Raw genomic sequence first — 72089 nt, 5'->3', positions numbered from 1 at the left:
AATAAGGTATATAGGAAGTCCCCAACATTTTGGAAATGAAAACACTTCTAAATAATTTGTGGGTGAAGTAAATCACAAAAGAAATTAGGAAATACTTGAAACTATTAGCAACAAAAGTACTGATCAAAAGTTATAGAAAGCAGCTAAAGCAATGCTTATAAGGAAATTCATAGCTTGAAATCTTTATGTCAGAATAGAAAAGTTAAAATCAATAATTGAGAATCCCTTTAAACAGCAGAGAAAAAGGAGAATGAAAAAAACCCTGAGTAAATAGAAGGAAGGAATTTAAACAGATAAAAGCAGAAATGGTAAAAAAAAAAAAAAGGGAAAACAAAGCAATTGAAAGTTTTATACATTGTTGATAGGAGTGTAAGATAGTACATTCACTCTGCAGAAAGGACTGGAAGTTTCTTATAAAACTAAGCACATATCTAGTGTAGGGCCCAACAATTCCTCTTTTTTTGTTGCTGTTTTTTGCTTTTTAGGGCTGCACCTGGGGCATATGGAAGTTCCTGGGCACAGCAACGTGGGATCCAAGCCACATCTGCGATCTATACCATGGCTCACTGCAATGCTGGATCCATATGTTCACAAAAAGAAAGCATTTGTACAAGAATTTTCATAGAAAGTATACCTATAATAGCCAAAGCCTAGAAACAATCCAGATGGACTATTTCTCAGAAATAAAAGGAATGAACTACTGATTTATGCAACAACATGGATGATTCTCAAAAGCATTATTTTGAATGGCAGAAGAGCTAATACCAAAGAGTACAAATTGTATAATTCTGTTCATATGAAGTTCTGGAGTGGGCAAAAAGAATCTATGGTGAAAAAACATCAGAACAGAGCTTGCCATCCCAGAGTGGAGTATTGGGGATAGGAGTGACTGGGAAGGATCATGAAAGACATTCCTGGTAATGTTCTATTTCTTGATATGAACTTGGGTTACAGAGACATATATATTTATTAAAACTCAGCAAATGTGATTTAATATCCATTTCCTTGTATGTATATTTCCCATCAAAAGAAAAAATAATAAACAAATATTGAACTCTACCTAATAACTTGCACACAGAATATTTAAGGGTAAACTACTGATACTCTTTACTTTGAAATATACCAAAAAAAATGAGATGGATTGATGGATAATGAATGCATATGGACGTAGTAAAACAAGCATAGTAAAAAATTAACAGCACCATCTGGGTGGTGGGTATATGAGTGCAGTGTAAAATTCTTTCAGCTTTGCTCTTTGACAGTTGTCAAAATAAAATGTTGGAGCAGAGACATTTTAGGGACAACTGGATGAAGTTCAATAAGGACTGGCTATTAGGGAATTATTTTTGCCAGTTTTCTTTAGTGTTTTAGTAATATTGTTGTTAAACATGAGAGCTTATTCTCAGGAGAAGTGAAATAAAGTATTTAGTAGTGAAGTGTCATGATGTCTGCAACTCACTTGGAAAGAGTTCAACAGAAATTTAGATAGTAGGGCAAATAGGGCAAAATAGCAATAATTATTGAATCTATACCATGATTACTTGGATGTTTGCTGTCCTTTTCTTTCATTGTAAAATAATGGAAAAGTAAGCAGTAGAAGTAATGCTATATTATGTCAAAGGGCAGAGAATATAAAGAATGGAATCTCTATACTTGAGCAGTTGACTTACAGTTTCCAGTTTTTGGAGCTGTACGGACTGATTGCTGGATCTGGTTCAGAAGGCCATGTCATCAGCACCTCTTCTTGCCTTCTGTCTTATTTTGCTTCTCTGGACTGTTATTCTTTCAGAGTTTGAATGTGAACACAACCTTGTTCCTGACCTTGACTTTTTGTCTCAGCTCTGGACTATACCATTTATGAATATGATGCTATATCTCTTCACCAAGAAATAAGATCTGGGTTTTCAGATTCAATCCAGTCACTGAACTATAATCCCTGAACATGGTTACCCTAAAGATTCATTAGATACTTTAACAACAAATTTACTGCCAAAAAGAAATGTAGGTGGAAGTGTAAGTATGACCAGAAAAGTGTCTGTAATCATTCAGGCTTAGCTTCTGTTGTGGGACAGTACCCTGAGAAATGACACAGAAGCACACCATGCAGACATTTCAGCTTGGGGATGAGACTGGGGAGACAGATGTTCTCATAGAGACCAAGCAATTTTGACCACAGTGCTGTGAATGTATTGGGAAGCAACATTTGGTTATCTTCTTGGTCGTATTTAATGTTTGTGTCTGTGTCTGGATACTCTTACGGCTATGTGAGCTTGCTCCAGGAGTTGGAAGGCCTTCTTTGGGAATAATTATGCTTTGCTTCATTTCATTGAAAATTCCTCAGCTAACATACTTTCCTATTATGGTATCTAGCTCTCAAAGGATTGTTTGGCTGAAAACAGATACATTTCTTGATAAAAACTTAAATATAGTGAAATAGAGTATCTCAAACTGCTTTCATTTTAAATTTGTATGATTTCTTTTTTTAAAATTTTCTTTTTTTCCTCTTTTTCCTTTTACAGCCATACTTGCAGCATATGGAAATTCCCAGGCTAGGGGTCAAATTGGAGTTGCAGTTGCAACCTACACCAGAGCCACAGCAACAATGGATCTGAGCTGCATCTGTGACCTATGCCACAGCTTTTGGCAATGCCAGACCCTTAATCTACTGGGCAAGGCCAGAGATCAAACCTGAATCCTCAAAGAGACCATGCTGGGTTCTTAACGCACTGAGCCACAATGCAACTCCAACTTTGTATGATTTCTGATGAAAACTTGGCTGCCCTTTACACTGGATGCTCTAGATTAGTGAGCCTCAAACCTGCCTATTTTTAAGAGAACTCTTTTTAAAATGTAGATCCTTGGGTCCGTCCCAAATTCTACACAATCAGTATCTCTGGGTGGTGGGCCTTTGAACTTTTTTTTTTAAGCTTCCCAAGTCACTCGGATGGCAAGCAAATTTGTAGACCTAAAAAACAGTGCTTTTTAAACATTAATGTATATAGGCATCACTAGGACATCTTAAAAGGCAGATTCTGGTTTGGTAGGTCTGAAGTTCTGCTGGTTTGCTGGTCTGCTGAGTATCAAGGGACTAGATTATTTCACCAAATCTTTTCCCTAAAACCAGGGTCACATCTTCCTTTGCAGAGAGTCTATTTGGCTGGCATTCAGCAAGCAACAGACTTTCTTTTCACCTCCTTGTTTGACATTTCTTTGCTTTGAAATATTGCTTGAGCAGTTGATAATTCAGATTAGGACAACCACTTACCTCCATTTGCCTGGCAGAGTTCTAGTTTATGCCTATCATCCTAGAATAATATTAAAAGTCCCTCTGCCACATTCACTCTTAGCAGTGTCTCCATTCAGAAGATAAATTATAAAGTTACCCCTTCAAAGCTCACAAACATTGAGAAGTGATATGGTATAATGTATAGAACATCGACTGCATAGCCAAAATCTTGTGTGGACTGGAATCCTGGCTTCATTATTCCATACTACATCTACAACCTTAATCAAGTCAAGCCTCAGTTATTTCATGTGTAAAACAGAAGTGGTTTGTTATGAGAATTTATAGAAATGATAAAGGAAGCTTCTTGTTTAGTGACTGGCATATAAAAGCAGGCAGCCATTTATTTAGGCCCCTGTCTATGGTCAATGAAGTGAACATCTACTCTTCTTTGGAATGATAAAAAGAGTGCTACTATCAAGCTAGGTTCAGAAGCAGCTACAGTACTATAATGATGCATCTGTTACACTTGTAGTTATGTGCAACCTCCTATAGAATCTATCTCTGAACCCAACGGTCCCATGTTATTTCTATGTTGTGTGTACTTTAGTGCTAGGTTGATAGACTAAATTCTGAACTAGGAAAATAAAGGTATTAACATTTATGGAATTCTAACTATGTACCAGATGGAGGGAATTCCAGACTGAAACAGATCACTGACATTGTTGTAGGACAAGGTATAAAAGAGTTTAATCCAGTATAGCAGAAATTATCACGACTTTGTAAATTAACGATACTTCAATAAAACTTCAAACAAACAAGCAACAGAAAGAGTTAATAGATTTCCTGGGCAAACTTCTACATCCCGTATTTTAGACCAGAAACTTCATAAAAGAACTTTGATACAACTACAAAAACAAGAAGAGGAGGTGGGCAGAAACAGAAAATTTGGAACCTCGGTTATATTCTTATTTCAATAAAATTGCCATGAAAACACATCCAATTCTAAGGAAATTTGAACAATATCTGATGAGCGATTGGCTCCTAGAACTCCTATCAACTGTGCAGACCAGCTGTGCAGGCTCCCCTGGGTAATTTCATTGCCTTGCAGTAACATGAAGGAGTATCTTAAAGAATTAGAAATCTGGGGACACCATTTGAGCGTTATAGCAGGGTTATCATTTATTAGAAACCTATCTGAGCCAGGCATACTTACATTATCCTACTGAATATCCAAAATAATTTCATGAGGTGAATGGTATTATCTCCATTTTACACGAATGAGGAAACTGAGACAGAAGAAGTTCAGTCAGTCTTATGTAAAGTTTCATCACAAGTGAGCGAGAACTGAGATTGGGGAGGTCTAACTTTGAAATCCTTATTCTTAACCACCATGTATGGTTTCTGTGTGTTAATTAATGCTACCATTTTTCCACACTTCAAAACATTTTATTACTCCATAATCTAATGTGTTCAAGCTTGGGAATTGGGCTTAGGAGCAGGGACTATGTGAATACATTGAGATATGGAGCAAAGACAGCAATCCCCTGCACTGACTTGAAGTCGGGGCAATTAGATAAAGTGTATTAATTTATTTTACAACTTTATTGAGGTTAAATTGAAGTACAATAAACTGCACATACTTAGAGCGTATAATTTTATCCATTTTGACAAATGTAATACAACCATGAAACCATCACCATAATCAAATTAACAATTATTTTTCTCTCCTTAAATTCTCCTATAGCTCCTTTGTAATGCATTCCTCCTTCTGCCAAGATCCACAGGCAACCACTGATCTGCTTTCTGTCACTACAGATTAGTTTAAATTTTTTAGAATTTCATTTAAATGGAATCATACAGTGTATACTCCTTTTTGCCATGCTTCTTTCACTTAGTGCAGCGATTTTGAGATTCATCTGAAATTTAAATTTGTTGAGCATACCAATCTTTTGGGGTTTTTTTTGGTTTGTTTTTTGCTGAGTAGTTTTGCATTATATGGACATATTAAAAGTTGTTCATCCATTTACCTGTAGATGGACATTTGAGCTGTTCCCAGTTTTTGGTCATTAAAGTTGCAATGAACATTTGTGTACGAGTCTTAGTGTGGATATGTTTTTTACTTCTTTGGTGTAAAAACCCAGGAGTGGTACGGTAGGCATACATTGAACTTGTTAAGAAACTGCTGAACTGTTTTTCAAAATGGTTGTGGTAATTTTTACATTCTCAGTAGCAGTTCCTCACATCCTCACCAACACTTGGTACTGTTGGTTTAAAAAATACATATACAACTTGTCAGTTTGATTAGGTCCCATTGGTTTATTTTTGCTTTTATTTCTGTTGCTTAGGGAGACTGACCTGGGAAAATATTCATAAGCTTGATGTCAGAGAATGTTTTGCCTATGTTCTCCTCCAGGAGTTTGATGATGTCTCGTCTTATATTTGTCTTTAAGCCATTTTGAGTTTACTTTCATGCATGGTGTGAGGGCGTGTTCTAGTTTCATTGATTTGCATGCAGCTGTCCAGGTTTCCCAGCAAGACTTGTCTTTTTCCCATTTTATGTTCTTGCCTCCTTTGTCAAAGATTAATTGACCGTAAGTGTCAGGGTTTATTTCTGGGTTCTCTGTTCTGTTCCATTGGTCTGTCTATCTGTTTTGGTACCAGTACCACACTGTCTTGATGACTGTTGCTTTGTAATATTCTTTGAGGTCTGGGAGAGTTATGCATCCTGCTTGGTTTTTGTTTCTCAGAGTTGCTTTGGCAATTCTGCGTCTTTTGTGGTTCCGTATAAATGTTTGGATTGTTTGTTCTATTTCTGTGAAAAATGTCATGGGTAATTTGATAGAGATTGCATTGAATCTGTAGATTGCTTTGGGCAGTATGGCCATCTTTACAATATTAATTCTTCCAACTCAGGAGCATGGAATATCTTTTCATCTCTTTTTTTTTCTTTTTCTTTTTGTCTTTTTAGGGCCACACCCAAGGCATATGGAGGTTCCCAGGCTAAGGGTCTAATCGGAGCTGTTGCTGCTAGCCACAGCCATGGCCACAGCAACGTCAGATCTCAGCCACATCTGCAACCTACACCACAGTTCACAGCAATACCAGATCCTTAACCCACTGAGCAAGGCCAGGGATCGAACCCTCAACCTCATGGTTCCTAGTTGGATTTGTTTCTGCTGTGCCACGATGGGAATGCCTCTTTCCATTTCTTTACATCTTCTTTAATGTCTTTGATTAATGTTTTATAGTTCTCAGCATATAAGTCCTTCACCTCCTTGGTCAGGTGTATTCCCAGCTATTTGATTTTTTGGGGTGCAGCTTTAAAAGGTATTGTGTTTTTGTATTCCTTTTCTAATATTTCATTGTTAGTATACAGAAATGCGACTGATTTCTGAATGTTAATCTTACATCCTGCTGCTTTGCTGAATTTGTTGATCAGTTCAAGTAGGTTTTGGGTTGAGTCCTTAGGGTTTTCTATGTATAGTATCATGTTGTCTGCATCCAGTGACAGTTTTATCTCTTCTCTTCCTATTTGGATGCCTTTTATTTCTTTTGTTTGTCTGATTGCTGTGGCTAGGACTTCCAATACTATGCTGACTAACAGTGGTGAGAGTGGGCATCCCTGTCTTGTTCCAGATTTTAGTGGGAAAGCTTTCAGCTTTTCTCCATTGAGTATTATATTTGCTGAGGGTTTGTCATAAATGGCTTTTATTATGTTAAGGTTTGCTCCCTCTATACCCACTTTGGTAAGAGTTTTGATCATGAACGGATGTTGTACTTTGTCAAATGTTCTTTCTGCATCTATTGAGATGATCATGTGGTTTTTGATTTTTCTTTTGTTAATGTGGTGTATGACATTGATTGATTTGTGTATGTTGAACCATCCTTGTGAACCTGGGATGAATCCCACCTGGTCATGGTGTATGATCTTTTTGATATGTTGTTGGATTCAGTTGGCTAAAATTTTGTTGAGAATTTTTGTGTTTATATTCATCAAAGATATTGGCCTACAGTTTTCTTTTTTGGTGGTGTCTTTGTTTTTGGAATGAGGGTGATGGCATCACAGAATGTCTTTGGGAGTGTTCCTTCTTCTTCAACCTTTTGAAAAAATTTAAGGAGGATGGGTATAAGTTCTTCTTTGTATGTTTGGTAGAATTCACCTGTGAAGCCATCTGGTCCTGGACTTTTATTTGTAGGGGGTGTTTTTATGACCTATTCAATTTCATTTCTAGTGATCAGTTTCTTCAATTGATCTATTTCTTCTTGATTCAGTTTTGGCAGGCTGTAAGTCTCTAGAAAGTGGTCCATTTCTTCTAGGTTGTCAGATTTATTGGCATACAATTGTTCATAGTATTTTCTCATGGTTTTTTGTATTTCTGAAGTATCAGTTGTAACTTCTTTTCCATTTATTTTGTTTATTTGGGTTTTTTTTCTCCTCTTCTTGGTGAGTCTAGCCAGATGTTTGTCAATTTTGTTTACTGTTTCAAAGAACCAGCTCTTGGTTTTATTGATTTTTTCTACTTTTTTTTTTATTCTCTATTTTATTGCTTTCTTTTTTTATCTTTATGATTTCCTTCCTTCTTCTGACTTTAGGTTTTGTTTGTTCTTTTTCTAATTCATTTAGATGGTGGGTTAAGCTATCAATTTGAGATTTTTCTTCTTTTTTGAGGAAGGCCTGTATTGCTATGAATTTCCCTCTGAGCATTGCTTTCGTGGCATCCCATAGATTTTGAGTGGTTGTGTCTTCATTATCATTTGTCTCGAGGTATTTTTTAATTTCCTTCTTGATTTCCTCATTGAACCATGCGTTTTTTAGTAGCATGTTGTTTAGTCTCCATGTAGTAAGTCTTTTCCTCATTTCTTTTCCTATGTTTGATTGATTTTCAAATGTTAAGCCAACACTGATTTCCTGGGATAAACGACACATGGCCATGATGTATTCTGACATTTGCTTATGTACTTCTGGACTTAATATGCCAATATTTTGTCAAGAATTTTTAAATCAATATATTTTCAGAAACTTCTGGTAGTTATTTTAAATTTTTTTCAAGAGTTTTTAGTTTAGTCAGTGGGAGGGAGGCTCTGGAGTGGGTTTTTGATGCTATGTGGAACATGTGGAACCCAAATGGGTCATTTTTCTACTTTAAAATATTTTCAAATGATTATGTAGGTGAATGTAGGCTGCAGATTGGCCACAGTTTCCAGTGAATCTCCTGAATTATTGGTAAGAAATAAATTCTCCCTTCAAAATGTAATATAAAATTTTTGTTGTATGTATCTAGCATGGTGGAAACAGGACCATCTTTGTGTAATCGGACTTAATATACTTAGGAAGCCAGTTTTTTGTTGTTGTTGTTAGTTCATTGTTTTATGAATAATGAATGCAGAAATATATAAACTATTCAACTTCTCAGTTATGGGCTTTATTCTTATAAGATCTCAATCCCAAAATACCACAGGAACTTGATCTGGCAATGAGAACTTGCTAAGCAAGTGGAAGCTTATTGAGTATTTGTATGCTTATGGAATTATGAAACATCAGATTGTATTGTCACTGGAAGTAGAAGAGATTGTCTTCTTTGGAGATTTTATATAAGGTTGAGAATTTTATCCTTTGACTCTCACATAATTATTTGTATCAGAGATAAATATATCAGGTAGATAAACTTGCGTGCCAACTTCTAGCTGATGAAAGAGAAGTATGAAGCAATGTGATCTTTCCTGCTAAGGCGCCAAAGATTTTGTTAAGGAAGTCAGAAGTTTTAGGAGCAAATGCACAGATTTTGAATCAGATGAATGTGGATCTGATTATTGGCTTATAGCTTATAGGCATTTTTTTTTTTCCTGAACACTTCTGCTTCTTAAATTCAAGTTTTCCTTGTATCTACTTATCAAGATCTTTGTCAAAGTTAAATGAATGATATATATAAAGCCTTTGATTTACAGTAGCAATTAAATGTTAATTTCTCTATTTTCATAGGTCAGTATTTAAACACTGAAACACTATATTTATCATTTTTGAGAATTGTTAAAAGAAGCCCAGACTTCTTTGACAGACATTTTTCCCCTTCTATTTGTATAATTAGTTAAATTAGTGTTTTTGGTCTCTCTCTCTGCTTGACTACAAGCTCCATGAAAGCAGCAAAGTTGCCTACCTGGCCCATGGTTGCATTCACAGATATAAGCATAGAAATTAGTATGTAGTAAGCAATAATATTTATTTCTTAAACAAGTAAATAAATATTGCTTGCAAGTTATTCTCATACAACTGTGTCTGGAAAGCTTCTTAATTGCCTGCTTTTCCCCAAGAGAAGCCAAGATACCACAATGCATTCCAATCAGCAAAGATTACAAAAGTTAAAAAACATACACAGATGGCCAAAGGCAGTTCAACTCATTCTTCTTCATTCCAGAAAATAACTCCCAAAATAGAATACTTTTTTGGATAGGGATAATTTGTCTTGTGGGTGACTAACAGTTAAATCAAAAATGTCTTGGTTATAAATGCTGACTATCAGTTCTTATAAGTTTATTCTGAATGGTCAGAGCATTCCTTTTTTTTTCCTGTAAAGTTCTTCAAGTTTAGCGTCTAACTTTATAAAAGTACCTGGCATGTAATATAATTAAAGCTAGAGTGCCAATCTGCACAGTTGAGAGCTATTGAAATTTTGGCTATTTAAACCATTCAAAAGAGACTTTGAATGACCTTGAATCAGATCTCTCCAAGAGTGACACAGAAGAAAGAACTGCTTATATACAGTGATTGAACCCAGAAGAGTCCTTCTGAAAGGCATACAGGCATAATGACAGAAGGTGAGTGTAGCTAGCTGGCTTCTTGGCTGGCATGTTAAGCCCATTAATACTAAGGTACGCCTGGCAGCTGAATTTTTTCCATCCCCTTTCTTTTTTCGGGAAAGGTATAATTAAGAAAGAAAGCTATAAAGAAAGAAATAAAAAAAAAAAGAAAAAGAAAGAAAGGGAGAAAGAAAGAGCAAGAAATGCTCCTGTTTTATTTATTTATTTTTCACCATTTGTTCTTCAAATTTTCCTTCAGAAATAAATACAAGAATGTTGTTTTTGGAACTATCTGAAAAAAATGTGTGCTTCTATTTTCAGTAGGACTTGAGCCAGGTTTGAGATAACATTAAGTTTAATTGACAGCTCTTCGGCAGGAAGGCTGAAAATTCAAATCTTCAGTCCTGTCTACACATAGAGCTTTTCTTTAAGATTGTTAAATAAATATGTTTTGGGAGGATGGTAATTAAGTGTGAACAGATGGTGATTTTTAGCTAAGATATTAAGTCTAGGTATTTAATAGAATCACTTGCCTGTTGGAGCCAGTGGGTGTCATGTAGTATACTGGTTTGGCAAGACATCAAGTTTGTCAAAGCTAATTGGAAACTAGGAGAGAAATTCAAATTCCTTATATGGTTTTTAGGACTGGAGAAGGTTATAGTTGGGAGGAAGATTACAACATCATACTACATTATGCCAGAACCTTAGGCTGGGGATCTGTAGACTCAAGAATGCCAAAACAGAAATATACTGTTTCCAACAAACAACTCTGTGGTAGAGTGAAAAGGGCACTGTATACTAGGTCTTATTACTACTTTGCCTTTCACTGACTTTGTGACCTAGTGCAAGGCCTGAACCTCCCTGGGCCTCAGAGTCCCTGTTTTTCAAATGGAGAAGGATTAGAATTAAAATGCAATTGTTAATCTCCAAAAGCGTCATCCAGCTGGGAAGGTTCTATTAGACCAAAGGACACTCCTGTGCCTTTTTGCTAGGGCTAATGTATTGTGAATACTTTTCTGTCTTGTTAGTGAGTGCAAAGTGCCATTTGAAACTTCCAAGCACCAGGCTCCAGTCAGCATTCTTCTCCTTCACACACTTTATAATGAAGGATTTGAAAGGCCAGAGACGTGTAAACTATAGATTTCAGAAGAACCCAGGAGCTGAACTCATAACTAAGAATATGTCAGGGGAAGTTAAGCAGCTCTGAGGTTTGTAGAGGAGTCCACTAAGGCAGCATGGCGATAGCAACCAGAATATTCCCTACTCCTCCAGTCCATATGGGTGAGGTCACAGACGGAGAGATGGAAGATGAAGATTTGGGTAGCACTGGGGATTTTTCAGCTTTCCTATACCATCTACTCATGCTGTGTTTATAATATATTTCAATAAAAGTTTTCTTTGAAAAACTTGTCATCATCATGTAGACTAAATTTTTGGTTAAACCAAGGCAAGGGAGCTGTTATGAGGGGAAACTGAACAGAAAAGATAATATTTAATGAAACTAATTATCTGAGTAACTCAAAGAAGGAAGGGCATATGACCTAGTTGCAAAACTCTTTACTCTTCAGAAACAATAATTAACTATTCAGAAACAATAATAGATTTGATTTCACCGAAGAAGAAGGAAAGTCATGTCTTCATAAGCCCAGTGTTTGCCAAGTATGTAAGTTTCTCAGGAAAAGGTAATTTATGGTCATTATTATCCCAATATTGTAGCTTCATGATTCTGAAGTACATGTTCCTGCAATCACTGTCAGAAGGTAGTTCTGCTTTTTGACTAATGGACACTTATCGACTTGAAGGCAGATGACAGCCTCCTTGAGAGACACCAAGAGACTTGGGAGATAATAGCACATCCTGATGCATAGTCCTGTTTCGGTGGAGGAAAGTTGGGGCTTTTAGGGCAGCATTCCTACCTAGTTGTGGCTGGATCAGATTGGGCACTGGATCTCTTACCCAGAATCTTTGCATGCTTCTATCTGAGCCTGAACAGTTGGCTAGATGGATTATAGGTCTGCCTCGGGTGGTGTTTCTTACAGTTTTAATTAGACCTGAATTTATCAAATGCATGGTAAGGGCCCAGAATCGGGCAAGGACGAAATGCCTTTCCAGCAAGCATTTCCTTCCCTCATAACCAATGTCAAAACATGTCTTGCTTTATATTCAATCCATCTGACTAATGAGTGAGTCTAAAATCTATATGTTCCTCTCAGTTTACTTTCTCTATCCCATAATCTCTTAGCCTCTCCATGGAGTAGTGCAGTAGCTTAGGTTATAGAAGGGATGGCAATAGGTAAGGAGAAGATGGTAACTGCTGTTTGGAAAATGGAGATGATTGGAACTTCCACATGCTGCAGGTGCGGCCATAAAAAAAAAAAAAAAAACTATTGGATATGGGAGATCCCTCTGTGGCACAGTGGGGTAAACATGCAGTGTTACTGCTGCTGTGGTATAAGGCTGCAACTGGATTCAATCCCTGGCCTGGGAACTTCCACATGCCATGTGCGCAGCCAAAAAAAATATATATATTAAAGATATATATATATAATATATATATAAATATATATAAATATCTATATACACATAAATATATATAAATATATATATATAAAATAAAAGAAAGAAAGTAAAAGAATAAAAAGCAATCAGGTTTGGAATGTAAACAGGATTGAGAATTTACCAGTTAAAAATATAAATGGGGGAGGGAGATGTGCTTCACTAGTGACTTTACTGTAAATAATCACATAACAATTTTAAAAAATGAATTAAAACTTCAGTTTGCAACATGCATATACATGTGGTCATTTTTTTTTCTTTTGTCTTTTTAGGGGCACATCCAAGTCATATGGAGGTTCCCAGGCTAGGGGTCTGAATGGGAGCTATAGCTGCTGGCCTACACCACAGCCACAGCAACTCTGGACCTGAGCTGTGTCTGTAACCTCTACCACAGCTCACAGCAATGCAGGATCCTTAACTCACTGAACAAGGCCAGGGATAGAACCTGCATCCTCATGGATGCTAGTCAGATTCATTTCTGCTAAGGCCCGAGGGGAACTCCCTGTGTGTTGGTTGTCATCTTAACTCATGGTTGCTTATGTTTTAACTCTCCATTTATTACATGGCTGCCTTCTTGTTGTCTTTGAGGCTCGTTATTCCCTGACTACTTTATCAAAACACTCCCACCTATAACAGCCCCATCTGTCTTGTCTTGTGCCTTTTATTCCTTTATTATTAAAACAGTAGAACTTCCCATGTTTTAGATACGCACCTGACTGCCCAAATAGAAACTGCATTTCCTCATTGGACTTGTAATTAGCTGTGTCCATGTGATTAAGTTTGGGCCAATGGGAAGTGAGAGGAATAAAAATATAACACATGAGAGTCATCTTAATGATATGTCACTTGCCCTGGATGTTCTCTATGTCTTTCCCACAGGCTGAGATGTGGACATGGTGCTGGAGAGGTGCTCCAACAACGTGTATGAAGATACTGCCTATGGCCTGGACAGGGAAATGGAAGGAAACTTAGTTATTAGAAGCCTTTATCGATAGAGCTACCTTACAGCTATGGGCAAGTCGTTTCTGGGAACATAAAACATATGCATCTATTTCTTTTGAGCCTCTGTGTTTCTGATCTCTCTGCTACTGAAATTCAGCTGTGCTCTAAACAATATACCCTCTGCCTTAGCTCTCAATTTCATTTTCTTCAGAATTTGTCACTATATCCGTTTACTTGTTTATTGTCTCTCTCCCTTCCCTGGAATGTAATTTAAATGAGAGCAGAAATGTTGTGTTCTCCAGGGCTACAACAGTGCTTGGCATATAGTAGTGCTCAATAAATATCTGAATGAATGAGTGAATGAGTTGTAATCAGTAAGTAGTGACTAGTGCATTACTTGCAAGAGTACACTTGGATGGACTGTTATAAGGCTACCGAGGAAAGGAATAACTGAAGAGCTGAAGAATGTGCCTCTGATTTGAGTTGCCATTGTCATCGCTCACTGGTTAAGTCGAATTGTTCTACCTTGTGTTACACCAGCTTCACTGATAAGAAGCCAAGGTCCAGGGCTACTTTGAAAGTGGCATTTACTTAGGTCTTCCGTCCTTTCAAATGAGATAGTTTGGTGGGATATGATGAAATGGGATAGGCAAAAGGTGAGCAAGAGTAGTATTCTTATTCTGCCTAAAACTTGAGGTTGAGTAGGGTGACTATATATATAATTCAATGGCCATACTACACACTTTGGGAGTGCTTTGAATAATTAAACTAGGACAGTAAGTACAAACATGAACCGTTTCAGGCAAATCTGAACTACCACCTTGCTAAGTATCAATTCACAGAGAAAATTTTCCTGCTTTCTTTGAAAGATAGGCACCATGTTTGACAAATGGCACTCTTCAGTATTTAAGGAGTGACAAGCTCACCAAGAAACACAGAAGTGGCCCTAAGTTTTCTCCTGTGATGGAATGTTTTCCCTCAACATATCAGCTTCCAGAATGTTTAACCTTCAGATTCATTCCAGGTCGAGCCATTTAAGAATATGAAGTAAAAGTTGACCAGTGGGCCACAATAACAAAAGAAACAAATATTGAAGACAAGAAGAGCTTTAGTGCAGCAGAATTGTTTAAGAAGGTTTACTTTCAGCCATAATCTAGAGACAAAAAGAACATATATTAGAGTATCTATAAACTGAGAAGAGCAGCTGCCAGTTCTTGGGAGATATAAACATTTTGAAAAGAGGGTCATGGAGATGAGCAAAATATGAACACACAAAAAAGAGGTGTGATAGAGGGGAAGATAAGGAGACACCTTCCTTATCAAAAGATAAGGAAATATGCCTTATTATATTTCCCACATATATGGTGGGAAATATAGTAAGGCATCAAAATCATAGGGCTCTGTTTTGGATTATGGTAGAGCCTGTAGGGTTTTTTGAGTGGATTCTCCATAGGCTTATGAATACATGTGGTGAGATAACAGAGCAGTGGGATTCATTCAGTCATTCATTACACACATATTTATTGAGGGCCTACCAACCAAAGTGATGAATTGGTGGTATGAGTGGGTTATCCTTTTATCTGAGTTTCAGGATAGACATCAACACATTGAATTTACTCAAAGAGTAGCTGCATAGATTCTCACTTGATACATTATGAAATAGTCATATAAACAAGGAACATAGCCAAGAATGATGTTCATAACAAATTCCGTAATGAGGAGGAGCCACAGAGGAACATGGTGCTATGGTAACACTTAATTTGCCCATCACACCTGTTCTGGGAACTTTTTATAAGAAGAGATGTATTCTCTCTCACAACGAAGCAGGACACAGTCTGACTCCCATTGGACCATATTCATAAATTGGTGATATATTTTATATCTGGATTTTACTGACTTTCTCTAGTCAGTAAAATCCTTTTTCCTGCATTTCATTTCAATTAGTAGGGAGAACAATAAAGCAGGTGAGAAGTGATTTTGAATAAGGAAGTATTGTTGGGAGAAAATTAGGAAAGGCAGACCGAGACGTCTGGTTGAGTAAAATCCTGCTTGATTTTAGGGGAAATGGTTGATTTTAGGGTAGGATCCAGATTACAGGGGTTCTCAAATTTTAACATGCATAAGAATATGCTTAAAATGCAGATTCCTGGGTATATTCCTAGAGATTTAGATTGAGTCCAGGATGAGGTGGAGAAAACTTCATTTTCTATAAGCTCTTTCAATGACTGCACCTTGAGAACCACTGTCCCAGTAAAACCACCCAATTACCTAGTAGCTTCTTCTGGGATTGCAGAGACCTGAGGCAGGTTTTGGAAGCAACCTGTTACAAGCTTCCAGAGCACAAGCTTTTGCTTTAGTTTTTCATCCTTAATTAATAGAATCTGGAGCCAACAGTAGCTGGCACATGATTTAGAGCTATTTTAAACAAGACAAAACAAATGATGTACAGCTGGAAACTGCTACCTTGAAGTATAATTCTGCTGCAATTTGTATTCAATTTCTTACAGATGTGGCACAGCAACATGATCTCACATTCTAAAGCCCATAATGCCAGAAAATCTACAAGAATCTGATGAGGGCAACCTGCACCAGGGCCACTATTATTTCTTAAAGTTATGGCACGTGAATACACAACATGACCAAAGCCGAAGTGCCTGAGCTGCTCATTTCAACAGAGCACTTACAATTCCCTAACTGTAGCACAAAATCACCTATGAATACACCTTCTGTGTGTTTTTATTTTTCTTCATGGGCAATATTATAGCCGCCATGTTGCATTAACATTACATCACAGCAACCTTAACTTTATGACACTTGTTTGCTATTTTGTGAAACATGCCAGAGGAGAAATTTGCAGAGGACTGTGGCTGATTTGAAATTCTCCTGGGGCTCACTCTTTGTCTTTGCCTTACTTGGTGGAACTGCTAAATATACTTATAGGCAGGTTTATGGAGTTAGGTTAGACCGATTTACGAAACTTCACGGAAGAAGTAAAGCCTAAGTGACATTTGAAGAAAATGCCATAGAGTCCATGAAAATTTAAGGGTCTGCCATGTGCTCCACCCTTCTCTGTGGATGCTCTTTTCACCCAGATTTGTCACACTTTATGTCACATGATTCCATAACCCTGGCCATAACTGCCTAGATCAGACACTGATGACCAACTTAAAGGCAATTGTTTAGAAGAAAGTGACAATCCATTTGTTTGGGGAATATGAGTGGAAGGTGTATTCAGGAAGCAATGAATATCTGTGTTTGAGGCAATAACAAAATGTCAAGGGTACAACTACTCAAAGCATGATCCATAAATCTGTGCCAATCTATGAACTGTCTGTTACAGGTATATGAAGAGACAAGTACTGATATTGAGAGGAAGAGTGAAATTTTTCATAGTTATTGAGCATTGCTAGAATATCCAAGCACATGACTAGTGGTTTTACTAGTCAGGGGCTAGTTATCTATTAATACAAAACAAATTATTCCTAAACTTAGTGAATTTAACAACTATAAATACTGATCATTTCACATAGCCTGTGTAGTTCAGGAAATCAGGAACTGTTTAGCTGCTTAGCTGGTTGTTTCCTTAAATTTTACCATTTTTATTATAATGTGTTTTGCTGTGTGTCTCTTTGGTTTTATCTTATTCGGAATTCACTGGGATTCCTAGAACTGGATATCTGTTTCCTTCCCCAAATTAGGGAAATTTTCAGACACCATTTTTCAAATAATTTTGCTGGCCTTTTCTTCCTTTCTTCTACTGGGACCCTTGTAATGTGAATGTTATTCTGCTTCATGTTGTTCCAAATGTCCTTTAAAGTATCTTCACTTTTTAAAATTCTTCTTTCATTTTGCTGCTCTGTCTGGATGAGTTCTATTGCTTTCTCTTCCAGCTCATGGATTTAATTCTACCTCATTCAATCCACCATTGAACACTTCTGGTGTATTTTTCAGTTCAGTTATAACTTCTGTTGGGTATTTTCTTATATTTTATATCTCTTTATTGAAGTTCTCACTCCATTTGTCCCTTTATCTCCTGAGTTCGGTGAGCATTTTTATGACCATTGCTTTGAACTCTTTATCAAGTAGATCATTTATCACCATTCCCTTTTGTTCTTTTTCAGACATTTTATCTTATTCTTTCAGTTGGAATATATTCCTCTGTTTCCTCATTTTTGCCTAATTCTCTGCAATTGTTTCTACGTATTAGCTAAATCAGCTACCTTTTCCAGTCTTGAAGGAGTGGTCTTATGTAAGAGATGTCTGGTGGAGCTCAGAGGTGCAATCCCATCTGGCCATCAGAGTCAAGTGCTCAAGGGGTACCCTCTCTGTGGGCTGTGAGCACCCTCCTATTCTGGCTGGTGGGCAGGAATAGCTCCTGGAATGGCGGTAGGGCCCAGCTCTGGCAGCTGCTGGGCACTGACGGGTGGGATTATCACTTCACCAGCTGTGAGACTGAGCTGAGGTGCAGGGGTGGGCAAAGCTGTTGTGGGGGGGGGTGTGCCCACTGGTGCTCATGGGTTAGATGGAGATTTCCAAAATGGTACCCAACAGTTCTGGTATTAGCAAGGTAATGTGAGTTTGCAAGAATTGGCTCCCCTTAGTGACTTGGTCCTTGTGGAGCATCCCAACTGGCTCCTGCCTCTCTATCAGATTCTTCAGTAAGTGGGTCTCCTTCACCTATGGCTTTGTGTTTTTCAATATGAAAACATGAGAAAATAACCATACCTTTGTAATTTTTCTTGATTTGGAAGAATTAGCCAGGCATGGCTAATCATAGGCCCTAACTTCCCACTTGCAATGACCACTTTCCCAATGATCTAAGGATAGGCATATGATTTAACCAGGGCAGGCAGAGTCCTGCCCTGGGGTTTAACAAAGGATTCTGGGAGAGAGAAACATATTCTCTTTTCTTTGGATCATAAACTGTAAGGATGAGATTTCCAATCTATAGGTGGCTATGTCCCTTGAAAGTCTGTTTCCATAGCAAGGAATGAAGCCAAGCAGAGAAAAATAAAAGGAAAGCCTGATAGAGAGTTAATTTCAAGGACTGTATAGGAGATTAAGACCAGTCTTAATATTTTCCTATACCAACCTCAAGATATCCAAGAAAAACAGGAAGATGTAGCTTTATAACTGGCATATTGAGAAACTGTCCTGAAATAGGGTATAAACACAAAATAGTTTTATTCTGTTCTATCACTGATCTCATCTACGCTCCACTGAGTCTCTTTCCCCATTACTTGATATCCTATGCAGATTCTATAACTTTCCAGTCATCTTTTGTAACGAAAAGCATCAACCTCAATTCTGTCTAAATCTCCCCTTCTTATCTCCCCTACGCAGGTTTCACCTATGGATCCAAAGGCTGGCATGGGAATGGTCACAGTCTACTCATTCACTACAACTCACATTCCAGCACCAGATGGGAGAGTGACAGGAAGCGTGGTCTGTGTTAGGAACAGAGGGACACCTCTGTGTCCCTCTTCTAGGCTACAAGAGCTCAAATATTAAGAAGGGAGAGAAATAGAGGGGAAGTGCTTTTTTTTCCTGGCTAGTGAGGATGCCTCTCTATTGGTTATAGGACCATCTCTTTATTGATTTTTGCCTGATATAAGTGCAAGGTGTTCTACAAAAAAGAGTTTTTTTGGCAGGGACTGTGTGTGGGTTCCTCATAGACAACTGTGACCCCCACAATCACAATGTCTTCTTGAGGGAGCCACAGCTCTTGCTTGAACTTTTTAACTCTCCCCCACCCCATTTGGTTGTATTCCCCAAAAGTTGAGGCAGGCTGGTGTCAGAAACTTATTTTTGGTAACTCTAGAATATGGGACACTGGAAGCCTCTTGTTTTCAAATCTGAATTCTAGTCACCAACTTCGGTGCAACAACAACAAAAAGTCCAGTTCACAACATGTTTTCATGATGAATATTTTCTTTAAGTAGAAGGGGCTCTTCAATTCAATTGGGTTCTTGTGGTCAGTTCTGGTTCTGCATTTTTTTTTTTTTTGTGTGTGCCATTTCTTGGGCCGCTTTCGCAGCATATGGAGGTTCCCAGGCTAGGGGTCTAATCAGAGCTGTAGCTGCTGGCCTACGCCAGAGCCACAGCAACACGGGATCTGAGCCGCGTCTGCAATCTACACCACAGCTCACTGAACAAGGCCAGGGATCGAACCCACAACCCCATGGTTCCTAGTCGGATTCGTTAACCACTGCGCCACAACGGGAACTCCTGGGTCTGCATTTTAAGGGCGATATTGAAAATCAAGACCCTTTACCCCCTATTTCCCTGCCCCATTGAAATTAGAGAAACTATTTGCGATTGCCACAAAACTGGAGGTAAAGAGATCAGAGGCATCTTAATTGATGAGACATTTTGGGGAATACTGAATATGCTTAGCCTGGAGAAGGAAAGAGTCAAGGATTATATGATAACTATCTTTAAATATATGCTGGATTTCCAGGTAGCATAGATATTGGGACTTCCACACCTGGGAAATTACAGGGAGATTAATCTCAATCTATGTAAGAACACCTGAAAATCAGAGCTTTCTAAAGGTGAAATTGATTACCTCAGGAGGTAGTGTGCTCCCTATTATTGAAAATATGTAAGCATAATTTGCATACTGCTTGGTAGGGATATTGACAAGGGGCTTCAACATTAGTTGTGAACCATGCGTTGACTTTCAATATTCCTTTCAATCTTCTGGTTATTTTACTCTGGAGACTGACATAGGAAACCATTTTAGTCAGTTCTTACGGGATTCAGAATATTGGTGGGATCACACTGATCTAGGTTCTGATTCTCAGATTTTCAGCTTTCCAGTTAAAACACACAATATTTGTAATTCTCCTTTGTTATCATGTAAAAAGGCAATATTTTGATGCAAGATGTTTATGTGTTTAATAGACAACATATATTTTTAGAGGTGAGACAGAAGGGAAGGGGGCAGGGCATAACCATTAGCCCTTGAGGACACAACAAAACTGATTAGAACCTACTAGGTCAAAGACGGTGGAAGAGTCAATGTACAGTAGACCTTGAGCCTCATTATATGCTCATTTTAATACATTAGCAGCTAAATGACACACCCACAGATGCCATGACAGTTCTGATGCCAACCAAGAAAGGCCAAAAAGTGGGCAGTGACCTAATTCCTGGAAATATCTGCCCCTTCCCTAGAATAGTTGGAATAATCCTCCCACTTGTTAGTCTATGAAATTACTCAGCCCATATTTCGAGGCCACTCTCACTTTCCAAAGAGAGGACCCTGCCCTAGGACTACCACTCCCCTTCTGAGATGGCCCATATTCTGTCTATGGAGTGTTTATCTCTCTAAATAAACTTGCTTTCCCTTTACTATGGCTCCATCTTGAATTCTTTCCTGCACAAAGCCAAGAACCCTCACTTGGGGCCTGTCCCAGGAACTCACGAGAGATCTGGGACATGACCATCCCCTTGTACCCCATTTTTCTGCAACAGAAGGAACACTTAGGTCTGTTTTTTTAGGGCACCATTTTAGCAATATCAAAGTATTTACAAAAGTTATTCATAATCAAATGTTTTTATCCAGCAAAGACTCAAAACCACAGTTATTTGATGGTTTCAGAAAGAGCACTGAGTATTATCACTCTTCCATATATTAGTCTTGGAATATTGGTGTTTCAATGATAAAATTTATGAAATAGATTGCAATTAAAATTTCATTGCTATTTTTTTTAACATGAAGGGGTTATTTCAAAGGGTAATTAAAAGAAAAAACTGGAGAAAATAGACAATTTTTGAAAGTGGAGAGTATCACTGTACTTATGTTTTATTAAAATTCTATAATTAAAACTCTAATACTGGTACTAAATGGATTGATAGAGTAATGAAAAGAGTAGCCAGCCCCGAAACAGACTCTGATGTATAAAATAATTTAATATATTTCAAAGGAAGCATTATAAATAAGAAAGGTAGTGTTGACAGAACTGCTCCAGGTCTTTGCTCAAAACCTGCCAACCCCCACCTTTAGCAGTTTACATAAATCTTTATTAAAGTGTCCAGAGATAATAAAGGTAGCTACAAACAAACAAACAAACAAACAAGAAAAACCAGATGGAACCAGTGAGGACCAAGTTGGAGAAAAATCTGACCTCCAGCAGACCCTAGGTTTCATTATATATAGATTTTACTACAATAGCATATTAAATGACATAACTACCTGATACACTGGAGATTAAAGACCAAAAAAGAAAAGGGGGTGGCACCTTATCCTTGGAAAAAGCCCTGCCCCTTACTCAGTAGACTAATGCATATGCCTCCCATCATTAGCTTCACTCTTCCTCAATCCCTCTGTCCAGGTGAATCTGTAAATTTAGTTTCTGTTTCGCCATTCTTTGGCCACTGAATAAATCTAGTGCTGTGTCAGTCTTAGCTCTATTTCCTTATTCATTTGCTCAAAACCAAATGGGGAAAACCCTTCCCTTTCCAAGGCACAGAGCTTCTGCCAGACTCGAGCCTGAGCAGGGTCCACATAACTTTATTCAGTAACAGCAGGGAGGATTTATTCAGTAAAATTTAGTTGCACATCCTAATTAGCAATACAAGGCAGTGGAAAAAACAGAATTAGATCCATATTTCTCTTTCTTTTTTTCTTTTCAGAGTCACGCCTGTGGCATATGGAAGTTGCCAGGCTAGGGGTAAAATTGGAACCTCATCTGCAGGCCTACACCATGAACCACAGTCACACCAGATCTGAGATCTACACCACAGGTCAAGGCAACGCCAGTTTCTTAACCCACTGAGTGGGGCCAGGGATAGAACCTACATCCTCATGGATACTAGTCAGCTTCATTATCACAGAGCCACAACAGGAACTCCCATGTTTCTCTCTTTTTCAAAACAAGTTTTGAAAACATACCTTAGATCTTTTGAAGAAAACCTTCAACACTACAGGAGAGTGAATCTTTTCGTTTGATTCAGCCTCTGTCTTCTCATCTGAGAATATAGATAGACTGGTTTAGAACTTTTTAATCAGGTAAATTACTTATCTCTGTGTCATTAACGGTTTTTTCCCCCTTAAGATTTTCTGTCCTCTCATTTGGAACACATTCCTCTGTTTCTTCATTTTGCTTGACTTTCTGTGTTGGTTTCTATGCATCAGATAAAACATACCCCCCTCCATCTTAAAGGAGAGCCCTCCTGTGGGTGAACTTTACCATTCAGTCCTGCTCTTGCTTTTGGTCACCTCCCAAGTGTTTGTGACTGTCCCAGCAGCCTATTTTATTTTGAATGGCTCCCAGTCATCTCCGTACATCTTAATTCTGGCTGATGGAAAGCCCAAGCCTTAGGCAGAAGTTTTTAAAGAATGCACATATATACAGTGTTGCGGGACCCACTGTGGGCAAATCTGTCACATCAGCAAATAAAGGATGCTGTGGCTCAGAGCCATCAATCATGACAGCCACTTGATGGTGGGCCCTGAGTGGACTCAGGATGGAGACCAACAGGCGGCCCATCCCCAATGGCGCACCCTGAGGGGATTCAGGATGAAGAAATTCTGGCCCTAGAGAATCGAGGTGCACATCAACGGAATGACTTTGATAAGTCCAGACTCTTGCATCTTCCTATACAGAGAAAAGCACTAAATTCATTAACTTGAGAGGTCTGGTTTTTTTCTAATTAAAGTAATATTTTAATGTTCTGACTACTTAGTTTTTGTTGCAAAAACTTACCTCTTTGAAGTAGTCCCTCAGAGCTGAGAGGCTGGCTCCTGCTTAAGTCCTGAGAAAGTCTGCCGGATAAAACATATTTCCCAACTTTTCAGTCGTGCTCTTTTTTTTGGTGGACAACATGCAGAGGCCACCAGAGCCAGGCCGCCTAGAGGTGTCCCCTGCTCAGCAGGGGTAAAAATCTACGCGCTGAGGAGCTTCAAAGCTCCCGCGTGGGAGGCACTGCGGGCTGTGGGTGAACGGAGGGGAGCAAAGATGGCGGCAGTCCTGTGTCCCAAGAGCGTGTTCCTGAGCAGCCTGGGTACCCCAACCCGACCTGAGCCAGTCCCTCAAGACCGAGCTCGAGTACGAGCAAATAGGCCTCTTTCACTGAGAGATGTGTTTCAGTTGCTGGACTTGCTGTGTCCGGGGGGCGGAGGGCTGCCGGGATCAGGATCTCCAGTGGGTCCAGTCCCGCGAGAACCAGATGCCCAGCCTCCGGGCCACAGGAACCGGGAGTTCAAGGGGCGTCTCCTTGGCAGCGCGGCAAGGAGGGGGACAGGAGATGTACAAACTGCCTCACCAAGACATGTGTAGAAGCAATCTTCCAGGAGACACTGTGTCGGGCAGAGGAGAGCACAAAGTTGGCACCCTCTGAGGTAAGGGAAAAAAAGAAAGAAAAATTATGGCTGCTGTAGACTTGAGCCCCTCAGCGGGAGAGTAGGAAGATGGCGCCCACCGGCCTCTGCCCCCAGAAGGGTTGCTGCCCCTCACAAAATTGCTTTAAATTTAGCGAATGAGTTTCTTTCACAGAAAGTCTGGGCACTTTTCAGAGGACTGTCTGCACCGGGCCCTGGAGCGGGCGAGTCGCGGCACTAACTCGGTCCAGAGTGGATTCTCAGTTCGACCAGCCTCGCCCAGCTTGTGGCTGTGGGCTCCCTCTGGCTTCAATGTCACATGTTTAGGGGGCTAATATACAGATGCAGATCTTCATAGTTGGGGCGCCCCATGTGAGGTGTGACCCTCTGCTCTTCGGTGAGATGCCCTAGGTTTTTTGTTCTCTTTCGATTTTCCATCCGTATTTCATGTCACATTTCAAACTGTATTCTATGTTAATTAGTTGTGTTATTAATAATACCATTTCAAAACCTAGATTCAAATAGAAGAATATTTTAAATCCAAGTATGCAAATGGCTTTTAAATTAAAAAGTGATAGAAGAAATAGCAGAGGGAAATAAAAATATTTGGATCATGTAGAAATGAAAAATGTTAAGAAATAATATTAAAAGAAAATTAAATCAAATTAAAAGGAAAAACTGGTTTAAAAAATGACTGGCAACATATGTGAAAAGAAAAGCTTAATTTCTTTACCAAAGAGAGCTCATTTAAAACCGTAAGAAAAATTGCTGGAGTTCCTGTCCTGGCTCAGCAATAACGAACCCAGCTAGTATCCATAAGGATGACCCCTGGCCTCACTCACTGGGTGCGGAACAGTGAGCTGTGGTGTAAGTTGCAGATGCAGCTGGGATCCCCCATTGCTGTAGTGTAAGCCAGTGGCTACAGCTCCCATTCGACCTCTAGCCTGGGAACCTCCATTTACCTAGAGTGTGGCCCTAAAAAAAAAGAAAAGAAAAATTGCTAAAACTGATGGGGCAGAAGTCTTGAACACACAATTCACAAAAATTGGAAAGCAAATGGCAAACATATGGGAAAATGTTCAGCTTCATGAAGAAATGTGAATTAAAATGAGATATAACTTCACCTTCTAAATTATCAAAGATTTAATTGTTTTGAAGACTAGTATTGATGAAAGCAGAGGAAAGCAATTTAGAAATATGTGTCAAGAGCTTTAAAATGTTGATATTTGTCCCTGTCATTCTATTTCCAGAATCTGTCTTGAGAAAATAATACAAAGCAGAATGAAGGATTTTCATTTTTGAATAATATTGAAAATCACAAAAACATTTTTAAAAGTCAAGAAATAAGGCAATAGTTGAATAAATTCTGGCATCTTTCTATTAAGGAATATTGTGATGTCATTAAGATTGTGTTTATGAGCAGTGTTTAACAATACAGGGAAATGGCTATACTATAATTCTAGGCAAAAAGATAAAAGTGTATAATTCCATACAATATGCTTTACAAAAAAAGACTAGAGGAAGGGTCATCAAAATATTAACAAAAAACTGCCATCAATGCCAGTACAATATCACTACATTTTGGACCATGTTGGATAAACCTATCCAAATTCTTGTTCTTTGGCTCTGTTTTCTCTCAATGCCAGGTGGTGTTCCACCCTTATGTTAATTCATAATTTCCTCTGTCAGATGATAATAAATTTAATTTGACTGCCTCTTTCTTTCCATTAGGGATATTAGCAGGTAATCTTGATTAATGCTTGAGACAGTTTGGCCTCTTAATCAGGTTTGGGAATCTTTAGATTTTTCGGAAGTACATTTGTAAATGGATTTGGATGAAATTCTTGTGTAGGTGACTGCAGTCACTTATTTTTAATTTGCTTCTGCTAGCTTTCGTTTTACCGAATATCACCCATTTAGTTGGTCCACAAATTCTGAGACTGTATTTATTTAAGAGCCTATAGCCTTACATGTGCTGACTGTGCCATCTGTTATCTTTGTCCCTTTACTCAACCTGCCTAATCTTGATTTTTTTTTTCTTTTGTTGGCTACAGTGTCATGTTTGGCTCTTTGGAGGTCTGTGGTGTGTGGGAGGAAACTTTCAAGCAATATGACCCAGTTTAGAAATCTTGGTCTTCCAGTCAAGAGTGAGGTAGGTAAATCTCTTTGCTGTTCCCTCCAGACAGGCCTTTGAACTCATGCCTTTTCTTTCCTCAGTGTTTGCTCTGTCAAAGAGACATGGAAAGCAATGATGAATGCAAAAAACTTCTACTTCTTATCCTGGTCCTAAGAGGAATGTAGTTAGTTTGCAGTGCCTTTTCCTTAGTAAACTCATGCTGACTTCTGGCAATCCTTCCAAGTGCTCATAAATTTCTGTTTACTCATCCTTCCTAATGGGGATACATGCAATAGAACTTTTCCCTCATTTTTGAAAACCAAGAGACCTACTTATGAACAGTTTTATTCTTCATGTCTTGCTCTTCATGACTTCTCAAAGTTCATCGTAATCATACTTGTGTGCTATTTTAGTCTGATGAAATGTAATTAATTTGGGTGTAGAGACCTAAATTCACTTAGCATTAGGTGCTTTCTTTCAGACTTACCTTAAAAGTAGGTCTTTGATTCCCTGCTGATGATTGATGTTGGTTCTGTCCTTTTCAGATGGAAAAGATAAAGCCACGGGGAAATGAAATAACTGTTTTTCTTTGTGACCTGTAAACCATCTTTTCCAATAGATTTAAGACTTATTGTGTTCTTACTCTAAACATAGTTAATTGACTTAAACATTTTCTATAATTCTCAGCTCACTTAGTGCTTCTTGGAGATTTGTGACAGCCTGTGGCAAATTATTTAACCTTGGTTTCTTCATCTGGAAAAAGGGAATCATAGTAGTGATTTATATCATTGAGTTATTATGAAGATTAAATGAGTCAATATTTGTGAAGGGCCTAGAGAGGCAGCACTACCTATATATTAAATAAATATTCTTAAAATCTGTGCTCTCTAGAGAACTTCTCCACCTATTTTTGAATATGTCTTCCATTTTGTTGAGTCATTGGGATTATCATAATTGAATGATTAGAATTTATTTCCTCCTTAATAAATGCTATAGAGTAGCCTCATCTATTTATAAAGCACGTAAAATATGTTTGATCATTTGCTGCATTATTCTTTAGGTAACTCTTCGAATAGCTTAATCATTTTTATTGTAGCTGACTAAACGTTTCATAGTGTTTATGAATGATAACTTTTGAAAAGGCTTTTATGACCTCTGTGTGTTCTGGGTTTTGATTTTCTGTTTCATTTTTTTAAACGAAGAACTGATACCATTTCTCATTCTTACAGAGAATAATGATAGTTTATTACAAGGCTTTTTGTTTTTCCCTGCTGATGTATATTTGAAGGATGACAAAATGGTTTAAATCTCACCCACCAAGTTATTATACATGATTTATGGCCCTTATCTACAAAGTGATTAGCAGATTTATGTGCTAGAAAGTTCTGATAATTTTTATGATTATTTAACATAAATCAGTTTCTTCAACTTTTATGTGGAGCATATTGCTTTTCCAACTTTGGCAACCATATATTTAGGTAAATTTCTCCATCCCAAACTTCCATGGCTTGCAACCTGATTTTTCCACTCTGATTAAAGAACTTTATTTCAAAACCAGCTTTGGTCCATTTTTTTATCAGTGTAGGAAAAGAAGCTGAAATGTATTAATTACATTTAACACATGTATTTATGATGCAATCCCAACATGTCTAAATGAGTAAATACGTATTTTGTCTCCTTTTCCTTTGGAGGATAAGTAAAACTCAATGTTTGTTAACGTTTCTAAGGTCCCCCCCACCACCACCACTTTTGAGCAGTAGGAGAGAAGCTCTGTAAGAGAATGTGTAGAATTTTTAGTGATTTAGAAGAAGTGCAGTTCCCTGAAATCCTTGGGGCAGGATTTGGCTAAGCGAAGAGCAGAATATTTCTTAAGGTCTTAGGAAATGATTCGCTCAGCTCCATAAAAGTAAGTGAGGTATTTCTAGCTTCCAGTCAGGATGACATTGTAGAACAAAGTGTGCCTGTTCTCTCCTGGCATTTCAGTTCATCCAAATGAGCAGCAGAGAAGAGTGAGCAGCACTTCATACTTAATGCCTACTGTACACTCATTACCTCCTTGGAGAACTGTATATAAGTGACACAGAGGACAGTCAAATGTCTCTTTTCCTGCTCTAACTTGCTTTTCTAGCCTTACATACTGAGACCTCTCTGCTAGGGCCTGACATACTGGCTAAATTGAAATATTGGCTACTTTCTGAGTCTATCCCATGCCTTCTGTTATCTATAGCTTAATGATAGCTAATTAGCATACTGAATGTCAGGTTTTTTTTTTTTTTCCTTTTGGTGAAACCAGTGGCTTGTTAATTAGAACAATAAATGCTGGAAGAAACAGTCAGTGAAATTAAAAGTATTCAGTATATGTAGTTTGGCTAAAATACTTTAAAGACATTGTCTCCACCTTTGCATGAATAGAGTTTCAGAATCTGGCAAGGTCTGTACCCTGTCCCCTTTACATGGTGCCAGAGGCTTCATCCCTACTTGCTTCTGTGTCCAGCCATTGGCTTGGGACAGGGTTTCTCAACTTCAGCACTACTGACATTTTGGGCTGGATGTATCCTTGTTTGGTGGGCTGTCTTGTGCATTGTAAGATATTTAACAGCATCCCTGGCCTCTGCATACTAGATGTCAGTAGTGCAGTCCCCTCCTTGTGACAAAAAACAAAACAAAACAAAACAAAAAACTTTCTCTAGAAACTGCCAATGTCCTCTAGGGGGAAAAAGCACCCCAGTTGAGAACCACTGAGTTAGAAGAATTTCTGATGGCAAGTTATTTTTTTTTTAATCGAAGTATAATTGACTTACAATATTATACTAGTTTCAGGTGTACAACATAGTGATTCAATATTTTTATGTAGATCATGCACCGAAGTTATTACAGTATTATTGACTATATTCATTGTGCTGCATCATTCTGATTAGAAGAAATAGAATCCTGCCTAAGATATGTGCCACGCCTCAAGGAATGTGTCACACAGAGATGGGAACCTAAAGGATGCTGTAAATTCCCTGAGGAGTTACATAGTAGATTCTGTGATCAATTTGTGCTTCCTATGCTGCTAGATGTTTGTCTAATCCATCTCCATCTGGCATAACTGGGTCTGAGCCTTGGTTTCAGTACAACCTAGTAGTGAGGCTGGTGATATCAAGCCATCCCTCTTTACCACAGACTTCTTTGGTGACTTCTGTAATTTACCCAAAATAGTCAATTGACAAAGTTGGCTTTGGTATGTTCGTAAAAGGCTGTCAACTAGTCTAGTGATTTGCAGCTATCCAAATAGTCCATTTCAGACAAGTTCTACTTTGCTATAAAGAAGTCTTCGTGGAAGCATGACTGAACCTTGGAGAATCCCACTTGCGATTGGCCCGGTGTCAGTCTGCAAGTTCAGTGATAAGGCTGGATTTGTATGCTAGGTGCTGCTTTGAACAGATTCTCCTTGTCTTTAAGGCGATTCTTTTTGAAACCACCGTCCATTTGCCTGGGTGGGGAAGGTTGGCAGAAAAGGGAGTGGACAGCTATAGTACCTCCTCCTCTAAGCTTTCTGTCACTTCCCCAAGCTTCTCTAGTCATCTGCTGGAGAGAGATGAGGAGCAGAGTGAGGCAGGGTGGGTTGTGCCTTGGCTGTGTATCCTACAGGAGTCCTCTTGCTCGTCAAAGTTGAATGTTCTTATTAGAGAGTAAAGTAGTTAGTGTCTCTCAGTGCTCAGCTTGAGGCCTAAATTATGGTTGCTAATGTAGCAGTTACATCCATTCAACATCCCATTATAGCAGTATCAGAGTAAAAGTGAAATCCTTCTTTCTTACCCCCCCTCCCCGTGTTAATCCCCTCCACCAAATACCTGCTACTCAAAATTGCCAAACGTAGTACATTTTCACATTTTCTCCCAATTAAAAAAAATAAAACATTATAAAGTTGAAATCTCTGTTCACTTCCAAGCACATCATACACCTCTTCACAGAGGCAATTACTGTCATGAAATGGGTGTTTATCTTTCATGGTTTTTTTTTTTTTAACAGTGCATCATTAATCAACCAATGATATGTATCATTTACAGACATAAATAATTTGCTATTTGTATTGTTATGCAAACTATTTTACATTTTACTCAAATTACTCTTTCTTTTTACTTTGCTTTTGAGATCTTTGTTAATATAGAAAAATATCATATTAACTTCCATGTGGTAGTCTATTGTATTAATATACCATATTTTAACTATTCCCTATTGATAGATATCTAGGTTATTTGCAACTGTTATTTTTATAAGTATGGTGAGCATATTTATCTATATCTCCTTGTGCACACGTGCAAAATTTTCTCTAGGGTGTATAACTTCAAGTCAAACTGTTGGATTGCACTTTCAAAGTTACTATCTCTGGCCACATTGCTTTCTAAATTTGAGTGTACAAGTTCCTCTTGAGTAGGAGGTGTGTGCGTCTGTGTGTCTGTGTGTCTGTCCTGTTTCCCAGATCTCACCTCTCCCTAGTAGGTGATGTGACAGCCTCTATGTGATCCACCTGGGTCCCTTCTTGTAAATCAGGTCTCCCATTAGTGACTTGAAGTTCTCCTGCAGCTTCCCATTGTGAGCCAGTGGGCATCCTAGCTCAGTGCAAGGTGATCTGACTGCCCATGCCTCCTCCTGCCACCTGGACAGCAGCTGGGTGCTGGGGGAGTTCAGAGCAAGAGTTGAGCTCTCTTTGGCTCTCCTCACCACCAGGGGAGTCCTTCTCACCCTCCATTTTACACGGTGACCTTGGCTCCTTTCCCTTTCTGCAGTCCCCTTACCCTGCCTGACTGGAATTCCTGGCAGCCTCTGCTTTTTCCCATTGGGAAGCCCAGTGAGTCTGAGTCTTCTCACCTCTCTGTACTTCTGTTCCTTTTCTGGACCTCAGAAATGTTTACTCCATTTATGAGCACAGCTCTGTCTTTTTTTTTTTTAAATTTATTAATGCTCTGTGAATTTTGAGGAAGGGGCAGAGTTGGTAGCCAAACGGCCATAAATTTAACATAATGTAACTTGTGTGTGTACATATGTATCTGTCTTCAGATAAATGGAATCATAATACACATTGGTGTATAATTTATTATAACAATATATCATAAAAATCCATTCATTTGGTGCATCTTCCTTTCTTCCTTCTCTTCCTTTCCTTAGTCCTTTACATAGTATTCCTTAATATTCATATAACATCATTTATATAACCATTGCTTTATTAGTTGGCATTTAGGTTGTCTCTAATATTTTACAATGAATAACTATATTATAATAAACACACATTTTTGTATATATTTTTTTCTGAACACATGTAAACATTTTTGCAGTGTATGTTTTCTAAAGCGAAACTTCTGATACAAAGGTCATGACTACTTTAAATTTGAGAGACTCTACTTCTTCCCCAAAGCTTAGACCAGTTCCACCTGGATTTTATCAAAAGGTAACATTCACATGGTGTGATAAATTTGTTCCACACTGCTATAGAGAGAAGATGCTTCTGCACTGGGATGCCACTGGCTGAGAGCTCTGTGTGCCTCCAGTATCTCCTCATCACCCCAAGAGTGAAGAGAGAACTAGCTTAGCACCCACAACTCATTCCAGCACAACCGTGGGTGAGAAGCTCTGGCCTCAACAACATCGTAATATCAGTCTTTCAACTTTTGTCCACTTGATGAGTAAAAAAGTGTCATTATTATTTTAATTGGCATTTCACCCATTACTCGTGAAAGTGAGTCTTTTCATGTCTTTTTTGGCCATTTCTGTTTCTTCCTTCATTACTATCTGTTTGTCCATTTCTTACTTCTTACTGATTTGTTAGAACTCTTTTTCAGAGTTTTTTTTTTTTCCCCTTTTGGGCACATCCATGGCACATGGAAGTTCCTGGGCCAGGGATCAACCCACATGACAGCAGCAACCTGAGCTGCAGCAGTGATAACACCAGATCCTTAACCCACTGAGCTACAAGGGAACTCTGATGTACATAATTTTTTATCTAAGATACAGAAGATATAGGTAGATAGGCTGCTGCCTCTTTTTTAACTTGCACATGATGTATTTTACCATAAAGAAATTTTGAGTTCCTGAATCATTATATTTCAGTTTTTTTGTCATTTGGGTCTATTTGGTGATTTAGGAACTTTTCTTTATCAGGAAATGATTTAAAATTTGACCTAAATAACAGCAACATCTTGTTTGAGCCATCTCCTAGAATAATGACAATAAAAACAAAAATAAACCCATGGGATATAATTAAATTCAAAAGTTTTTGCACAGCAAAGGAAACCATTAAAAAAAAAAAAAAAGACAACCCACAGAATGGGAGAAAATCTTTGCAAATGATGCAGCAAAGGCCTAATCTCTAAAATATATAAACAACTCATACAACTTAACAACAAAAAACCAAACAACCCACTTGAAAAATGGTCAGGATATCATTGCTTATCCATTCCAAAGGCAATAGTTTGCATCTATTAACCCTAGATCCCCATGGATAAGCAATGAGATCCTGCTGCATGGCACTGGGAACTGTATCTAGTCACTTATGATGGAGCATGATGGAGGATAATGTGAGAAAAAGAATGTACATATGTATGTGTGACTGAGTCACTTTGCTGTACAGTAGAAAATTGGCGGAACACTGTAAACCAGCTATAATGGAAAAACTAAAAATCATTTTTTAAAAAAGAAGAAAAATGGGAAGAAGACCTAAATACACATTTCTCTGAAGAAGACACATGGAGATGGTCAGCAGGCACAGCAGGGAATGGGATAGATGGAGAGTTTGGGATTGGTGGATATAAACTGTAACATTTGGAATGGATGGGCAATGTGCTTCTACTGTACACCATAGGGAACTGTATATGATTGGGTCACTTTGCTGTACAATAGAAATTAAAGATACATTATAAATCAACTACTCCTTTTTTATTATATTCACTAGTTTGTTTTCTTTTCTTTTTTTCTTTTTAGGGCCGCACATGTGGCATATGGAAGTTTCTAGGCTAAGAGTTGATTTGGAGCTGCACCTGCTGGCCTTTGCCACAGCTACCTCAATGCCAGATCTGAGCTGCATCTGAAACCTATGCCACAGCTTGCAGAAACACCAGATCCTTAGCCCAGTGGGCAAGATCAGGAATCAAACCCACATCTTCAGGGACACTGGTCGGGTTCTTAAGCTGCTGAGCCACACTGGGAACTCCCTGTTTTGTTTTGTTTTTTGATTCCTCATATAAGTGATATCATACGGCATTTGTCTTTCTCTGTCAGACTTATTTCACTTAGCATAATACCCTCCAGGTCCATCTGTGTTGCAAATGGTGAATTTTCATTCTTTTTTATGGTTGAGTAGTATTCGATTGTATGCATATGCTGTATCTTTTTTATCAGTTCATCTATTAATGGACACTTAGGTTGCTTCCATATCTTGGAAATTATAAATAATGCTGATATGAATATTGGGGTGCATGTAGCTTTTTGAATTAGTGTTTTGGGGTTTTTTTTGAATATATATCCAGAGTGGAAGATATGCTTGGTCGTATGAAGTTCTATTTTTAATTTTTTGAGATGCCTCCAAACTGTCTTCCATAGTGGCTACACCAATTTACATTCTTACCAACTCTAAGAGTTCCCTTTTCTCCATTATTTGTGTTCTTTTTGATGATAGCCATTTTTACAGGTATGAGGTGATTTCTCATGGTTTTGATTTGCATTTCCCTGATGATTAGCAATGTTGAGCATCTTTTCATGTTCCTTTTGGACATTTAAATTTCCTCTTTGGAAAAATGTCTATTCAGGTCTTCCATCCAGTTTACAACCCAGTTTTTTGGTTTTTTTTGATACAGAGTTTTATGAGTTTATATATATTTTGGATATTAATTCCTTATTGATCATATCATTTGCACATATTTTCTCCCATTCATTTGGTTATCTTTTCATTTTGTTAATGGTTTTCTTTGCTGTGCAAAATCTTTATTTATTTATTTATTTATTTATTTTTGGCTTTTTGGCTTTTTGCTATTTCTTTGGGCCGCTCCCGCGGCATATGGAGGTTCCCCGGCTAGGGGTCTAATCGGAGCTGTAGCCGCCAGCCGATGCCAGAGCCACAGCAACGCGGGATCCGAGCTGCGTCTGCAACCTACACCACAGCTCACGGCAACGCCGGATCGTTAACCCACTGAGCAGGGGCAGGGACCGAACCTGCAACCTCATGGTTCCTAGTCGGATTCGTTAACCACTGCGCCACGACGGGTACTCCTGCTGTGCAAAAACTTTTAAGTTTAGTTATGCCCTGTTTGTTTTTGCTTTTACTTCCCTTGCTTTCTGGAGACATATCAAAAAAATGCCATAATTTATATCAAAGACTGTTCTGCCTATGTTTTCATTTTGGAGTTTTATGGTTTCTGGTTTTAGATTTAAGTTTTTAGTCCATTTTGAGTTTATTTTTGTATGTGGTGTTACAGAATGTTCTAATTTCACTCTTTTACATGTAACTGTTCAGTTTTTCCAGCACCACTTATTGAAGAGACCGTCTTTTCTGCATTCTATATTCTTGCCACCTTTGTCATTGATTACTTGATGATAAATGTATGTACTTATTTCTGGGCTCTCTGTCCTGTTCCATTGATCTATGTTTCTGTTTTTATGCCAGAACCATACTGTTTTGATTATTATGTTGTTTTAGTATAGTCTAAAGTCAGGGAGTGATCCCTCCTCTGTTCTTTCTCAAGATTCTTTAGGATATTCAGGACCTTTTGTGTTTCCATGCAAATTTTAAAGTTGTTTCTTTTTCCTTTGAAATGGCCATCCCATGGTCATTTATTTTCTTATTTGAATAGTACTTTTATTATTCTAAATCCTCATAATATAAAACTTTGTTTTGAAGTCCCTATTCTCTTCTGTAACCCACCATCTATTCCCTTAAGAAGACCACTAGTTTTATATCTTGAAATCTTGTAAATGTTAAGACTTGTTTTTCTTTCCTTAAATCATATTATAGTTCCCCTTTAATATTATTGCCAAGCTGAGCTTCAGGAAATAGAGGTGGGGCCTTAGTCCACTTGTTGAGATGAAATGGACAGGAGATGTTTGGTGCAGTGTGACAAAGCTGAGAATGTGATGGGTGAAGATGTCAGAGCACTACTCCAGAAAGAGAACTAATTATCAAGGGCCAGGATGTGTAAGCTCTTCCTGGAATTCCTACATGAGGCATGTGCTTAAAGATATTGTGGAATTTAGGTTATAGTTTATTTTGACTATTTAAGGAAGGAATGTGAGTATTGGTTTTGCCTTATAATCTTCTATTGACACCTGGAAAAGTTAAGAATGCTTTGGCATCAAAGATTGCAGAATGGTATGGATAGCAATGCCGTACTATATAATTAAAAATTTGTTAAGAGATATCTCATGGTAAGTGGTCTTACCACAATAAACTTTTTTAAAAAAGAAAGTAAAAGTTGAAGAATGGGTGTGTCACTTCTTAGAAGAAAATTTCAGAGATAAGAGTGGAATGCCCAAAAGAAATGTTGCATTGCCAATGCTCTTGATGGCATGGGGGACAAAAGAATAGGTAGAAAAATACAAACTTTGATGACTTTCATTTGAAAAATAAAGTGTGAATTTGACTTCAAATGTGAATGCACAGAGTTTTCTAATTTATTAAAATATATTCCTTTTTATGGATGCACAAAACTGATATATGATAAAACACTATTCTAAATAAGTCAAGAAGAGCTCTAATATGAAATCATTGAGACTGTCAAAAATATTATCCAAACCTTGAAAATAGACAAAAGAGATTACTAGCTGTTCTTCCAAAATAGTGCTGGGTTTGATTTTCCATTTACTTAGCTATTTTACAACTCTGTAGGGGCAGAGGTTAGTTTATAGATTTATGTCCCAAGAAATGCAAATAATTTTTGTCCAGCAGAACATGTAAGTCCAGTGATCGTGGCTATAGCCTTGCCTGACATTAACTAATTTAAAATAAAAATCTAACCCAGCAGCCTATATCTAGCTTCTTAAATTCTCTTCGGAGTGGTTTTTAACATCTTACTGGTTTCCTCAATAACTAATGAGCTAAATAAAAATTTTGACATGTGTTTTTTAAAATTTCCATGAGAGTATGGTTCTTTAAACTTTTGAAAACTATCCTTTAACAAGTCATAAGTTACTTGGCAGCATTTGTTTAGTGATATACAAAATAATGGTATTCAAAATTGATGACTTGTGATTGATGGCGTGTTAGATCTGATGAATTATGGTATCACTATAGCATCTATTTGTATCTCATTAGTGAGCCAGTTAAAAGAAATTAGTGAGACTAAATCACAAGTGTTGGTGGCATGCCCATCTCAAAATATTTTGCTGAAGCTTTAATCTGGAAACACTTTGCAGTAGGCATTTGTTATTGTTTTGTCTGCCCAGCATCTGAAATCTGATTCCTACATTTTGGGAATTTCCTATCTCTGATATCTTACAGAACATTGGACTACTTTTCCTCTATAGCAGCTAAATAGGGCACCTTGTTTCCCCAGTCTCCTTTGAAACTGGGACAGGTATGTGACATCCTGCTCTGTACTTTGAATTGGAGACTGGTGCCTCAAGGAAGGATCTTCAGGAGTCCCTTTTGGTGGTGGCACTGGCTGTCAAAAGATAGAGTCTTCAGAGTGACTATGGCTGAGACAGGAGCACTGATGAGGGTGTCCTGGGTGAACATCTGGGAGGAACAGTGGTGGCAGCATCAGTTTTACACCCTGATTTGATGACCTGGGTCCTCTGAGTTTGTGTATCCCCTGGGTCAGTTTCTCCAGCTACCTTGGAAATTCTGTGACCCCTTTTAGCAACTTTTCAATCTTCTTTTATCAGCGAGAGTCTGTTTCTGTTGCTTGTAACCGTGAACACTGACTGGAACAGACATTGGAATGAGAACTGCCTATAGGCAGCAGTGCTTCTGAGAATAAATTTGATTTTTTAACCTGCCCAGGTGTGTTGGATGATCCAAACAAACAGTATTTGAGATGACAGAAAATGTATTATTTAATGTAAAGGAACTCAAAGACTAGGGAGACAGAAATGTTGCAAAGGATTTGCCATGGCAACCTGTTCTGCCACCCCCCTCCAGCTATGCCCCCGAGGCAGCCTATAAGACACTCCTTTTACCAAAGTGCTGAGGGCAGTCCCAGCACCCTTGAAAAGCAGTGAGGGATCAAAGATAGCTACTGTGGCCTGGTTTGGGCTACAGGCAGTGAAAAGACACTAGTTTCCTAGAACTTTCTTCTGGTTTTCTGACTGTTACTTCTTAGTTCCCTTGATGATTATTCTCGGGAGGCTGAAAGACACTTCCTATGAAATGGCCCCTTGTTTTTAGTGGGGATATCTGGACCCCCAAGATTCTGGCTCTGAGCTAACTGATGATTCCTGAGGACCTAAAATGCCACTGTGGCCTTCTAGTCAAGGGGTCGGGATTTATTTGGTTGTGTAATGCATGGAAATTTTAGCCAGGTCCACCTCCTAGTAGGCTCAGAGGAGGAGGGCAGGGCAGGATCCAGCTCCTTAGGATATAATTGGAATAGGTGTAGTCAGCATCTGCCAGAATTCCCCAATTGGCTCCCTGACCTGTGGTAAAAGCCACTGCGGTAGAAAGGGCCAATGAAAACCCTTTAGAACTCCTCCATGCAAAACTCTGAATCAAGAGGGATGTTGCTCCTGTGGGGAAACTGTATAAGTTTACTTGGTTCTCTAGCCTTCTTGACAATTCTTAAGCTACCCATTATCCTTAAAAAAGTTGTTCTTCTTAAATCAGCCCTAGCCAGTTCCGTTTGAAGTGCCCTGCTTCAACCATATATGATTATCTTCCCAATGAATTACATAACTAAACCTAAAAATAAGAAAAAAGAAGCTACAGTCTCGGCAGTTGGTATCAAAGGAAAGTAACAGCATTTTGAGCAGAGAAAACTAGCTCCTGTGGTAAAATAGCTGTGAGCTTCTGAAGGTACTTTGCTGTTTACTGGCTAGCCAGGAGGCCAGGGTTAGATACCACTAGCATATTTTACTTATTTAAACAGTCTGTGCACACCCATTTATTGGAACTCAGACAAAAGACTTGAGGTTTGGTCAAAATCAGAATGCTGTATTATTATGGAACAAGAATCTGGGGAAACATAAATAAATTCAAAATCTCCAGGACCACTCTACTACAAACAAATAATTGAGCTTCATGCTGCTGTTCCTGGAAAAAGAATTCTGGCTTCTAATAGGAACATAGTTCCAGGAAGAACAGGCATCTAGAAAATACAATTTGCAGAGAGAATGGCAAGCCTACATTTAAGGGATCCTGTATACATACATAAAGCCCTCTGTATAATAAATGGAGTTTTTTTAAAGGCAAAATTAAATTATGCTAAAAGAATTAAGATAGTCTCTTGCTGCTGAAATGACGGACACCATACTTATGAAGATACTGTCTATCTTGTTTGTATATTAGTTTATATATTCTTGAACAAAAGCAAAAAAATTACAGAATTATTATTTAAAAATCATGTTACCAACAGCTATAGCTGTTTTTCATATTCAAGCATTTATTCATTCAATGCAACTTTTTTCAGGACCTCTCTTTTCCAGATGCGGGAAAAGCATGGCAAGACACAGGACTGGAACATGAAAAGAGCATGGTACACTTGAGCATAGGAAAGCAGTTTTTGAATCATAGAAAGCATAAAGAACTGCAGAAAAGCAAAGACAGGTGGTAGGGTCTTTTTTAGATTGCATTAGAGATATTAAATATTCTATAGTGTACAACAAGGAGACCTTCATATGCTTTGAGTAAGACATGAACCCAATCAGATTTGTGTTTTAGAAGGATCACAGCTACATTGTGGAAATGGGTTGGAGATTCAGACTGGGTGAGTCAGTATCACGTATGAGGTAGTGCAGGAGCTTAGGGAAAAGAGTGGAGGCAATATTTGGAAGAATTCAAGAGAAATTTAGGCAGTAAAATTAAAAGGGGTTGATTAGGCAAGTCTGTGTGTATGAATAGAAGGGGGAGCCCAGATTCTGATTTGATTCATTGTGGTAGTGATACCAATCTCAATTATAAATTACAGAAGAAGAACAGGATTGGAGGTGGTGTAAATGATGAGCTCAGTGCTGAGTTTCTACTGCCTATGGACATGCAAGTTAAGATGTCCTACAGGCTTATAGATACAGGAATCATAGAGCAGAGATCTAGGCTGAGGATGTGGGCTTTGATATCATTAACCTTATCCCATAGGTGGCTGAAGCCAAGGGTTCATGTAGGAGAGAACCTTGAGGAACCAGTATAAGGGTTGTGGATGCCACAAAGAAGACTGAGAATCAGGAGAAAAGTCAGGACTGGAAGTGTCATAGAGGCAGAGGAAAGAGATTCTGGAAGCAGGGATCAAGTAGGCTGTTGACAGAGAAGTAGCCAATGAATTGAGTAGTCAGGCTCTTTTGCTTGCGAAGAGCCTCATGCTATCTATCATAACAAGGCAGTTCTTCTGCCCTTTTTCCTTTCTTCCTTCTTCCCCACTTCTTTTAGAACTCCTCCATCTTTTTTTCCTCTTCCTTAGTTTCTTTTCTCTCCCTACCCCTCCCACAGGCCTTCCACACTCTTTGACCAATGGGGTGTTAAAAAATTCAGTTATGTTCTTCACATCCTATGGTTTTTGTGTGTGTGAGAAAATATTTCCTCTAATGTATCCAGGACAGACTTTCCCATCCAAGATGAACTGTTCCTACCTTGTTTAGGTGATTGTCCTTCAAGACACAGGCCTTGAAGGGGCCGAGGAAGCTCTTGAATCACAGCAGGATTGGTAGGAAAAGAAGTATGTTGCAAAGTTCTAAGTGTCTGGTGGGTGGTGGTAAGAAAGATTCAAACACCAGGTTTTTAGGGAGAGAAAAAGCTGTGGAGTGTTGATCAGAGAGAGAAGAGGTGAGGGGAGTAGAAGGGAAGTAGTTCAGATTAAGAGCCAGACAACTGAATGTTTGCAAAAGGAAGATAAATGTTCAAGAAGACTAGATTCCAAGACCCAGGGAGAAAGTTAAGTTCTAGCATTGCTAAAGCAGGCTGACAGCCATGGTTGGGTAGACACCAAGGACCCATGACTTTTCTCTCCCTGAAAACAGCTCCCTAAAGCCTCTCTCTCCTCTCACCTGTTGTCTCTTTGAGCTTTCCTACTGGGACTATTTTCTACCTCATTTTCTGTTTATTTATTTATTTACTCATTTAGTCAACAGAAACTTGTTGAACATTCATTATGCATTAAGTAGTAGATATACAGATGGAGAGACAGTGTCCCTGGCTTCAAGCTCTTTAAAGTAGATAGTGGAGGACTCATAAATAAGCCTTTTGACTCACTGTGATGAGTGTTGTAGGGGAGTTAGGTACAAGTTCTGCTGAGGCCCTGGGGAGGCCTGTAAGTCACCTGGGGAGGCTTCAGAGAGGAAAGAAGTTCTGTAATCCTTCTTCACAGTTTCAAGTTACCTCTTATCTTGAGTAGCCTTTGTAATGTACACACACAGAGCAATCATCTCTCCTCACCGCTGTGCTCTTCTTAAGGGATAAATGTCCTTCACTGCAATGAGCCTTCAAGGTTAATGTCTCTTGGAATTTTCATGTTAGTTGTTTTGACTCTCATTCAGAACCTCTCAGTTTGGTGTTTTGTTCCAGTTTTCTATTAACAGGTTGTAAGTTCTAAGTTAAACATTCTCCTCTCTCTACCTGCTTCTTGGACTATTTCATTTCAGGAACTTTTTGACTCAGAGTAAACATTTAAGCTCTTTCAATCTGTTTTCTTATTCATAGAAAAAAAAAAAAAAAAGGAATCCTAACCTCCTTGCTCCTGGCCAAACCTCATGACATTGGTGATAAAGTACTTGGGAATAATAAATAAAATAGATTGTCACTTTAGGAACCAGAATAACATCCTGCTAGGAATGTCTTCCCGCAGTTACAGACAATGAGAATCTGGCACTTAAAACTCTAAAAGTAAACATCCAAGTTTGCTGATAATAGAGCAATTTTAAGTTAATGGGAATGGTATTCAGGGAAACAAACGAGTACAATTAGAAAGCCAACTGGTGCTTTCAAGGGGTGAACTACAGGCTTTATTATAAATGAGTTCAGATAAAATGCCACTGTATGTGGAGTATATGCTACTCCAAGCTATCTCTTTGTTTTTCTACAAAGATATTTTTTTTATAAATTCTGTCTAAAGAGAAAAATCAGAAAAAAAAGATGTCCTCACCTCAAAATAAAGCTTAAGAATTATATTAAAGTGTTAAACGTAAAGGCTATATTAGTGCATTTAAATGGATTATATTTGCAACCATTTTATAGCAATGATTATATTATGAAAACTGATTTATGGTATTAATAAAGAGGGTGCCTGTGCATTTTTCCCCAGAATAGTAAAAAATGGATGATCATAATGTTAGGTACTATAAAACTACTTCAAGCTTTCTGGGTCATCAGAGAGAGACTATAAATATGTGGAGGATGTTTCAGTGGGTCTCTTCCTTCTTCATTTTCAACTGAGGCAATAATATGATAGGCATTAGGTACCAAAATGAGTATTGAAAAGGGCTGTCGTATGCAGACTTTATAGAAGCAATGCTCAAGAAGCAGTTCTACAACTCCTAAAACTCTTGAGCACCCTGACTCACCTTGAAAATACCAAAGGGTAGAAGGAGAGGAAATAGTGTTGGGTTTTATCAGAAGATTTTCCGGGCAAAGAATTGTTGCTTTTTGAGAATTCCCACCTCTCTTCCTCACAGGGAGACGGGAGGGTGGAGGGGCCGACTTCTGACCCTAGGTCTCAGGAGAGGGGAGTTTCAAAGGGTCACTGGATGTTCCCTGAGTGGGACCGCAGTTGGAGGGGTCATGGGAGAATCCCTGGCTCAGATCTGGGAAAGCTAAGGAGGCCAGTGGCTGCTGGATAGAGGTGGTCCCTCCATGGCAGCCTTTGTCAGGTGGGGGATGCACCAGTGTTTGCATACATGGGTCAGGTAGAGAGAGAGAGAAGCTGAAACAGTTTTGTCTGTGATAGCTTTCTGTGATGGCTTTCAAACATGGCTCCTGGTGACCCCTGCCTTCTAGTATCTGTGCCCTTCTATAACTTCCTCCCCTGAATTTGGCCTGGACCTGTGGCTTTTCTAATAAATAGAATATGACAAAAGCAATGGGATGTCTTTTTCACAACTGGGTTGCAGAAGACTGTGACTTCCATCTTGCAGGACTCTGTTGCCTTCTCGGGTTGTAGGCTTTGATGAAGCAAGCCTCCATGTTGGAGAGGCACACGTGGCAAACAGCTAGTGCGGAGCCAAGGCCCTGCCTCCAGTGATTCAGGAGGAACAGAATTCTGGTAAAGATTATGCGAGTGAGTGAGGAAGCAGCAGAAGAGCGTCGAGATGACTGTGGCCTGAGCCTTGTAAGGGTCCCTGAGGCAGAGGACTTGGCCAGGCCAGGTCTGGATTCCTGACCTACAGCAATAATAAATGTGTTGTTTTAAGCCATTTAGTTTTAGGGTCACGGATTATGTAGCAATAGATAATGAATAAAAATTCCTGCCCCAAAGGATAACCTAGGGAATGAGGAGCTCTGTCAGGATCTCTGTAGAGTAGACCACAGTCAACCAGGGACAGAATGGAAAGAACAGCTACGGGGATAGAAACATCACTTTCATTACAAAAGCCCAGCAGAGGAGCCTCCAGTGAGCCCTTAGAAAGAAACGCCTGTGAGAGAAATGATGGATTCTGACACTGGCCCGGAGAGAACAAAGCCATCAGCAAGAAGGACACTCCTCTTGGAACCTCTTTTCCTTCCTCTATCCCCCATACCAGCTCCAGAGGACTGACGCCTGGTTTCCAAGCGGAAGTACAAGAATCGAGAAAGCAACAACCACACCCTTTTGCCTCTGCAAATGGTCTGCTTAAAACAGGTTCCAGATGGGGAAGAGAAGAAGATTTTGCTTTAACCTGAGTTCAGACATTGATTAATATTTTGGGCTAGACAATTTTCAATTTATGAATTGAACTTGTGTTTTGTGACTTAATGTGGCCAGAAAATTTGGGGACCAAGGCAGGTAACCCATGCTGAGCACATTTAAAAAATAAAGTTGTGGGAGTTCCCGTCGTGGCGCAGTGGTTAACGAATCCAACTAGGAACCATGAGGTTGCGTGTTCGGTCCCTGCCCTTGCTCAGTGGGTTAACGATCCGGCGTTGCCGTGAGCTGTGGTGTAGGTTGCAGACGCGGCTCGGATCCCGCGTTGCTGTGGCTCTGGCGTAAGCCGGTGGCTACAGTTCCGATTCAACCCCTAGCCTGAGAATCTCCATATGCTGCGGGAGTGGCCCAAGAAATAGCAACAACAACAACAACAACAGACAAAAGACAAAAGACAAAAAAAAAATAAATAAAAAAATAAAGTTGTGTTTTGATACATTGCTATGTTTGACATGCTGATCATGAATATATTTTAAGTCCTTGGAAACTGATAGACTTGTTACGATGTCCATAGCAATATTCCTATTCCCAATAATTTTAGGTGATAATTTATGGTATTATTGTTTGTTTAGGTACCAGGAATATACTAGATTTTTAAAAGTGCAGGATATAATCTCTTGAGACTTTTGATCATAATGTTTAAAAATTAAAATATGGATGCATAGGAGTTCTTTTGTGCTGCAGTGGGTTAAGGATCTGACATCATCACTGCTGTGGCTTGGGTTGCTGCTGTGGCATGGGTTTGGTCCCTGGCCTGGGATTTCCGCATGCCATGGGCAGGCATGGCCAAAAAATAATATGGATGGATAGACGGGGCACAGAGGATTTTTAAGGCAGTGAAAAAATATGCAGTAACAGTAGATACATGTCATTATACATTTGCCCAGACCCACAGAATGTTCAACACAAGGAGTAAACCCTAATGTAAACTATAGACTTTGAGTGATAATGATGTGTCAATGTAGGTTCATCATTTGGAGCATATGTACCACTCTGGGTACAGTGTTTTGTTAGTGGGAGAGGCTGTGAGTAGGGTGACAGGGATATACAGGGTATCTTGGAACTTTCCTCTCAATTTGTGAATCTGTGAATCTAAAACTGCTCTATTAAAAAAAGCCTATTTTTCAAAATTAAAATTAAGTTAAAATCTCTCCCTTCTTGGCTGTATATGTGACAAGTTGCTAAACATGTAATAAACTTATAATATCCCCAGATAGTGTGAAATATATTTTAGTTTATAAATCAGCTTCTATCACTGAGCTCTTTGGGGTTCAACAACGAAAGTAAAGAAATTTGATGTCTCTTGAGAGAGATTGTGTGCTCAAAACTTAAATAGAACATAACTAGTCTGGCTAAATAGGAAAAAAAAAAAAAAGAAAACCTTCATACACAGTTAGAGACAGCATCTTTTAATTAGGTGAAGTGGTAAGCCTGCCAAATCCATTTTCTCCCATCTCTGTTCTGTTCAGTGCTCCAAGAGAGGGGCCTCAGTGGACTCTGTCACTCAGGGGTCCTTGCCCTCTGGTTTGTAGTTGAGTTCGGCTAGTGTGGGCAAGAGTCAGCAGGCTGGAGATTGGAGGAAGAGACTGGTCAGATGTTTCTTCCTGTCACCCCTTATCACCCCCTACTGGAAGGATTCTGCAAGTGGCTCTGTTCTTCCATGGTCACATCTCTTGTTGGGCTGCCGCCTTTCATGGCTGCCACTCTCCCCAACCTCTCGCCACAGCCATAGCAACACCAGATCTGAACCACATCTGTGACCCATGCCACAGCTTTCGGCAATGCTGGATCCTTAACCCGCTGAGCAAGATGAGGGATCAAATTTGCATCCTCGCAAACACTATGTCGGGTTCTTAACCCACTGAGCCGCAGTGGGAGCTCCAATAACATCTAATTTAATTAAGTTTGCTTTGGGGGGGATCTTAGTTTTGCTTACTTTTGCTTTTGGTCTCATTTAACAGCAAGTGCCCACATGACTTTCTTTTAGCACCTTTTGATTAGTGGAACTTGTTTGCAGGTTTGGTCACTAGAGTGGACTCTAAGCCCTTCTCTCCTTGCTGGTCTCCTATTGAACTGACACTTTGCTACATACATTATACCAAGGTCTTGAATCTGGTCTTGGACCTCCCAAGAATCCTTGGCAATGGCTCCCTTTGTTCTGCGTGCAATCAGCCTTACCATATCAGGGGAATCTTATGCTTTGAAGTCTGGATTCGGCAAGTCTAATTTGGGTATAGAAAATTAATAATAAGGAAATAAATTTGAAACCACAAAATCACCTGCTAACTCAAATTTGCTAAAATGAAATTTCCTCAAAACACCAGTGTTAATTCAATCCTCACATGAACGGTGGGGTGACAAATGAATTCTCTGTGTCTTGGAGGTTGACAGCTTCAGCTCTTACGGAAAAAGGAACTATAGGCAATCCCAAATCTGGGAACCTTTCAAATGAAAGCTGTGTCTTCTGGCACAAGACCAAATTATCCAACGTGGGATCTGTGAGCGTGTTTTATCTTATTCATTTCTATGGAATTTTGCCTGACATGAGCGGCACCAAAAAATCTGTATTTGGTTAAAGTGTCAGATGAACTAAGGTTTACATTGATAGGTCAAAATGTATTCTAACTTCAGAAGGATGTCTCTGGTTAATAGCTAAATCAATAAAGAGAAAATAATAAGATGTGATTAGGGGAGTTTCTGTTGTGGCTCAGCAGGTTAAGGACCTGACACAGTGTCCTTGAGGATGCAGGTTTGATCCCTGGTCTCACTCAGTGGGTTAAGGATCTTGTGTTGCCTCAAGCTGAAGCATAGGTCACAGATGTGGCTCAGATTTGGCACTGCTGTGGCTGTGGCACAAGCTGGCAGCAGCAGCCCTGATTTGATCCTCAGCCACGGAACTTCCATATGCCACTCAAAGGAAAAAAAGAATAAAAAGAATAAAACATATTCAAAAACAGAACTTACTTAACAAAATAAGCTTTGATAGTTACCAGGCTTAGTCATCAATATTCTCTCTTCTCCTTCAGGATTGCACTTCCTGCCTCCATGGGATTAAGCGTAGCCCCATGGCTTGCTTTGTTCAGTGAGATGAGAAGGAAAGTTTCTTGGGTGGAAACTCTCTGTGTATGTGCCACACTTTCTTTTCTTCTGCAATGACATCTAGGAAGGTCCCTATGTGTCTACTCCTATGTAAGTGATGGCCAGGGGGAACAGAGCTCCCACCAACCCAAGGTGATCAAGTGGCATGAATGGATAATACAACTTTTGTTGTTTTAAGCCACTAACATTCTAGGGGGGTTTTGTTTGCCACATAACTGAACCCATCCTGACTGATATATGCATATGAGTTTCTGAAAACTCAATTCTAAAGCATAAAAAGTACAGACCCACAGAATCATTAGATGAGGAATATTATAATTAGGCATTACATTGCTAATCAAGGATGAAGCAGCCAATAAATCTAATAATAATTATGCAATTTCATTATAGCTCAAAATAGAGTCTTATACAACATGCACAGTTTCTGTAAGAAACCCAACACTTCTGTCATTAATTTTACCTATCAGAAATGGTCTAATGTCAGAAGCTGGATTTTGTTGTTGTTTTGCTTGCTTTCTTAAGCTTTGGATTGTTTTGGTGAAGATCAGGAGGTGGAGGTAGGGGAAATGGAAATGATTTGGATGGTCTATATCTCTAAAAAGTCAATGCCTTTTTTATTTGATGATAACTGTTTCTGTTGAATTCTAAATTATTCAACCTCAGAACTATACCCAAATTTCATTTGTCTTTTAAAAATAAAAAATCGTGGCATCCAAATAGCTGAAGACCTCTCTGGGTACTTTAGTTCTGCTTATAGGACAGTTCTGCTTATAGCACAGGGATTCTTGACTTGAATTTGTCTGGCCCACTTGCTCATCCGGTTTGTCTTTTATCTTTGCTCTTGCCATTAAACAACACTAGGTTAAATTTAAGATGAAGAAATGTGACCTAAGAATGTCTGAAGGCTGTGTGGAAGTATGGAGACCATGCTTCTTAGTTTTTAGGCTAATTATGGGCACTTCTTAGTTTTTAGGATAATTATGGATACTTGTTTATTGACAAACAGGTTATTTTAAAATTTTATTTATTTATTTATTTTATTTTTTGGCCACACCTGTGGCATGCAGAAATTCCCAGGCCAGGAATTGATCTGAGCCACAGCAATAAAAACACAAAATCCTTAACCTGCTAGGCCACCAGGGAACTTGCTGGTAATTTTTTTTTAAAGGCATTTTTTTTTTTTGGTCTTTTTGCTATTTCTTTGGGCCGCTCCTGCGGCATATGGGAGGTTCCCAGGCTAGGGGTCGAATCGGAGCTATAGCCACCGGCCTACGCCAGAGCCACAGCAACGCAGGATCTGAGCCGTGTCTGCGACCTACACCACAGCTCACGGCAACGCCGGAACGTTAACCCACTGAGCAAGGGCAGGGACCGAACCTGCAACCTCATGGTTCCTAGTCGGATTCATTAACCACTGCGCCACGACGGGAACTCCTAAAAGACAATTTTTAAGAGCAGTTTTAGGTTCACGGCAAAATTGAAAAGAAGGGACAGAGATTTTCCATATACACCCTGTTTTCGCACATGCACAGTCTCCCGCATTTTAAATAATCCCCACCGGAATGGTATATTTGTTAAAATTGAGGAACAAACATTGACATTATCACCAAAAGCCCATGGTTTATATTAGAGTTCACTCTTAGTGTTGTACATTCTTTGAGTTTGGGCAAATGTATAATGACATGTATCCATCATTATGGTATCATACAGAGTATTTTTCACTGCCCTAAAAGCCCTCTGTGTTTTGCCTATTCGTCCCCTGACCCTCACCCTCTGGCAACCACTAATCTTTTTACTGTCTCTATAGCTTTGCTTTTTTCCTGGTTATTTTTGTAAATAACTAGATAATAAAGACTTTCCTCCCATAGCCTCCCTGAGTCAGTCCCTAGTTCCAACATCAGCGACCTGTCAGAAGTTTACTCATTAAACTTCAAAATAGTCCAAAGAGAGCTCTGAGTGTTTTTCAGTGAAGTGTTGGGTTTAACTTCCTTCAGTTGCCTATTTTAAACCTCTATCGGGACAAAGGTTAACTGGTGATCTTTTTCAAAAGAGATGCAAAAATATTCCTGCCCAGGGGTTTCCACTGTGGCACTGTGGGTTAGGAACCTGACTGCAGTGGCTCGGGTTGCTATGGAGGCATGGGTTTGATCCCCAGCCCAGTGCAGTGGGATAAAGGATTCAGGGTTGTTGCAGCTGCAGCTGAGAGTCAGTCCCTGGCTGGGGAACTTCCATATGCTGCAGGTATACCATAAAAAAAAATTTTAAAAACCCTATCTAATGGAAGAGATAATCCAAAAGGATTTTTCACCCTGTAAGATAGCTGGTTTTTGTATATACTGAGCTTCTCAAATGTTTTTTGGATCAGTTCTAATGTTTTACCATTTACCTCATGAGTTAATGAGCTAAACAGAATATTTGACAAGTGTAATTTTTACATTTTCCCGAGTCTTGATTCTACCTTTTTGAAAACTATATTTTAACAGGTCCTACTTGTGTTATAGACATTGGGAAGCAAAGCATTGATGGTTTTCTGTGAATGGAAAGGTAGCAAAGCACACTCAGCTTTGACCAAACCATGGATTATTGTGTTACAAAAGCAGACATCTCTCTTTAAAGTTGGAAACATTCACTGAGAAATATTGGCTTTGGAAAGACACTGACAAGTGGATATTGATTTTTTAATCAGAGCAGCAGTTATTGTGAGCATCTTGCTCAGCCCCAGCTCTATGGCCATATTAGATAGTAGTCACTCTGTAAGTGACTGAGCACAGGGTCCCTCCCTTACTAGAGTGAACACATGTGTATTATATATATTTTGCATATTTATGTGTGCTGTATGTTACTGATACTTGATCAGATTTCCTTGCTCTCTCAGGTGAGACTCATCTGAGAATATAGGTCTCTTTGGAGCCCTGAGAATATAGGTCAGAGAGAGATCAATTTTTGGAGTTGACACATGGCAGAAGACAGACCTAAAAGTTCTACAAAATCCAGAGATACAAAGGGCCTGCAATCTGGAGTCAGAAATCCCTAGAGCTGGAGACCACCAGGCTTGGATGCTCTTAGCGTGGGTGACATTTATTTTTCTATACTGCGTAGCACAACATTTGATGCTTAGTAGAAGCTTAACCAGTCATGTTTAAATGAATAATGGCCCAGGTGTCTAGATGAAAGAGACAACTCAAAATGAAAAATAATAAGTTTTAGATGGGAAAATGCTAGAAAAACTGGCTGAGGAATGGATTGGGGATGCTGAGCAGAGGAACAGACAAGTGCTAGAAGCTGGAAGAGAAGACTGCTGGGGAAGACTTGTCTCCTGACCCAAGTTAAACCCTTTGTCCTCTCTGTGCTCTGGGAACAGTATGAGCTGAGAAGGTAGAGGTCTGTGCTCGGCTTCCAGCAACTCCAGTGATAGTGAGTAAGTGTACTTCTCCCTGGATGAAAACTAAAAATAACTCTAGCTCTGTTCCATCACAGGGAGAATGAGGCTCAAAAGAAATCTGTGTGAAAGTGCTCAGGGAATTTCAAGCACCACTCGAGTACAAGTAGTTAACTGATGGGGTGGTTCAGCAGAGGCAAGGAATCCCTGCAGCACCCATCTGAGCACTGGACCATGGCAGGGATTTAAAGCCCAAGTCCCAGAGTCTCTTAGTATTGGAGGCAGCTTCCAAATTATCAAGAAACATTCTAGTAACAGGAAAACTAAATTCCTTGAGAGCAATTTCAGCGTCCCAGGATAGCAGCAGCACCCCTAGGTTTCTGACAATTGTTAGTTTAAGAAAGGTGTCTGTGAAGGAAATGTCAGTGAGACTCTCCCCTCACCCAGGGCTGCATCCAACCTCAGGGGTCTATTTTACTTGGATTGAGTTTGCTGATGTTCTGTGACAACCAGTTCTGGATGTTTTATAAACAATTAACTTGACAGTTTGATGGACGAGGGTAACATTTGGGTATCATCTGTACTGCAATGAAAGACAGATGATTATTTTTGACAGAAACAATCACTGGCAATGAGGAAATGGAGAAGCCAGAGCCCTGAGGCTCACACTACCTTAAGATGTGGGGCCAAGTCAAAACCCATTTGAGAGGAGGCCCAGCAGCCTGGGTGACAGTCCTGATCTGGCTGGACATTGAATGGAGCTTCAGGGCATATAACATGCTTTAGAAATGCCTGTGTTGGCAGCTACCAATCTCAGTGAAAGAGAAGGGAAGGCACGTTTTGTTGCAGTGATTATAAAGTCAACAGGCCAGCCTGGGACCTAGGATTTACTTTGACTCACACTTTTTCTTATTTAATTTTTGTGTCCTGTTACATTCTTTAATCAGTTTTTAAATGCACGTGTGATTCATGTCATCCATTAAAAACATACAGATTGGTGGTTTTTAGTACATTCTGATGTGTGCAACCATCACTACTAACTAGTTACAGGATATTTGCATCATCCCCAAAGGAAACTGTACTCAGCAGTCATTCCCTACTTCAGCTTCTGGCATCCTCTAATCTACTCTTGTCTCTATGGATTTGCCTATTTCAGACGCTTCATATAAATGGAATCATACAATATATGTGGTCCTTTGTCTGGATTTCGCTTTAATATTTTTGAGGCTCATTTATGTTGTAGCATATATCAGTACTTAATTTTTTCATGGCCAAATAATATTCTAGTGTATGGATATACCACTCATTCATCAGTTGATGGAAATTTGGGTTATTTCTCCTCTTTAGGCTCTTAACAGATAATGTTGTTATGGATATCTATATGCAAGTTTTTTGTGTTGACATATGTTTTCAATCTTCTTGGGTATATAGCTAGGGGAGAAATTGCTATGTGTATGGTTAACGCTACCTGTAACTTTTGGAGAAACCATAACTTAGACTTTTTATGAACCAGGTGAGCACTGGTTACCTCCTCATCTTTGTAAAACTCTGTGAATTCTTTGGGAAGAGGGTGATCCTGGTAGGAAAATGTGTAGACCAGGTGTTTGGAGGAATAATATGAGTGGGAGTTGTTCCTTCAGATGTCCAAATCTCTAACAGCAGCAGAGGTTTTTCTTTAGAAGCAAAGCAGAATGCTTTGGCTAAGGACAGGCACTTCTGCTATTAGCCAGGACTGCCAGTGGGGATGAAGCCAATGATTGACAACTGGGATGACTGATTTTCCTATTTTGTATTATTTCAGGTCATCCAAAGAAATATAGTCCCATCTACTATGTATGCAGCCCACTGTGAGCCTGCTCTCAAGGGCATACATGGTCTTGACTCTCCATAGGTTAACTCAAGGAGCAAGGCACATATGTCAAGCAAAAATTTTTGACCAGATATTAAATTGTGTTATAGATGACAGGCTTTCAAGGGAAAAGAGCATTCATTGTGGGCTGTGAAGATATGTGCCCATCCCCCCTATCCCCCATCACAGAATCTCCAGGGAAAGTGATGCAAGGCCAAACTGGCTCTTGTTGAACATACGTAATTCATCTTAGGATAGAATATCCATCTATTTTGCCTCCCTTCCCCCCTCCAGGCATTGTCTGGCACAAAAGTCAAAGACTCATGGACCTTGCTGGCACAGTGATAGGATTTGTTTTGGTCACATGGTAATTCTGAACAAAAGGGCCTGAAAGACATATGGACCTTGTTCCAATGTCCTATGAAGAGTAGTGAGTCACCTGGGCAAGTCATTGAAGCTTCTAGATTCTGGCCATAGAAAACAGTGGGTCTTTCTGGACACCAGATGCTTCTGTGATTTGATTTCTTTCTGGTGCATGACTCATGTGGAATGATTTTAAAAATTGCTGTGAATAGTCTTTTCTGCAGCTGAATCTGGGTACATGGAGATGAAGCTGAATCAGTATGTTTTCCATACTTAATTCAGTTCAGCACAGCAGGATCTGGATGAGGCGAGAAATCAGGAAGTAAAGGAACCAAGGTGAATGTGAGAAAGGAAAGTTCTGGTTCAGTTTAAAGTTAAACCAACACTGGGGGTAGACAAGGTATTATGCTAGTCATAGTCTTATTTCTGAATCAGAAGCGTAGACATGGTGGATAAGAGAAATAGGAGGCATTTGAGCTGCATAGGGAAGTTTTAAGGGTCATATTTGAATTTCTTAGAAATCGGTGTTCCTCTCATCTCCCTAAAGACCCTGAAGAGTGAAGATCTGGTCTTATCGTCACCACTGATCAATTTAATACTCTATTAACAGTAATATAGCTGTTTTATAAAAAAATGAAGAAAAAAAATGAACCCCTTTGTTCATTGGAGCACTACTCACAATAGCCAAGACATGGAAACAATCTAAATGTCCTAAACAGATGAACAGATTAAGAAGATGTGGCACATATACACAATGGAATATTACTCAGCCCTAAAAAAGAACAAAACAATGTCATTAGCAGCAACATGGATGCAACTAGAGATTATCATACTAAATGAAGTCAGAAAGAGAAAGACAATACCATACAATATCACTTATATGTGGAATCTAAAATATGGCACAAATGAACCTATCTACAAAATAGAAACAGAGTCACAGACATGGAGAACAGACTTGTGGTTACCAAGGGGAAGCGGGGAGGGAGTGGGATGGACTGGGATTTTGGGGCTGGTGGATGCAAACTATTACATTTAGATTGGATAAGCAATGAGGACCTACTGTACAGCCCAAGGAACTATATTCAATCTCCTGGGATAGAACAGTATGAGAAAAAGAATGTACATATGTGTGACTGAGTGACTGTGCTGTACAGCAGAAATTGACACAACACTGTAAATAAACTATAATAAAAATAAAATAATACCAGAGTTCTTCAGATTTAATAACACACAATAATTTAGAGTAGATACACTCAATACCAGTGTTCAAGGCCAGATACATATAGCATAGGAAATATCTTTCTAGGTTGGTCGAATCTAACACACTTGAAAACAAGTACAAACCTCTGAGACGGGCACAGTCATAGGTATTAAATCATAGAGACTCCACGTGGGGTGGCCATGTGGAACCCCATTGAACATTTGGAAAGGTCTTTGGAAACCAAGCATAAGCGGTAATATTTTATAAGGGCTTATTACGTATACCAGGCATTATTTTTAGTATTTCACATGTATTAGTTCCTTTAATTCTCAAAACAACCCAATGGGCATGGTGACTGAAAGTTACTCTTAAATATTTCAGAAAAAAAATATTAGGGAGGGAAAGAAGGACAGAGAAATATAAACAAATGGGGAAAATATTACAAAGGTGTGATCTGTATAACAAACAATAGGATTTCTTTGTACTATTCCAGCAACTTTTCTGTAGGTGTGAAATTATATCAAAGTAAACGTTTACCAAAAGCACCCCTATGAAGATCTTATTATTTTCATTTTAGAGAAGAGAAAAGCGAGGCACAGAAAGGTTAACTAACTTGCTTTGAGCCACTTGATACTAAGAGGTGGAGCCAGGATTCCAGATTGTTGTTTAGGGAAATTGACAAGATGAGATAGATAGAGTGATAGAAATACTATTAGTTGTTCAAGTGAATATTTTGTTCTTTGTTGCTCCAGAAGCATAATTTTGATCTGTCCACCAAGCTCAGCATTTGGATACTTGGGCAACCTGAACAGAGGTGCAAGACAGGAGTAGGGAGGGATGTAAGAAATTGAGTATGGTCTGTGCATGGCCATTGGTCCATATATTGTTAACTGCTTGTGAAGAGATAAATATAGCAAGTGAGAGTAAAAATTTAGAAACTCTGAGAGCAATCTGACATTGCTGTGATATCCAAACATTATCATTTATCTGGTAATTCTTTTTTTTTTCTTTTTACTCATTAATTAAAACATTTATTGAGGGCCTACTGCCTGTTTAGTATTGGTTGAGACTTAAATTTGTAAAAGATGAAGTTAGATAACTACATAAGATCCCATCTCAAATATAATAGCAGCTTTGAATATAGCATATCAAGGTTTTTCTTTAAAAAATTTTAATGTGTGTTTTTTTAGTTGAGATATAATTGACATATAATGTTAGTTTCAAGTGTAGAACATAATCATTCAATATCTGTACATATTGTGAAATGATCACTACCAAAAGTCTTCTATTACCACATATATTACAATTAAATTTTCTTTTTTTTTTGGTCTTTTTGTCCTTTTAGGGTCGCACCTGTGGCATATGGAGGTTCCCAGGCTAGGGGGTCTAATTGGAGCTATAGCCGTAGGCCTATGCCACAGCCACAGTAATATCAGATCCGAGCCTCGTCTGCGACCTACACCACAGCTTACAGCAACGCTGGATTCTTAACCCACCAAGCGAGGCCAGGGATCGAACCTGCAACCTCATTGTTCCTAGTCAGATTCGTTTCTCCTGCACCATGATGGGAACTCCCACAATTAAATTTTTTTAATTGAAGTACAGTCGATGTACAATATTATATTAGTTTCAGGTATTCAATACAGTGATTCAATATTTTATGGATTATATTCCATTTGAAGTTATTACAAAGTAGTGGCTATGTTTCCCTGTGCTATAGAATATATCTTTGTTGCTTATTTACTTTATGCATAGTAGTTTGTATTTCTTAAACTCATGCCTCTATTTTGCTCTTCCCCCTTCCCATTCCCAACTGGTAACCTCTAGTTTGTTCTCACAATTTTTTGTGTGTGTGATGGGAACTTTTAAGATCTTTTCTCATAGTAACTTTCAAAGACAAAATACAGTATTATGAACTACGGTATTTATTTTTGTTATATTTCATAAAGGATCCCCAACAGATTAGAGGACAGGGTGAAGGAAGGAAAAACTTTGCTCCTTCATTATAGATCGCTGTAAAGCACTGGTCTAGTCATGTTCTCTATCTTGACAGGTGACAAAACCAGGCTCAAGGAAGTGAAACACTTTCGAAGTCTCATAATTAGTCAGTAGGAGGGCAGGAACTAGGACCGAGTCCTCTGATTTCAGCCCTGGTACCTTGTACATCTGCACATCTCCTAGGGATGTCATTCTTTTGTACCTTCACACAGCCTAGGCAGCTGTAAGGACAGCCCAAGACCTGCTCTCCTCTGTCTTCAAGTTGCCTCTGGACACCAGAATTGGAGGCACAACTCAGCTAAAGACTGCCCATATCGGTCTTTGGGGGAATTTAGGCTCTGGGCTTAGAGAAAGGGAAGAGCCCTCTGAAAACATTGCTGCTGAAATCTGATCATTCCCTGCCTCCACTACTCATTGGCTGTTATTACATAGAAAAGATTGATTGCTGGTGAGAATAAATGGGAATCCTGGTTATTAGGAATACTTCTCAAGGATCTAGCACCTTTTTAATCCCCAAAAGTTAATATATTGTCCAGCTGTGCCAGAGGCATGTGGTTGCGGGGGGTAGAAGTCAATTGGCATCCTAAATGGAACAAATGGAAAATTTTGGCTGTGGAAACCAAAGAGAATTCTTCACCTTAATTAAGAAAGAACTCTGCAATATTGAAAGTCTAGGTAGAGGAAGCCAGACCTGGTTTCTGACTTCATTAAAATGAACCCTGCTTAATTAAAACTTAGTTAACACAAATTGCAAAGAAGCAAGACTCATGCCCTTTGAAACTGGTCCAGGTTAGGAATTAAAACCCAGTCGTTCATCTCCTGTCCTTGAAAGCCATCTTCCACCTTCTTAGTTTATAGATAACAAGTCTGATCTGCTTCCTAAGTTACCTGTCTCCCTAGGGGAAATGGAGTCTGGTGTTTCTGAAATATTACATTTAGAGGGAAAATTTTAAAGTTCTCTAATCCAGTAAATATGGAGCTTCACATCAACTAAGAGCTTGTTTAGGATCATTCTTGCTGACTGGCTGCTTGCAAAAGTCAAATCAGTAAACTCTGCAGGACAAAATGTTACTCAGGTTGGGTAACTTCACATTAATGAAATGTAAATAAAGCAAGAGAAAGGGAAATTTTAGAAATCCAAATAAACACACTTCATGTGATTTGTCTTTCCACTCAGTTTCTGATTCTCTTTCCTCCACAGTCATGTGGTCATGTCTCAAGTGCCTTATAGTGATAACCCTGAATGTTCCACATTTCAGCAAGATACAACCATTTCTCTCTGTGTTCTTGTTTACTATTTCCATTAGAAACATGAAAGCCACATTAGCTAGATGGAAATTCTGGAGGGATTTAGGAAGAAAAGATCAATTGTTTGACAATCAACATGGAAATCCTGTGTGATTAAATACATTCTTATAAGTGAAAGCAAGAATATTGCACATTGAATTGTTAACTGTAATGTTAGGATGGGAAATGATTGGGCAGGTGACCTGTTATTGGGCAGGGGAGTTGGATTTCAATCCAAAATCTGAAAAATCTTGGATAACAAAGCAGAGATCAAGAGACGTGTGAGAGCTGACTTTTTCTGTTACTGGGATTGTTTTGTTCTTGGTTTAAGAAAATAGATCTGGGATAATCTAGTTTTTATAAACTCCTGCAAATGAAGTGGCTTTGGTTATGTTGCCATTGTTGAAAGGGAATGGCCCTTCTCTGTATCCTTGATATGCAATTCAAATTTAGGAAATGGAATTTGTTTGTCTTTCAGTACTGACCAGCTAGAGACACCATTAGCCAAAGCCTATATGTCTGTCAGAAAAATCACTTCTCTCCTGGTAAAGTCCCCTCTGTCTCAGGATCATGTGAGATTCACCACATAACGCTCAGAAAACATGAGATCATCTTTACATAATGAGAGTGAGAGCTGGGGTCTGATTTCATATTTTTTCCCACAGATTTTGCTTTTCACTCTTGTCAGTCATATCTGAAAGGCTGACAGTTACCAGGGGATATGGCCAGGCAAGAGGCGGATGTGTCATTATTGGCTGTGTTGGCCATAGCAACGTGTCTGCCTTGGAGCAGATCCAGTGTGGATGAACAAATGGAAAAGTCTTTCAGAAGGCTTGGGACATAAGAAGACCAAAGCTGAATGCCGAGGCCGTCCCTCAGAAACTTCCAATGACCAATAACAGTATGTTTACATAGTCATTTCACTTTTCAATAAATTATCAAACTGGCAGAGAAAATAATTTCTGATAGCTTATCACTAGTTGGAAACTTCTCAAAAAGTCTGTGTTAGAGAAGAACCCTCATTTCTCATAATCTCAGTCATTGCTGAATTACAGTGTCAATCAACAAATGAATCAGGCACTGAGAGCATTGTATTAGCAGCAGCTGTGGCATCAAATGAAAATAAGATGTATTTCTTATGCACAGAATCTCAGAGTCAGCAGGAGAGAAAAATATATAAACATGTGTTTCCAATGCAATAAAATGAGAGCTATAATAAGTGTATGGAGTGGGTGCTATGGGAACACAGATAAAGGGTTAATTGAAAGTATCAGAGTGGATATTCCTAGAAGGAGGAATAGAATTTAACACACACACACACACACACACACACACACACACGAAGAAAAAAAAGAAAAGAAAGATCTTAGTGAAGAAGTAAATCAGGTGTGAAGCATGTAGGGCAATTTCATTTCATTGTCATTTTCTATGTGTATCAGGAGGTACATTCTCTCAACAAGTCCAATTTTCAAGACTTGTCTTTTTTTTAGACTCAAACGTCTAATTAGAATTGCAAATCTGAGCAACGAAACTTTTGTTCTGATTATCTTAGACTGCCCTTAGAAACAGTGAATGCATTGGTCCTACAGGAGGAATTATTGCTAGGGAGATGGCCAGTCTCACAGAAAAGCTCCCCATGATGATTCAGCTGCATCGCCCTTGAATAGGAGCAGAGAAAAGTAGCTGCTCCAGTGTGGCATCACATCCAGGGAAAGACAGAGGGCAGTGGAATTCTAGTTCAGCCCCGGGTCAACACAAGGAGGTGGGGATTTGCAGACTGGAGACTGAAGTGAATCCCTGGTCATCAGCTGCAGGGGACAGCACAGAAAACTGGGGAGACTGTATTCCAGTATATACCAGAAGATACCCTCTGTGGGCCTCAGATCCCTCTTTTGTAAAACAAACTAGTTTGACTAAGTCAGTCATTGGCAAACTTTGTCTCTTGGAGTCCCTAGGGTTCCTTAAAGGTGCCTCAGTGGCTGAAGCTGAAAAAGAGTAAGGCCAAATTGGAAAGGATAAACCTCCCTACCTTCACTTCAACCAGTTTTGATTCCATTTGTTTTCATATTGGCAATCCATGAGCTATAATTTGAGAAGAGTATATTTTATTGTTCAAAAAACCCTCAGTATCTTGGACTAGAGAATCGCATTCTGATGCTATGATTCTAAACCTCCCTTACTTCCTCTTCAATCTTATAAATCCCACTTGATTTATGCCTCTCTATAATATTTATCCAGTTTTACCTTGTATCATTCTTTATGTCTTAAAGATGTGAGCTTTTTCTCTTATGATTATTTTTGCTCCATAAAGGCAAGTTCATGGCTGTTAAACTTTCCCTAGTTATACTGGCCTCCTTCCTGTTACTCAAGTTCACCAAGCTTGTACCATAGAGTCTTTGTACTTGCGGTTTCATCTATGTGGAATTGTTTTTCCCAGATCTCCATAAAACATGCTCCTTCACTGCCTTTAGTTCCCTTCTCAAATGTGACCTTATCTAATGGCCTTTTCTGAACACCTAATATATAAAACAGAACCGTATTTCTTCTCCTCCAACACATGCGCGCGCGCGCGCGCACACACACACACACACACATTCTCTCTCTCTCTCACACACACACTTCTGAGGCTCTGCGTTCTATTTTATTTTTCTCCATAGCACTCACCATCACTTGCATATTTTATATTTCATTATTTGTTTCAGTTCTGTCTCATCCTTTTAGAATGTAAGTTTTAGGGGGCAGGGATTTTTTCCATTTTGATCATTGCTCTCTCCCTGCAACACAGTCTGACATAAAGTAACTATTACCCACTCCATGGAGGCAGTTGGAACTCACCTCCTGTCCAGCCAAGACCTCCTGTTATATAAAAAGATATGATCCCATCTACAGTAACTCACACTTTAGCCAGGTGTTCTTTTTGTCTCTAACATCCAAACCAGTGAATCAACAATCCCTCCTCCTCTAATGTTAAGAGTAATTGGATAGGAGTCTCCTTGTGGCACATCAGGGAAAGGATCTGGTGTTGTCACAGCAGCAGCTTGGGTCACTGTTATGGCATGGGTTTGATCCGGGAAACTTCCACTGCCATAGACATGCCCCCCCCCCAAAAAAAAGAGTAACTGGACAGACTGGTAAGGAACATGTGTGGGATTTGGAATTGAGGATTTAGATTTGGGTCTTAACTGTGTCTTTGGGGTAGTTTTAGGCAAGTTATTAAACTCTCCAAGCTTCAGTTTCCCTCTCTATAAAATGAGGTAGTAATTTGCCTGTTACACAAGATTGCTATGAGGATGACATAAAGTACAGTGTGTGAAAAGTGCTTTGTTATCGGTAAAGAACCATATTAGATGTGACTTCCAGAGAATGAGGCAGAAGACCTGGACTCTAAATTGCCACTGAGTCAACACTAAATCTATGGCTTCTGGTGTTTACCTAATTTCTCTGGAAATGGAGATAAGACCACCCTTTCTGATTGAAGGTAGGAAAGCGAATCAGACTATCTAATTGAAGCATCTTTCAACTTTAACATTCATTTTATGATTTTGGTGAAATTAGTAAGAAAACACTTACCAAAAAAGTATTTTTATTGACACTGCAAGGTTTTCAAATGAATCATCCCTCTAAACAGTCCTTTTCAGCCCTGTACTATTTAGAAAGGCCCCTTTATTTGGGGATGTATGTTAATTTCTGTTTGTCCACATTTATACCGTGTTCCTCAGCCCCTAGATCCAGAAAAAAAAATCCATCTATCTGTGGAATGCATTTGACACTTAACTTGAATTAACTTCTCCAGGAAGCTATTTTATATTTATTACAATTGATGTAAAATGCTTGAACGCTTGGGAGGCAGTGTGTTTGGAGGATTTGAACGCTGAAGAGTTAGGATTTTGAGTTTTTGTCCTTGTTCTATCATCGACTAATTAGATGACCTCAGGCAAGTTGTCATATCTGTGGGCCTCAGTTTCTTTGTGTGTGTGTGTGAGAGAGAGAGAAGAAAATCACATCAAGTGCTGACTGCAGATTGTCTGGGGAGAGCTGCCTCTGCTTAAGAATGCACCTTATATGGGTATGTTTGGTTATGAAAATGAGACCCACTGGGCACAGCTTCTCTGCCAGACTAGAAGGGAAACAAAAAGAATTGTTTCTCTGCATTATAAAAGAGAAAGATATTAGTGAAGTGATCTAGGAAGAGAGAGATGCTAGAAAAGGCGTTGTGAGCAAGAGTTGGAGGGTTGGGGAGAGAAGACCCAGGGAGTGGGATGGCTAGAGACTGGGACTCAGATGGAGAAATGGCCACTGAGAAGTTGTGAGTGATGGGAAAGAACAGAAACAACTAATGTCCAATGAAGAATCGTTTTCCAGAAGGTCTGGAGAGGAAATCTATAGGACTTACAGACATTTGTTTTGGAAGCTCTCCTCCTAACACACATACAGCCTCCCTTTCCTTGACCCCAGCTCTCTGCTAGATCTCTTCTTTCCTTGGAGTTCCCATGGCTGTGCATGGGCCAAGTCCCTGGCACTCCAGTACAGTTGCTGTTTTAAGAACACCTCCTTTCAGGGGGAGCAGTGGACGATATTGCTGCTCCTCCCCAGATCTCCTAAGATCTCCTTTTTTTTCTTGACTGTTTTTGTGCACGCTCCCTCACTCCTTTTTTGTGCCTTTGATTCTGACAGCATTTGAGGTCGCTTGCAAATCTGCCTTTGGTTCTATCAGAGTCTATGCAGAGACTTGTCAGCCCAGAGTGCCTGTGAATTTATTCTCCCCAGCCCTGCCCATGGCTCTTGATCAATGGCCTATAAGGAAAGGGCTATGAAAGCCCAGTACTCTCACCTCAGTTGGTGCCACTCAGAAGTCACCCTTTACGGGGACTCTGCCTGAAGACTGCAGTCTTGCTTCACTTTCTCTCTCTCTTTTCTGCCTCCCCCATTCTCTGGCTAGTCTCCTTAAGAAGCATTTTTCTTAGAAATCAGGGACTTGGAGAATAGACTTGTGGTTGCCAAGGGGGTGGGGGAGGGAGTGGGACCGATTGGGAGTTTGGGATTAATAGATGCAGACTACTGCCTTTGGGATGGATAAGCAATGAGATTCTGCTGTATAGCACTGGGAACTATGTCTAGTCACTTATGATGGAGCATGATAATGTGAGAAAAAAGATTGTATACTTGTATGTGTAACTGGGTCACCATGCTGTATAGTAGAAAACTGACAGAACACTGTAAACCAGCTATAATGGAAAAAAATAAAATCATTATATAAAAAGTTAAACAAACAAGCAAAAAAAAAAAAAAAAAAAAGAAGAAGAAGCACTTTCTTAGTAAATCACCTGCTCACAAATCTCAAATCCTCATCCCAGGGAACCCAACCTAAAAACATCCTTTATCTCCTAACACTTAGATCCCTTTAAGAATCCAATGAAAGGGCGTTCCCGTCGTGGTGCAGTGGTTAAGGAATCCGACTAGAAACCATGAGGTTGCAGGTTCAGTCCCTGCCCTTGCTCAGTGGGTTAACGGAGCTGTGGTGTAGGTTGCAGACGCGGCTCGGATCCCACGTTGCTGTGGCTCTGGCGTAGGCCGGTGGCTGCAGCTCTGATTCGACCCCTAGCCTGGGAATCTCCATATGCTGCAGGAGTGGCCCAAAGAAATAGCAAAAAAAAAAAAAGAAAGAAAAAAAAACGATGAAAGTTCTGGACAAAAGGAAAATGTACACATGCATGTAATTGGCTTGCCTTTGCTTCATGGTCTTAGAAGTGTAAGAAATGTCTCATCCTTAATTTTTCCAAATCCTGTCTGACTCAGCCTTCCACCCACCAGGTGGTTGAGAACTACAAGTTCAAGTATTTGTGGAAGGGCCCTTCTCATTCTTCCTAGCTGTTCACTTGAGATTGTACAGAAAACCTGTCCTGGAAATGCTGGAGTGGGGGGAGGCTCAGGATTTCAGTCCAGTACTCTTGGGGGTTTGTGCTTTACTCAGAGGTGCACGTGATAATGTGTGGTTCTGCTTGGGGATCTATGCTGAGTTCCTAGACTGCAGCACTGGCTCTTTAGGTGCTTCTGCAGAAAACATGCCTAGCTATTCTCATGTAAGGCCCTGATACCTCAGGACTACCCTGTGAGAGCCTTGTTACCAGAAGAATTTGTATGGTCAGCACCTCTTCCTTCACTCCCCACTCCTAGTTCTATTCTCAGGAACTGTCTTTTACTACTGCCACCAACCCATCCCATCCCTATCACCAGCCATACGTATTCTCTGTGTCATCTCTCTTCCAGGGCAGTTCCCATCTCTGTCCTCTGTTCTCACCAAAGAAGTGGATGGAAGTGACCTCCAGGGCAGAACTAGGTCCTAGGAAAAAGGAAACTTATCTATCTCTCAGGAAGGAGGAAGGGAGAAATTACTCTTATATTCATTTTCTACAGGCAAAAACTGCTTAAGATGGACATTAATTACTCAGTAAAATATCCCTGCTCACATACAATATTACTTACAACTTTAGAAATTTCATGGTTCCCAGGACTCCAGGTTATAAACACCTAACTTAAAGGAAGGGATGTATGGAAGCAAACTACCCTATATCATACTACATATACCAGCCAGTGATGAGGATACTGGGCTCTGGAGTGAAAATGCCTCTCCTTGGAGTTCCCTTGTGGTGTAGTGAATTAATGATCTGGTGTTGTAATATTAGGAGCTTGGGTCATTGCTGTGGTGCAGGTTGGATCCCTGGCCTGGAAACTTCCACGTGCTGTGAGTGCAGACCAAAAAAAAAAAAGGGAAATAAAAAAGAAAATGCCTCTGCTTGATCTCTATGCCTGTGCCTTCTTGTACATCAAATAACATAGCTTCTTTAGTTGGAAGATAAGGTGAGGCAAGAATACCAATAAATAGAAACTTTGGTTTTGCCAAAGTATCTAAATTAATAAGCATGTTTAGGGAATTTGAAATCAGTGTGTATATGCTGGATTGGAGAGGTCTGAGGGACAATGCTCACCCAAATCCCTGGGCTCAGCGCCAAGAACATGATGTTGGTGTAATTTTTTCTTACCATTGTTTTTATCGTGTTGCTTCTATTTCAGTACTTGGTGAGTCTGCATCAAAACCAAAGTCACGGAGTTCCCGTCGTGTCGCAGCAGAAACGAATCCAGCTGGGAACCGTGGGGTTGTAGGTTCAATCCCTGGCCTTGTTCAGTGGGTTAAGGATCCAGCATTGCCATGAGCTGTGGTGTAGGTTGCAGACATGTCTTGGATCTGGTGTTACTGCTGCTGTGGCATAGGCCGGCAGCTTCAGCTCCGATTAGACCCCTAGCCTGGAAGCCTCCATATGCCACAAGTGCAGCCCTTAAAAAGCAAAAACAAAAACAAAAACCCAATGGCATTCAGATTTTTGACTCATGAGATGGTGACAGGCCTTGGGCAAAATATTTTCTCCAGTTGATGCCAATGGTAAATATTCCCAGTGGTTCCAGGCCAATCACTTTTTCATGGATGAGGGATCATATATTATTAATCTTTATATACCTAGCAAAGAGCATAATACCGGGCATTTACATTACTAATAAATAATGTGAATTTTGATCTCATTCATCTCATATAAACTCTATTATTTGGTTAATATGAAGGAATATATTGAAAAATTCTGTAAATATCCCCCTTTAGATCAGGGGTATATCTTTATGTTTGCACTTGATATGTACTTAACCATCTTGATAGAGATACAAAGGACAATATCTCCTTAAATATTCAAATAAAAATGACTGGGAGTTCCCTCTTGGCCTAGTGGTTAAGGATCTGGTGTTGTCACTGCTTAGGCTTGGGTTTGATCTCTAGCCTGGGAACTTTTGCATGATGTATGTGTGGCCAGAATAATAATAATGATAAAACGAAAATAAAACTGACTCTGAGTCCTTATTCCATTATTGCACATGTCTTTCAGTAATGAAGTCTTTCCTCCTTTATGAGAACTCAGAGAACTTACTTAATCCACTCACAAGGTGGCTGTTCCCACCTTGGGGTGCTGTCAGAGTGGGAACCAGAAGTGTCTCTCTGTGACTAGAGGACTCAGTTTGGGGAACTAGATACTCCAGAAAGAGCCATTGTGTAGTGGCAGTTGCTGCCACCATAGTAGAGGCCTGTTACTGCTGCTCGAACGGACAGTGTGAAGGGATGCCTTTGAGCCCCTGCTGGGGCAGCGCTATTGCTCCCACCCCTTGGGTCCAGGGGTTTACTCTTCCTGTTTTTGACTCCTTCCCAGAATAATAACTCAGACGCACCCCCTTGGGATGGAGGACATCATAACCACTGCTTGACATTTAAAAATAAAACTCTGCCTTGGCATTAGAGGAAGGAGGAAGGGAAATACATGTCAATTTGGGAGTATACATTTGTGACTCTTTTCATAATGAGTAGTGAAGTAGTCCATACCAGGTAGAGCAACTGCTTGTATATGTTCTATATATTTATCTATTTCTCTTCTTACATTTGTGAGGGTGAGGTTTTATGGAAGTCACTCTTCTACAAGAGGAAGCAGAACCTGCTACAAAACAGCTTTTATTCATTTGATCACCAGAGAGAAAGGGTAAATTAACATTCCAGCAGAAAGCCTTACAAAATGTAAAGCACTAGCAGTGATTGCTGTGAAGAGATGTCTTCTTGGCCTTGGCATCAAGTTAACAATTACAGGAGATTATTTAGGCTTTATAAGAAACAAATGTTATTTGAACTGAAGTCTAGTTTTAAAATCTAATTCTAATTTCAATAGAATAGAACTTTGCTACTCATGCTCTTCCTACATCTGAGCAAGTAAGGAAGTGGTTACAGTAGGGTCCAGTGGTCTTCCATTGACTGGAACACAGCCAAAGGTCATGTCTGAATTCTTTCACTACAGAATAGATACTCTGTAAATCACCATGTTGTACAAATCTCCATTTAATTGTGATGGGACATCTGCTTACATAGACACAGTGATGGGAAACTTTTAGCATCACACAAGTGAAATGATACTTTAAAGAGAATCCCTAACATTTGTTCGATTTTGTTTGGTAGTGTCATTTCTCTTGAAAGATTTACTTATTTATGCCACACCTTTTCAATACTGACCAAGTGGTCAATAAATTGTTAAGAAAGACATAGGAAATCTGACCCTTATAAGGAAAATCGGCAACGGATATGTTAAACAAGAGAGCAAAATCAATTACTGTGATTAATATTAATTATGACCTGAGATTTTTGATACCCGGGGCAAAAAGGATGATGTATTGAGTGACATAATTCTTTTTTTTTAAATTGATGTACTGTTGATTTACAGTATTATATTGGTTTCAGGTGTACAACATAGTGATTAGAAATTTTTGTAGATTATATTCTATAATTATTATAAAATATTGGCTTTATTCCCTGTACTGTACAATACAGTAGCTTGATTACTTTGTACATAGTAGTTTGTACCTCTTAATCCCCATCCCTATCTTGCCATGCCCACTTCTCTTTCCCTACCAGTAACTACTAGTTCGTTCTCTGTATCTGTGAGTCTGTGCTATCAGCCCCAGTTTGAGCTTTAGCTCCTCTGAAATGTGCTTGATGGCATTTTGGAAAATTAATCAGCTCCCATTCATGAACACTTGCATTTTATGAGGTTTCACACCCATACATTGTGTTCGAGGTTTTCTTCATTCAGACCCATATCAGAAAGGCTTGAATTCCCATCACAGCCATGATTTTCTTCATCTCCGGAATTTGTTTGGTTTTGTGCCATTTTATCCCAACTTTTGTTTCTTCCATCTGATTCAAATGTTTCCTTACCAATTCATAGTTCTACTTTCAAGAAAGGGAGGGAAAAAAAAGGAAAGAAGAAGCAAAATGGCATCTCTCTTAAAACAGGAAAACATTCTGGTTTGAATTTCTTGTAGGATTTTGGGGCAGGTTATTTGGCAGCTGATGATTTGAACATATTTCAATTCAGAGTGAATTTCACAGAGCTTTACTGCCTCTTTCTGGGCCCCTGTTAGGGAACAATAAGATGCTGGACTTAGCTTACTAACCACACTTTTTTTTAGTCATCTGCTCTTCCGGTGCCTGTTATGAGTGCTTTATCTTCATCACCTTATGGCTTTTTACTTCATCTGCATGATTGAAAGGGATTCTGAATCAGCAGCAGCATTTTACATGGGTGGTGGGGGGTGGCAGATAGAGCTTAGGAGGAAAGAGCCTGATATTACAACAGTCCCCTCTGCATGTGAAGCACTGCCTTTTCTATTGGTAATGTCTTAATAAGCTTTAATTTTAGAAAAGTTACAAAGATAGTGCTGAGAGTTTCTCTATACTCGATTCCCCTATTGTAGCATCTTACATTACTGTGGTTCATTTTTCACCCTGATGAATCAATAGCGATGTGTTATTATATCATTATTGTTAGCTGACCCCATATTTTATTTGAATTTCCTTAGTTGGAACCTAATGTCCTTTTTTTTTGTTGTTCCAGGAGATGTCATGCTGGATCCCACATGACGTTTAGTCATCATGTCTTATCTCTTTAGGTTGCTCTTCCATTGTCATCTATTTTTTATTTTTTTTTTAAATTTCGTGTGTGTACCAGGTTGTGATGTAGTTTGTAGGTGCCAATCCTTCAAATGGAAAGCCACTGGTATACACCAAATTATACTTAGTTACCCCTTTAAGCTCATAACAATAATTGAACGGAAAATATTAACAAATATGTCCACTATTGGAAGTAAATCTGATGCTAGTGTGTTACAGACAAAAAAAAAAAAAAGAAAGAAAGAAAGAAAGAAAAGATAGCTATATTTACAGAAAATTGAAGAGCAAATAGCAGGCATCTTAAAGATGGAGAGAATTTAGGCCTTAATACAATACAGGTCTATAGGGACCCATGGAGTTTTCAAAGCAAGCCCCAGTGTGTTTCCACTAGTGATGTTCATTTCTTTAAGGAATGTGGTTTGTCCTTAGTGACTCATAGCCACGACTTTTACTGATTCTTTTTTGAAGTGTCAGATGTGGTGAGTTGCCTGGGTCTAGAAAGAGTTTGGTACATAGGTTTGGGCTTCATAGGCTATTTCTCATGGGAAAGTCATTTGATGAGACTGAAGATGAAAGATTGCCCCGTCAGCTGTTTTAGGCCATACACAGATGGAATGAAGTAGGGAAGTCAGGGTGTATGCATTTGTCATAATATTGAGTCCAGATAATTTAATATTAATTTCCCGTCTTATAGTTGGTGGAGAATAGGGAGTGGTAAGGTCAAAGGTGATCAGAAATCCTAAAGTATTTGTTAGTTCTGATAGTATAACCATTAACCCAACAAATTACTGTATTTAGTGTGTCCTTATAGACTTTGGAAAGGAGGCAGAAGAGAGAGAGAGACAGAAACAGAGAGACAGAAAAAAACAGATTCAGTGTTTCTGGCTACCCAAAAATAAAATCTCTATGGGGTAGACAAATAGGATTTGACTGGGGTAATTCATCTTTTATGTTTCAAGCCAAAGTGAACAGAATCCATAGACTTAGTGGCTGCAACTAAACAGGATTTGTGTGTATGTTTTTTAAAAATTAATTTCCTGAACTTTGGACCCCATGGTTGGAAGGAATTTTCAGAGACTTAATCTTTTCCCTGACCCCCTCTTAGGTAACTCAGTCACAACTGGCTGTTTACTATTTACTTTTTTTTTATTTCCTAGGTATTTTTCATTTTAGTAATTAAAATGAGGTTGGATAGATTACTTGGAAACGTTAAAATAGAACAATGATCATTCTAAATTGTAGCAATTGCTTGATTAAGCACAGATTGAAGATTTTGTGGTACGTTCGACTCATTCATATTTATTTCTCCTGGTTTTCCCCCCCAACTTTGACTCTTTTACTAGTTATGAAAATAAAGAGGGAAACAAACAAACAAAAAAATAGAAGTGAACCCATTCTGCATTGCCAAATGATCTGCTGGTTTGGGTGGGTAAACAAGGGACTTGAAAAGGTGAAATAATGCATCCATATTAGTGATAATGAACACACACACACACACACACACACACTCACCCTTAAATCTCCAGTTAGGACAGACCTTGCCCTAACATCTCAGCACCTCCTTGGCTTTTCATATTTACTTTTAATTCATTCAAGATACTTTGCCGTTTCCAGTCTGCTAAGGCTTAGTATGTCCCTTGGGAAAGTAAATGACAAAAGACCACATGACTGTGGAGGGTAAACACTGCTGAAGGCTGCAGCTGCTGCTTAAAGGGTAATGTGCGGGCTGGTTAGAAGACAAGGCAGTATGTGGAGGAGAGGTTAGAGTAAGAACAAACAAATTCTGCTCCTTCCCATTGCCTACATTTAGGTCTTCCAGGAAGCAGACACTAGGACAGAATTAGAAATGCATGACTTTTTTGAGGGGGAGGTGGATGATACTTGTAAGAGGCGGGGGAGGGAAGAGGAGACAGTGGGGAGGGCCTCAGGTCATGATGCAAATGTGACATATATGAAGGCAGAGCAGGAAGGAAGAAGAATTGCGTAGTTAGAGCTTCAGACTGTGGGGCAACTCTGAGAAAGTCATGGCTAGTTTATGGAGAGCCCTAAAGTAACAGATCCCACTAGAGAAATTCCTCCATTGGGTAGGAATGCCTGGCTTTAGTCTGCCTCCTACCCCACAGTTTATCATTGGCTAGGAGCTGCTCTGGAAACCGTGGGCTTGATATGAATGCTACAATGGATTTCAGAGCTTTGCAAATTGAAGCCAGACAGTTTAATACACTTCTCACTTAAAAATCTCTCTTAAAGGAAGATCTGAGCAGCACCTCTCATGGCTGCTATACCCATGACTCACATTAGTGTCAAAGGTCAAAAGAGGCAAAGACAGTTGAATCTAGTCTTGGATATATGCACCCTGCTATTGTCTCCCCACCTCCCTACTTTCCCTGCCCACTATAGACAATTACAGGAACCAAAAAATTAAGTTACAGTGCTAAGACTTTTCTTTCATCTCCCAAAATTCTAAGACATCTTGCAAAAGTTAGCTTGACCCAGTTCAGTTTCTTCCAGCTACAATATGTGGTCCAAAATCTATCTCTAACAATCTGCAGCATGCTGACTCAACTTGACAGAGACAGAAGCCTCTTGGCAGAAAGGAGTACTATCTCACTTCTCAGATCTGTATGGAAAGGGAAATTGATTCACTGATATTTTCATTCCTTTTTTTTTTTTTTTTTTTGGTGGCGCTGCTTTTAAGTGCTGGAGAATGTTGGTTTTTTATGACTCAAAAGCATAGTTTGTTTTTTTTTTTCCTTTTTTTTGAAGGTGAAGCATTAGTTTTAAGAGTGGAAGAGAGTTAATCTCTCCTTGTTTCACAGTTTAAGTATGAAAATTGATTACACAGAGCGGGTGGTCCAGAATATTACAGTGAGGGAGCAGGACAGGAGTGCAAGTAAATCACAAGCCAAAAGGTAGTTTCTGAACACCACTCCTTAGGTAAATGCAGCTTTGCAAGGAGCCTTTCAGAATTAGGCTTCTTAAGTTCAGTTGAATCTGCTCATTAATTTTGACCAACATGTTCCCAGCTCCTTCTCAAATTTTGTGTCTCTAGGTCTAGATAATAAGATTATCTTCACATGAGCGATAAATCGGAGCCTGACAAGTCACAGGCTCAAAGGGACATGAAATTTTACTTTCAGATTAACAAGGTCTCTCCCATAGTTTCAGCTTTTCCAGATGCAAATTCCAGAGATACTCCATAGGCAACCTCTCTGGCTATAGCACATGCAGGCATCCAAGGAACAGGTGATGCAGTTGATGCAAGAAAGATGGCTAAGCTTAAGCAGAGAAGGGATGGTGGAAGTGGGTGTTAGTGGAGGTTGGAAACCTTTGCAGGGAATCTATTCTATGTTAGGCTTCCTGCTGCTTCTCTAAGCCGAGCTCCCTGGGGAAGTGATATCTAGAAAATAAAGGAGAGACAAAATTTGCTTAATTTATTTTAAACACACTGCTTGATTTTTTATAAGCTATTTTCATCTCTTTAAGATAAAGTTATATAGTCATGTCCTTTGCTTGCTACTGATTTCATTTTTATTGACAGCATGGTGGAAATCCGTGGTTGCAATGGCTTTCAAAATTGCTTTGGGGGAAAGCCCAGAAATAAACTGAAGCACCTATGGTCAACTAATGGAAGAAAAATAGTTGCTTCAGTGGTGCTAGGAAAACTCGAAAGATACATGTGAAAGAATGAAAGCACAAAAGTAAACTGAAAATGGATTAAAGACCTAAATATAAGGCCGGATAATATAAAACTCCTAGAGGAAAACATAGGCAGTGTTCTCTTCAACATAAATCACAGCAACATCTTGTTTGTTCCACCTCCTAGAATATATAATGACAATAAAGACACAAATAATCTAGTGGGACCTAATTAAACTCAAAAGCTTTTGCACAGCAAAGGAAACCATTAAAAACGAAAAGACAACCCACAGAATGGGAGAAAATCTTTGCAAACAATGCAACGGACAAGGACCTAATCTCCAAAATATATGAACAACTCATGCAACTCGACAACAAAAAACCAAACAACTCAATTGAAAAATGGGCAGAAGACCTAAATAGACATTTCTCCAAAGAAGACACATGGATGGCCAACAGGCATATGAAAAAATAGTCAACATCACTAATTATTAGAGAAATGCAAATCAAAACTACAATTAGCTACCACCTCACACTGGTCAGAATAGCCCTCATTAACGAGTCAACAGATAGCAAATGCTGGAGAGGGTGTGGAGAAGAGCTAACTCTCCTGCCCTGTTGAGGGGAGTGTAAATTGGTATAACCACTATGAAAAAACAGTTTGGCAGTACTTCAGAAAACTAAATGCAGAACTACCATATGATCCAGCAGTCCCACTCCTAGGCATATATCCAGACAAAACCTTCTGAAAAGGATACATGCAACCCTATGTACATCACAGCACTATTTATAGTAGCCAAGACATGGAAACAACCTAAATGTCCATGGACAGATGAATGGATTAAGAATATGTGGTACATACACACAATTGAATATTACTCAGCCATAAAAAAGACAAACTAAGCCATTTGCAGCAACGTGGATGAAACTAGAGATTCTCATACTAAGTGAAGTAAGCCAGAAAGAAAAAGACAAATACCATATGATATCACTTATTTGTGGAATCTAAAATATGGAACAGATGATCCTATCTGAAAAAACAGAAACAGATCATGGCCAAGGAGAGCAGACTTGGGATTCCCAGGGGGGAAGGGAAAGGTAGTGGGATGAATGGGCATTTTGGGGGTTTTTTGGATGCAAACTGTAGTATTTGGAATGGATGGGCAATGGGGCCCTGCTGTACAGCACAGGGAAATGTGTGTGATTGGGTCACTTTGCTGTACAATAGAACTTGAAGAAACACTGTAAATCAACTATACTTTATTTAAAAAATTACTTTGGGAGTGGAGCTCTTGCTTCAAAAGAAATATAAAATAAAGTGAAAATCAAAGGTCCAGAACTCTCTCTGTCCAGCTTCTCCTTTAAGTACTTCCTCCAACACCCAGACACTAAAGGACATGGTTTGAAAATCACTGTAAAGTGGAAAGAGGTTTTGAGTAGGAGTTTAGGTTTGGAGCAGATGTAATTCTGGTTTGAGTCTAGTTACTACTTTTTTTTTTTTTTGGTAATCTTGAGTAAATAACAATGAAAACTATAGCAATAATGGTAGTGACGTAGAGTGCACTATAAATGCTTATTGTTATAATTAGTGATAGTAACTATAAAGATCATTAAGAGGGCATGTGAACTAAACACTTAACTAAATTACTTAAACACTGAACTAAATTACTAAATTACTTAACATGGATTATTTCCTTTAAATACAACAAATTTAAGAGATTTAGGTGAGGTTACTAAGAGAGGCTAAGTTATTTGCCCAAAGGTATATAGCAAGT

The sequence above is a fragment of the Phacochoerus africanus genome, chromosome 5 (assembly GCF_016906955.1).
Source record: "Phacochoerus africanus isolate WHEZ1 chromosome 5, ROS_Pafr_v1, whole genome shotgun sequence".
Lineage (NCBI taxonomy): Eukaryota > Metazoa > Chordata > Mammalia > Artiodactyla > Suidae > Phacochoerus > Phacochoerus africanus.
This window is presented reverse-complemented; position numbering follows the sequence as displayed.